This window comes from Centruroides vittatus, unplaced genomic scaffold (genome assembly GCF_030686945.1).
Source record: "Centruroides vittatus isolate TY-2023 unplaced genomic scaffold, ASM3068694v2 contig_223, whole genome shotgun sequence".
In the NCBI taxonomy this organism is placed as follows: Eukaryota; Metazoa; Arthropoda; class Arachnida; order Scorpiones; family Buthidae; genus Centruroides; species Centruroides vittatus.
In genome coordinates this window covers 96,719-168,807 of record NW_027121388.1, presented here as the reverse complement: position 1 = coordinate 168,807, position 72,089 = coordinate 96,719, and the positions used below count along the sequence as shown (strand labels likewise).

At 32.2% G+C, this 72,089-nt stretch overlaps 3 protein-coding genes and 2 long non-coding RNA genes across 5 annotated transcripts; 4 read left to right on the top strand and 1 right to left on the bottom strand.

Annotated features, from left to right (window-relative positions):
- The first annotated feature begins 9,905 nt into the window (after positions 1-9,905).
- Positions 9,906-10,281, top strand: LOC136970974 (uncharacterized). The gene is made up of 3 exons (XR_010880077.1): positions 9,906-9,958; positions 10,026-10,115; positions 10,194-10,281. It is a non-coding gene; the product is annotated as an uncharacterized lncRNA (long non-coding RNA).
- Positions 10,282-35,339: 25,058 nt separating this feature from the next.
- LOC136970983 (uncharacterized) lies at positions 35,340-36,342 on the bottom strand. The gene is made up of 3 exons (XR_010880082.1): positions 36,273-36,342; positions 35,756-36,093; positions 35,340-35,459 (listed from the first exon to the last, which is right to left on the bottom strand). It is a non-coding gene; the product is annotated as an uncharacterized lncRNA (long non-coding RNA).
- Positions 36,343-40,585: 4,243 nt separating this feature from the next.
- On the top strand, positions 40,586-42,080 carry LOC136970965 (nuclear hormone receptor family member nhr-100-like). Its single transcript, XM_067265451.1, has 5 exons — positions 40,586-40,628; positions 40,788-41,125; positions 41,535-41,660; positions 41,723-41,893; positions 42,018-42,080. The coding sequence occupies exons 1-5, from the start codon at positions 40,586-40,588 to the stop codon at positions 42,078-42,080; spliced, it is 741 nt and encodes a 246-aa protein (XP_067121552.1).
- Positions 42,081-43,031: 951 nt separating this feature from the next.
- Positions 43,032-48,030, top strand: LOC136970992 (disintegrin and metalloproteinase domain-containing protein 10-like). Its single transcript, XM_067265478.1, has 4 exons — positions 43,032-43,652; positions 44,396-45,051; positions 47,286-47,853; positions 47,916-48,030. The coding sequence occupies exons 1-4, from the start codon at positions 43,060-43,062 to the stop codon at positions 48,028-48,030; spliced, it is 1,932 nt and encodes a 643-aa protein (XP_067121579.1). The 5' UTR covers positions 43,032-43,059.
- Positions 48,031-50,095: 2,065 nt separating this feature from the next.
- LOC136970964 (uncharacterized) lies at positions 50,096-51,257 on the top strand. The gene is made up of 4 exons (XM_067265450.1): positions 50,096-50,233; positions 50,392-50,708; positions 50,793-50,915; positions 50,988-51,257. The coding sequence occupies exons 1-4, from the start codon at positions 50,185-50,187 to the stop codon at positions 51,255-51,257; spliced, it is 759 nt and encodes a 252-aa protein (XP_067121551.1). The 5' UTR covers positions 50,096-50,184.
- The last annotated feature ends 20,832 nt before the right edge of the window (positions 51,258-72,089 follow it).

Here is a 72,089-nt window from a genome sequence, read left to right as displayed (position 1 = left end):
TGTTACTCTATTAACTGTTTGGATAAAACACTCACAGTTGGTTGCAGGTTTGCACCTCACTAGCAAGATATCCACGAATTTTTTCTAGGTCCCTTACACATATCAACACCTATATAGAATCCAGTTGCCCATAGAAAAATTTCTTAGTCTGGTTGTCTATGCTTTTTCGTTGTCTTATTCCATATTTACATTAATCTTTCTTTAATATTTCTTAATCAGTTTTAATTTTTTGCTACAGGACATCATCTATACAAGAAGCATTAATAACAGAAAATAGTATATATAGGGGTTTGACTTCAGAATTATGTTTGAGATGTTTCTTGAATCCCTTCTTGTCCCCTGCTGTAATCTTTGGCATTGAAGCTATGTCTTCTTGCCGCAGTAATGAATCGCAGCATTTTTCCGATACTCTAAGAATATTTAAAAGAATATATTTCATGATGATAGATGCAGCTTTGTGGTTATTTTTTTTCTTCATGCTTACAAATTTATTTCTATACTTTCGAGATTACATTCCTTGTTCGGTGAGAGATGAAAGACCTGGAATACATTCTACTTCCGTACAAATCGGGCAATGTTTAATTATTTTTATTTATGTAACGGGTTGTAGTTTGTTAAGACGTAACCAGATTTCTCCTTACTTGGGAATACAATTTCATGATAAAGACAGAGAAAAAGTGTTTAAGATAATTAAATTTTTATGGTTATTTGGTACTATTGTTTCTTTTATTTGGGTTCAGATAATACTTTATTTCTGAAATTATGGTTTAATTCATAGAAAATACTTCAAGTATGAGGGCATCTTCTGCTACATTTATAAAGGATTTATATATATATATATAATCGAAGGACTAACTCACTTCCACTTTCTGGTTGGATCGCTATCTTTTATAATACAAAAATGATTTCAGAGAATTTCTGAAAAGTTGTATCTTGTGAAAAAGTCCAATAGAAATCTTAGATATAAATTGGAAGAAATAATCCTGCAGCATGCAGATCTATGGGATTTTGTTTATCATATAAATGAAATTTAGGATACATTTATTGCGATTTCGTACTTTATTCTCATTTTACTTACATCTGTTAGCTTTTTTATATTCCTGTACACTGAAATGGCTTTACAAGTAAAAGTTTTCAATTTTTTTTTCTATGGGCTTAGGAGGTGGATGCGTATTTACTAGTTTCCTAAAATTAAAATTTACTTCTACAGTAAATACATATTCCTATCTTTAATAAGAAAAAAATATTATTTTATTTTCTATTAAGTTTTATTTATTCCAGATGCAGAATTTGTTTCAAGATATTCGAAGATTTGCCGATTGCAATTTTCAATTGGAAGAAAAATTAAAAGCGAGTTTCGTTTAGATTTTTAGATATTAGATTGCATTAAAACTTTTTAAATACAAATTCTTTTATTTGTTAAAATCAGATTTTGAATTTCATGAAGAGATTTGGAAAAAGATCCCTTAGAGTTTCCATTGGAGGATTTTTCAACGTGCATAAAAATCATCCCATTAAAGTAATTAAAATTCATCAGTATGAAAAAAATGATAATTTTACATATTATAAATTAATTATTAATGTTTCAGATGGCGAGTTCTCTTCATTCGGTATTCTCCAATCTTCTGAATCTGAAACAGGCCAGAAGGCATTTGAGGGAAATTAACAGTAAGCAAGCAATCTACATTTTTTTTCGTGTATTCCTGTATCTAATATGAGATCTGTGTTTCAGAAAACAAGTCTTGTAGAATGTTAAACCTACGAAAGAAGAAGAACTAATGAGCAATTGATGAACTAATGAGGTATGAAACTAAATTGTAAGCACTCTCTCTAGACCCCTACGCGACTTAGGGAAATTAGTCAGATTTTGTATTTGTGTCCATTGTTATATCTTAATAAATCTTGTTTTTATTGTTAAATGGTCTCCTCTTTGCCTCGAATATCGCTTCGCCTTATCGTTGACCCCATCCGTCTCACCTCCTATCCACTCGCATAACGCGTAACGCGTAACGATCAGAAACGAACAGCCATCCTTGACAAGAGAACGGAAACGGGAGATACGACTTTCTCCTCCTACCTCCCCGTTCTCACATATTGGTGTCATTCGAGAGGGGTTTCGACTCTTTCGGAACCCCCCGAAGTCACATATTGGTTTGCAGGAGTGGGGTTCGACTTTCTCGAGAAACCGATAAAGCGAAAACAAGGGCTATATTCGAGCAAGAGTCGAATTAGGCACTGTATTAGACGAATAGATTTTGAGAGAAAATAAAGAATGGAGGGCGACCCCCGCGATGCGGCTGGGCCAGGCAACCCAACACCGAATCCAGCGCCGAACCCACTTACATTGGGAGGCTAGGGTGGAATTATACCCATATTACCCGTATTCTCTGGAGAAGCAGGAGGCACCAGAGTAACAGATTTCTTTGATTCATTGGCAGATGTTACAAAAGTGGCGGCATGGTCGAAGGCACAGATGTTAGCAGTGGCAAAACTTAAATTGACGGGTATAGCTCGGGAATTTGTCTGCAAAGACAGAAGGATTAAGGAGGTCGAAAACGAACACAACTCCCCGCACGTTAGAAACGACATAGAGCAATTAACTACTGCTATAGAAAAATTACAGTCGCAAGTAAATGAGTTAAAGCGCTACATGCCCCGCCAAGGGTCTAGAACCCCAAACGTTCGACGAATCAATCGTGGAGGTTATTATAACGACAATAAAACCCCTACGAAATTGCCGTCCCGACGAAACGAATATCGTACGAACTCTCCAAATCGGCGATCTGAATGCCCGAAAAATCAGCCTAACCCAAATCGGTATCGGAACTCACCCGAACCCCGAGATGATAACGGACGAAATAGGGTTTGATTCCGATCGCAGCCTACTGAAGAAAAGGGAAAATGGAAAGGCCGGATAGGACTCTGCGGGTTATCTCCTTCGAGACCGGATCCCGTCATCCTCGTATATGCTAATAATATGCCAGTAAAAATGCGAATCGATCCGAGAGCAGAATGTACGATCATATCGAGTGACCTGGCAAATAAACTTAAAAAGAAAGCTCCCGTAAAATTTGGTTGCAGGGAGAGGATCGCTGGTTTACGCGGAAATTCCATTCTGACCGTGGGCACAGTGGTTCCCGTCTTAAAGATAAGGAGACACCGGTTCCCCCAGTTCTGTAGAGTTGTTCGGACTGAGATCGTTTCTCCCTGTGAGGGAGTATTAGGAAGAGACTTTCTCGAGACTATGCAATTGACTCTCGATCTCCCTAGGAAACAAGTGATTTTACCGGATGAAAAAGTGGTTCATTTTTGTTCTTCGAAAAACCCAAAGAAGACCAGACCCAGGCAGAAGAGGAGGCGAGGCGGTACTAATAACAGGAAGAAAAACTCCTCCCAGATTACTGCCGGGGATGGGAGCCCGTCGGACTTCGGAAAAAGGGAACGAACTACTCCCGCCGAACGAAAACGGCACAGGAGCGCAAGGAGAAAAGAAACCCATGGAAAGATTAAGAGACCTAAAATACAGCGGAATGACGCCGAGCAGACCGCCAATCCATTTATGTTGTCACCCGGAGAAAACTCGCAAACGGCCGCTCCACAACATGATGAGCTAGTCGATCCTTGGGATGAAGTTTTCCTGGCTGCCGTGCTCCGCCACTGCCGAAGGAAACAACTAGGCGAGAAGAGGAGAGCGAGACCGACGAACCCGAGCCTGAAGGCGAAAGTTTCGAATTCAGACCGGAAGAGAAACCGGAATATACTCCTCTCTATGCCCTTCGAAGTCAAGGAGCTGTTGCCGAGGAGCCCTGGGTTATGCCTCCACCCAAACGTAGTCGCACACCACGCTCAATTTCTCCCGCTACCAGTCAATCGTCCTCTACCTTAACTCCGCTTTTCTTTTATTAACGGGTCACGAAACAACAATCTTATCAAAATACCCGTTCTCGATTTGTTATTTTGCTGTTCGTAATCATATTAGGCCCTATCTAGTTTTATTATTGAGGGACAAAGATTCGCTGGGTCGCGTCACTGTCCGCTTTAAACGGAAACACGGACATTCTCTCTGTCACCGAAAATCATCAAAGGAACTCACCTGAAGTTACGATGTTCGACGCTCTGCACGCACTTCGCTACTTCATAGGAAAGGCACCGAGCGTCAGTTCCTCCTCGCCTATTTTCCCCACACTCAAGAGAAAATAGTGCTGCCGTCCATTCGAACAGTGAACATAGGCTAAAATGATACTGAGGGTTCAACATACTCAGACCTTTTCTGAGCATTCCCTGGCATGTCAAAGTTCACAAGTCACAGGTCGAGACACATAACTTTATACAACGAGCGGGAAGACGCTTCATTCGCACCGACATGAGGAATGTTACCGGAGCAAGTCCCTTAGATCGCGAGGGACACATAAACTATTGACAACGAGCGGGCCACAGCCTAACGGAATTCTTAGAAGTAGTGTTTACATTCCCTGGAAGAGGACGCCGAACGACGCAACTCGACCGACAAGAACCCAGTTTGACCTAAAACGGTCATTGTTTAATCTTCCGAAAGTCTCTGGGCCACTTTTTATGTTCATTTTACTTCGAATTATTTTGTATTCGTATGCCATATTTTCCTAAGGGAATATTTTAGATTCATATAGTCTTAGATTACTGCGACCATTATAAACGCATTTATTCTTTATCGTTCATTTTATTTTTGAATATTATGCTTTATATTCACCTTTGAGAGAAATTCCATACTTTGCCATTTTAGATATTAGATTTAGCTTTTAGAGAGAGAGCAAATCCACTAAATTTTGTAATTCCACATACCTCCATCTCAAATCCAGTGCTTGTGTCACCACCACTTGTTACTAACAATTTTTTGTGACTCAAGAACAGTACCTTTCCGTCACCTCGCCGGAGATTGCTGATCTACGTCACCTCCATCTACAATCCATCAACCGAGTGACCGTCCTGATGAACTAACTTCTACAACTTGATGAATTAACTTCTACTCATCTGCAACATCAGTTTTAGCCGAAACCCAACTTCGTCCTACGGACATTCTACAAAGGGAAGTTCTACAACCAACTTGTCAAACACCGACAACTGTGCACCCTCACCCAATGAACTCTGAACTTTGACCCCGTTTCCCAGTCTACCAGCCTATGTCACCCGACACACCAACGGACTGTTAAAAGAAATTCTACGACCGATGTCTTCTATCTCCAAGCCATAACATTGTCACACGTCTAACACGCGCCGGGATTTATTTGTTATGAGATGATCTTACTGTTTATCGCGGCTAATTCACTACGCATTGTCGCGAGTTGTAAAGGTTGTATTAATTGTTTATAGCGAGAGAGAGTAATTTATCAATCAAAAATGTAAACATACTTCTACTCTCCCTTGTTTATCAATCTAATCTTTTAAAATCACACTAGTAAGTATGATTTTAAAGAAAGCGTGGAATGACTGTGAGATCTGGATTTTATCAGATTTACTTTTTGTAATAATTCGTGTTAGGAATTTTTCCCTAATATAAACATCCTGTCGAAAAACGGACCTGAGAAACTATGCGTACCCGGCCAAATAACAGTCAACAAGCCGTTATTCCCTCGGATGCAGGTAGATCATCTTGCACGATAGTTTACACTTAGCGTCCGAACTCGTCATATGTTTTTAGTCCCGGGAACACCTATGACACAAATCGTCATCCGCTTACGATCACGTGACCGATTTCCCAGGCTAAACTTATAAAAGCCACTCCTTCCACCCCCTCACGGGAGTCTCTTATCATCTGCCGGACAAACGCCATCGCTCGTCGTCACCGACTCAAATCTTCTCCGAATGTCTCCGCGCTCAGTCGCGAATATATAAAACTGTGCCCATTTCGGATAATCCTCATTTCGTAAATATCAAGTGTTAAACCTACGAAAGAAGAAGAACTAATGAGCAATTGTTGAACTAATGAGGTATGAAACTAAATTGTAAGCACTCTCTCTAGACCCCTACGCGACTTAGGGAAATTAGTCAGATTTTGTATTTATGTCCATGGTTATATCTTAATAAATCTTGTTTTTATTGTTGAATGGTCTCCTCTTTGCCTCGAATATCGCTTCGCCTTATCGTCGACCCCATCCGTCTCACCTCCTATCCACTCGCATAACGCGTAACGCGTAACGATCAGAAACGAACAGCCATCCTTGACAAGAGAACGGAAACGGGAGATACGACTTTCTCCTCCTACCTCCCCGTTCTCACATATTGGTGTCATTCGAGAGGGGTTTCGACTCTTTCGGATCCCCCGAGTCACAATCGCATGGAAAAAGCTTAACTCAGAGGTTAGTGATGAGTTTTATGAAACGTTGTGAATTCTAAAAATTAATAACATTTTCATTAAATCTGACACCTCTCAAGACAAATAATACTACTTTATCTTCGCACCTCTTTAAATATTAATCACCAAAATTTAACAGCATCAATGCCATTATGCACGAGCTACCATGCTCAATTTTTTTTCTTCATCATTACTTCATACTTCATCATACTGAGATATAAAGCAATCTAGACATCAATACACCCCCACCTTTCATTTCTCATGTATATATAACAGCTAGGAAAGAAAAAGTAAGATTTTAGGAATTTTTCTGCATTGCATGGATAGAATGATACTCTACAAAAACATGTATTTCTACCGTATTAATATTTCGCCATAGAAACACTTTATAATAAAAATGTAATTTAAGTTGTACAAGTTTCTTAATCAAGTACTCAATAGTCCAAAAATAGCTGTAAATTTTAGCAGATAATTCACGCAAATGTTTCTCGTGTGTATAGCTTTTATTATTCGTATATATACTGTATTTGCCTTAAAAATAAAAATAATATACCCACACAAACCATAAATGTGTTGCATAACGTTTTTGTAACGTCATTGCAGATTTTTGAATTAATTCTAATGCAGCGCATTTGGAAGGTGATTAAAGTTTGCACGTAATTAATCTACACTTTTATGTACTCATTTTTGAATCGTATGTATTATTTTTATATGAATAAAATAGTATGAAAAATCAATGCATTTATTTTCAATCTATACAACACAGATTAATGTTGTTGAATCCATTTATAAGACAACAGAAAGTCAGTACAGATGATTCCATTATCCAACATTTTAACAGAAAATTTTGTCCCCAATCAATACTGAAACCATGCCCATCTTACAGTTGTTTTACTATGATTATGGTCTTGTTTACAGTATTACAAAGGTGGAATATAAACTGAATATGATATTTCAAATTAAAATAGTGCACACAATAAAAAGCGTAACGAACTTTTATAGTTTATATTATGACTCGATCTTAAAGTAGTTATAGAGTATCTGTTTCTATTCGATAGATGTACAGTACATTCTTCATCTCGTTCATCATTTGAAATCTGCCAATTGTAAATTTTACAAAGATTTCACACACTATCCAGATTTCTTTGATGAAATTTAATAATTGAGCAAATTTATGTAAAGATAAATTTAACTTTCATTATCGTAGAGAAACGATCCATGTTTATAGTGTTTTCTAAAGCAGCATTCTATTTATTCTAATGATTTGTGGTATTTAGAATATTTATCTTTCACTTTCAATTAAATTGTCTCATTCGATCAGATTTCTGAATTTTGTTAAGATGTCAAGAGTGCGAATTAGAAGCCAATTCTTATCAATCCCAAAAGCTGAGTTATTTTAAGCATTTTATACATAGTTTAATTCACCCATAAAGCTCACCCATACTCTGACCAAACCCACGGTACTGTGAATCTAGCCATAGGCTCGGCCAGACTTACATCACGACTGCCAAATGGTTAAAGACATTTCTGAGATGAATCAAAAACTTCTGCGTGTTTCGACTTTTCTGTATACGTTTCTGGATTCTCGAATCGGGAAACTGGTGTCTTAATCGCTTGGCCGTTCGGTTGTCAACTGAATACTATCAGACATGATATTGTCAAGATGCAAATTAAAATTAAATACATCGAAATTAATAAAATATTCATTTTTGATTCCAACGAAGAACCTACATATAGACAACATTAAAAATATGATTGCCAATAACTCAGTTCGTTGAAAAACCATAGATTTGCGACCGTAATATTGATAAATTTTGAAAACAAAAATGAACATTCAAAATATAATGAATTTTAAGTACAAAGTTTGTTTGGTCAATTCATGTTTAACAATAATATCGTTTAGGCGCGAAATATTGTTAAACTTTTGTATTTTATGTCGTGCAAGAGCTTAATACCAGTTATAAACTTTCTGGTATCCATTTCCATAATAATTCAAAAAACAACAAAAGATTAGGGGTTACGAAACCTCTATTAAGGAGAGTAATGTAAATTCATCGGGAATAATTAAATTATGTACACACCATTAGCAATAGTACAACAATCGGACGAACGAAATAAATGTTCAACGCAAACTCATTACGTTGCAATGCACTAATGATCACTTTACCTTGCGTTTACTTTATTGAATAATTTATAATGAATAAATTTTGCTGTTTATAAATGAATATCCTACTATAGCAACTATCATTAACATTAGCAAACACACTTATAATAATAGGCATCTAATAATGTAATGATTTGAGTGGTAATGCCACTATCGTTCTAAAATATTAATGCGTACAAAAAACACGAGGGTATTATCTAGATGCTGTGGCTCTGTGCATATGTAACAAAGATGCTGTACTTATCTGACCGAATTAAAAATAAAACTATAGAATTGCAATAGGTTTTAGTTGATCCAGTATCAAGGAATACAACCGATTACAGATGTATCTATCCATAACGAACATTTAGTCAAACTATTTTAAGTTTCGAAATTTACTCATGGCTGATGTTCGTAGATACAAAATATGCCTTAGTTGTCTGTTGCAGCCTTGTATGTCTACTGCAATAATCTACGGGTGGAAGTTTTTCGCTTCATGCTACTATTGTCGACAGTTTCAAACCGAACATAAATTATTGCAAAAGTTTTTCTTATGCATTGTGGAATTTCTATATTGGCAATTCTTTTTCATACTACTTCTTATGACAATACCGTCGGTAGCAGAAAACATGCCTTGCTTTGGCTGGTATTTACTGGTGGATTATAACATTTTCGTCAGGTTGTACGTTACCATAATATATTTTGCTACGACGCTCACTTTTTCCGTTATAAAACGCAAAAAATTTAATCCGATAATCGTATTACTGAGACCAGATAATTTGTCAATTGAAGATTTAAACGGGTCTATTCAGAAAATTAATGTCATCATGCTCATGATCCTGCTTTCTTTCACTTGCGCTCTGTCAATTTTCAATATCTTTGTCATATATCCAGCATTAGAAACAACTCACGAAAATTATTTTATGATTCTCTTCTGTAGCGTAGAATTTGGGGTTACGGTAAACTTTATTATTGGAGGATTGATTCATTTCTTATTTTTTCTTCTATTTTTTTATTTGATTATGAAGAAAGCGTTTCAAAGAGTATCAAATGATTTGATTCTACTAAATAAGAACAATTCGAATTTAAGTTTAAAATTAGAATGGATAATGTTGCAACATGCCGAACTTTGAAACTTCCTCAATCAAATCAACACAAAATTTAGTTTGTTATTTGCAATATTTTATTTCACCGTTCTCGTAGAAACCAGTCTCGCATATTATATATTTATCTTCGCCGAATTAAACACTATTATAAGATTTACTTTTTTCTTATTTATCATTGGACTTTCAATCGTATGTCTTATAATGGGTTACGCGTGTTCAACACTTACGTCTACGGTATTTTATCATTATTTTTTTCAATGTTTTCGATTCAAATTACTTTTAATATGTTTAATTATTTTTTATGTTTTTCAGATGCAAACCTCGTTTCAAGATATTCGAAGATTTTCTGCATGCGATTTGTCGCTTGAACAGAAACTGAAAGTTAGTTTTAGATTGTCTCTTTTATTTATTATAACACATAATTATAAAATGTATTTTATTCTTACAGATTCTAAACTTTATGAAGAGATTTGGGAAAGTGTCATTATGTATAACAATAAGAGGCTACTTCAATGTTACGAAAAAGTTTCCAGTTAAGGTACTCTTTTTAACTTCCGAAATTTTGTAAATAATTAGTTTTATATACATATATAAATATATTATTTGATTCTTATAGATGGGCAACGCTCTTCATTCTATATTTTCTGGTCTTTTGAAACTCAGATCTGCTACTGAAAATTGAAAAGTTTTCCGTTATTACAAATAATGTCAAAAGTGAAAAACAAAATAACGAAACAACTCTTCCTGCTACGTAAGTCGTCGATAACCAGAAGCAAAATAATCAAGATATTATCTTCTTTTTCTTCTTCTTAATACGCCATATGAGATTCCTGATATCAGCGAACATCTGGCATAGGTTACTAAGTGGTTGCCAAGTTGTATCCTAGAAGAAGTTACATCCAGAGTGGTTTCCTGTCGCTTTCTTTCAAACGCGATGTTACGCGGGGGGAAAATGTATGTCTTCCGGTATGTCTTGTAAGGGAAACTATCCCCTATTCAGGTGTCACAAACGTGGATAAACTCCAGAGTGGCCAGCTCGTCCGAGCGCAGCGCAAACTCGCGATCAAGCTCACAGTGTTTAGCAACTGAACAACTCGGCTACTGGTAGGCCCAAAATATTTTAATTACACAATATTCTGAAAGTTTCGTTTTAATTCTGACAGCGGTTAAAGGTAGTATCATAGCACTACCTCGCTAAAGTTAATCCGATAGTGGCATTTCTCTATTACACAAGTCACCGTCACCATCATTTCATTTCTATTATACAATTCGCTGAAAGTGTTTTTTGTTGTCTGAAGGAGGGACATATTGACATAAGGGCATTTGGTGCCGGTGCCCAGGGTCCCCAAACAAACTATGTTTAAACATAAGTTTTTTTTTTGTATAACTGCGAAAGCCTAGTGTGGCCTAATCATGAGGACCACGGGCAAAGAAAACAAAACCCGGGAAAATCCTATGAAACATCGGGAAATTTCGAGAAAAAATTTTACATAGGTATTTTTCAATTAAATTTTAGTTTTTCACAATAAAATATGCGTATGTTTACAATAACCTTATTTTAAAATGAAATTTACAACTTCTTAGTTGAAATCTAGTTGAATGTACAGTATTTTGTGTAAATTTTTTAAATCATCAAACTTGCCTACTCTTAAAGGGGGCCTCTACCAGATTTGTGCCTACGGGCCTCTGATTGTTAATTCGGGCCCTGGTTTGAAGAATTAAAGTTCCTGTGCATATTGTATATATATTGAAGTAAATGAAAATCGGTTACACAGGAAATTCTACTAAATAAGAACAATTCGAATTTAAGTTTCAAATTAGAAGAAATAATTTTGCAACAACCCGAAGTTTAGAACTTCGTTAATCAAAGCAACGCAATGTTCGCTTATTACCTGTAATATTGTATTTGTATTTTTTACTTTTAGTTGAAACCAGTCTGGTGTATTACATATTTATCTTCGCTGAATCAAACACTATTATGAGATTTATCGTTCTCTTATTTCTCATTTTATTTTCAATCGTATGTCTTATAATGAGTTAAGCAAGTTCAACATTTACGTCTACGGTATTTTATCATTATTCTTTCAAAGTTACCGATTACTTACTATATATAAATATTTTTGACGTTTTTCAGATGCAGATTTCGTTTCAAGATTTCCGAAGGTTTTCTGCATGTGATTTGTCGCTTGAACACAAACTGAAAGTTAGTTATAGATTATCTTTTTCATTTATTATAACACATAATAATGTAATGGATCTTATTTTTGCAGATTCTAAACTTTATGAAGATATTATGAAAAGTCTCATTATGTATAACAATAAGAGGCTACTTCAGTATTACGAAAAAGTTTCCAGTTAAAATATTTTTGTTTTTTAATTTTTTAACTGCAGATTTTTGTATTAACTTTTTTTATTTCATATATTGCCTTTAATTCTTTTTAAATGGCCAACGCACTTCATTCTATATTTTCGGGAGTTCAGAAACTCAAAACAACCTCTGAACAATGAAAATTTTCTATTTATGTTTATGACGAAGTTGGAAAACTCGTTTTAAAATTTTATTTGATTTGTCCACAGTAAAGAAAATACTGTTTCAGATTTCATCTGCAGTGTTCTGTATGCAGAAGTTGAATTGCTAAATATTACCAACGATCAACCGGTGACTATTTGATGTAGTGTTCAGAGATTTTATTCACATGGTGAATAGCAGTCACACGCAGCTGTTTTTTTCAACGTAAACTTCATATCAAACCCGCACAAGTCAACAAACCTAAATATTTTTGCGGGAAGCGGTCCATTTTCGATTTGTTGGGCCCTGGCTTTGACCATTTAGTTTCAGCATTGTACACTTCACTAAACCTACAAAGTTCTTGAGTAAAGGCCTCGTTTGTGCCCATTGGGCGAAAAATAGTAAAAAGAAATTATACAGTTTAATCTTACTGAAAAGAACGATAAACAATATGATAAAATACGAATTAGATTTACAACAACGAATGTCACTGGTGATCAAGAAAAGCCGTACATTTTTTTCTCTGAAGCTAAAAAATTGTGAAATTAAGTTTTCAGTGCCAAAATGGACGCTGAAGTAGCCAATTTTTACAAAATATGGCAGCACTAATCTTTGAGAAGAAATTATGTTTGATACTATTTGTGCTCAGAAATGTGGGAATTTTCCTTACTTGCTTAAAGATGTGTATGTTTTGATGTTTTTCAGATGCAGATTTCGTTTTAAGATTTCCGAAGGTTTGAACTGTTTGAACTGATTTCTGAAGGTTTGAAGGTTTTCAGAGCTTGAACCATGTGAATTATTTTCGTGTTTCTTATCTGACTATCTGTTTTTCTATGATTATACAACGTGGAACAATGCTGAATGATGTGTATGTTTTAAATTTCCACTATAGGTTTTTAACTGATAAAACCTAAAAACAAGATATCTGTGTAGAGTAACTCAACAGTTAAACATCACAAACTTCTGAAAATATCTAAATTAAATAACACAGAAATGTACAAAATTGAAGGAAGTGAGTTATTCAAAATAAAGAATATAATATACGTGTAAATATGTACAGATTTGCAAGTTTCTTTGTGAAAATCTTCAGGATATGGAAGTTCCTAGGATATAAGGATGTCAAAATTGTCAGGTTTTACCATAACTGTAGACAATTTTCTGCATCATGCGTAATGCGATAAGACTACTGACACATCTTTAAGCCTTAAACACCTGTAGATTAATTAGAATTTTTGCTTATTGTATTTTAGCGTTAAATATTTTAATGACGATACAAAACGTAACACAAGTAGCATAGAACTTGCTTAAATAGCACGAATACTCTCACTCGAATATGAATTTTTTAAAGCAAAATTGAAGCAAAATGAAATTGAAAATATTATCATAGTACTTTAATTTCCTACGTATAACCCGCGGTTACGTACACTACGCTTTAGACAAGATTGCATAGCAGTAGCAAAATACACGTTTTAGTAACTTTACGGGTGTAAATTATACACAGGTAATTTGACATAATTGTTCTACAATCACTGAAAATAATATATTTGATAAGCAGAATTTGTCTGACTATCTGTTTTTCTATGATTATACAACGTGGAACAATGCTGAATGATGTGTATGTTTTAAATTTCCACTATAGGTTTTTAACTGATAAAACCTAAAAACAAGATATCTGTGTAGAGTAACTCAACAGTTAAACATCACAAACTTCTGAAAATATCTAAATTAAATAACACAGAAATGTACAAAATTGAAGGAAGTGAGTTATTCAAAATAAAGAATATAATATACGTGTAAATATGTACAGATTTGCAAGTTTCTTTGTGAAAATCTTCAGGATATGGAAGTTCCTAGGATATAAGGATGTCAAAATTGTCAGGTTTTACCATAACTGTAGACAATTTTCTGCATCATGCGTAATGCGATAAGACTACTGACACATCTTTAAGCCTTAAACACCTGTAGATTAATTAGAATTTTTGCTTATTGTATTTTAGCGTTAAATATTTTAATGACGATACAAAACGTAACACAAGTAGCATAGAACTTGCTTAAATAGCACGAATACTCTCACTCGAATATGAATTTTTTAAAGCAAAATTGAAGCAAAATGAAATTGAAAATATTATCATAGTACTTTAATTTCCTACGTATAACCCGCGGTTACGTACACTACGCTTTAGACAAAGATTGCATAGCAGTAGCAAAATACACGTTTTAGTAACTTTACGGGTGTAAATTATACACAGGTAATTTGACATAATTGTTCTACAATCACTTGAAAATAATATATTTGATAAGCAGAATTTGTATGTATTTTATTTTCAATTTACGTACCTTTATTAATACATTCAATGCAATATTCTATAAATTGTATTAGAATAAATAACTATTTAATCAGCTGTCATGTTACCTTTATTTTTTACAAGGAATTTAGTCGTAATTATTAAATTTTATAAATTTAATAAACAACTGTTCTAATTAAGTTCTAAAAAATAAAGTTTTAATGCAAATGTATTTGCTGTCTCGAAATAAAAATTTCTATTACTTTTGAAACACTGAAACATTTAAAGTATTTTACTTTTAACGGTACAAATACACTCAAACCTCAATATTGCTCTTTAATGATTTACGGTACTATTTTCGTAAATTGCCAATGTGTTCTGTTAACGAATTTTTACTTTAAATGTTAAATGAAGCGTGCGATGCCATAACGTTTTAAATGCCAAATAAGAAACTTTTCATAAGTAAAGAATTCTTTGTCTGGTAAATGAATTAATTTGAATTATCAAATACAATGGCAAAACTTTCTAAGTTAGAAATTCTCATGAATATTGAAATGGATTAAATGCAGACTTTATGGCATTGCATGCTTCAAATATTGAGTCTTCGATATCTATCAATTACTTTTAATATATGTGTAATTTTATAATGCACATAATATTTTTCTCATCAGTTTACGTGAATCCGAAAATCCAAATTTAAATTTTCGTGAAAACCGATTACTGCATACTTTTCTCATTACCCGACATCCATAAATTAAGGCACACTCGATATAGTGAAATTCAAATACAAATGCTGGTATTAAATCGAGGTAACTTCTTTTATATACTTTGCAACAATATTACAAAGAAGTGTGCTTAATGTAATATGTGTGATTGGTTGCGGCACATCACCAACTTTTGGTAAACCCGCCCATTAACCTAGTCAACATGAAAGAAAACTTTAGAACGATAGTTAATTCGTACGAAAAAATGAAAAATCGAAAACTTGTGAGGTGTCGAGCTGCTCTTTAGACGATTGTATTCCGATTTATCTTTAAAAGTTCTAATTATCAATGTTAAGTTTTCAATGTCTAGCGCAAAACACCGTATTTACGGTCGGTGCTGAATACCCAAGTAAATACAATAATAGAATTTTCACAGAATGCGGAAAAGCAAATGGTACCGTATTTTACGAATTATAAGACGCATTTTTTTCTTCCAAAAATTGCCTACAAAATTCAGGTGCGTCTTATAGTCCGTAAAATACGGTAATTATTATTTTATTAATTATTGACTCTTTCGTGCATATTGGCGCATAGAGATTCTTTTTACCTTATGCATCGTCTGGACTACAATGGAAATGACCTACTGAGAGACAAAGCCTTATATAATGTTTATAAAGTTGTTTTTTCTATTGTCCGGCAAAATTGACACTATAATTAAATTTCCGCAGCGGAAGTTTACGCGGAAGACACCACGTACGTGCTTTAATTAAATCTGTGTATGTATACAATTTGTCGCCATGTTATATTAACCTAATTCTTTTTGTTTACTTTTTTTCTAAATAAAAAATAGTATTAGTAATGTTCAAAATAACTACTCAGTCGGTTTGACGAAAAACACAAATTTTATATTTACAGTAAATGTACAAAATAATCCAAATTAGAGTTACAATTAAATATGCACAAACACTAGTCTGAACAACAACCGACTATTCCCGTACACATTCGTCGAAAGAAACTCCTTACGACCAAACAGACTTGTAATTAACAGCACCTCCGAGTCAGGAACAAGTCCGTACTAAACCACGTAACGTCCAACGAGAGAGTTAGTTAGCACTTCGATAACGACGATCTTAATCCGAACCGATCCGATCCGATCTTCCCGATACGAATCCAGCCGATCCCGATACGAACTTACGATACGAGCTCACGATACGAACTCAATACGATACCACCTCCGTTCCCGCCGAAACTACGGCTTAAATAGTCCTCAACGTTCGAATCGTCCGCCAATCAAACTTGAAAGTTTCCACAACGGCCGACAACGGTCACTTCCCGCCGGCCAATCGTCTGTCTGTCGTCGATTTTAAACACAACGGATCTTCACACAATCGTTTCTAACGGCCGATCCTAACGGCTTTTCCGTTATGAAAGTTCGTTATAACAAAACAGGGTGGAAATCGCACGCCTAGGCGATTCCAAACCCTACAGTATTCTTGTTCCTTAACCCTTCGTCACGTGCCTAGTGCCGATTCGGCACCAATCGATTTTTAATTAGTTCGTGTAAAAATTCTAATTGTCCGAAAAATCTGAAAAAATTATTACCTGTCTAATTTTTCTTCAATTTTATGATGCGCTATTCATTTTTTGCTTAAAGCGTTCCGTTATTTTTAATTAATTATTGGTGCCAAATCGGCACTATGGCGCGCGTTATCTCGGATTTCAATTTTCAAATTTCCCGCCAGTTGTTGTTACTAAAAATAGCCGCAGCGGTGGCGCGCGCGCGCGCTTCTTTGTTTATAATGGCGTTATTTTAAAGTGAATTACTTCTAATAAACTGAAATTTGATCAGAAATAATTTAAATTTTTCCATTGGTATTTTTAAATGTTTTTATAAAGTTTTATGACATCATCACATTTTTCTAAGTGAAAGTAAACAATTTGTTAGCCATTTTACTATCAGCTGATAGAAAGGGGAGTTTTTGAAAACAAAGTAATAAAGCGATTAGTAGTTTCTTCTTTTTGACAGTTGAGGACTAGCGAGTCTATTATTTTTGCTAGAAAAAACAAGCTTTACTACTCTGAGGTTAAAAATAATACAATTTCGTGAAATTTAACAAATCTGATGTCAATAAATAAAATTATTTATAGTGAGTTGATGTTTTTTAAGTTTAATTTTTGAATTTACAAATCAAATTACAGAAAATATAATAAAAATTTCATTTTTTATTACACCAACGAGTATTTTATTCTGTTAGATAGTAGAGAAATCGAGGATGTAATGACATTTTTATGACCATCACGCGATTGTTTTTTCTTCTCCCCGGCCATGCTGTTTTTGCGTTTTATATAAATTTTGTCGTTGATACAAGCGTCCAAGTCGAAGTTCAATCTTTCTGTTTGACATTTAACACCTATGATCAAGTCACACCTGCGACTTACGTTGTTTATTTCGTACCTTCACGACATATTGATGTTACACAGTCCTTTTTCTAGAGAAATTTTTCTATTTCTCTTACGTTTTGCGAGGTATTTGGACCCTGTCTGGAATCTCACATGTACAATAGTACACATTTCAATAGACGATATAAAAAATCGCTTGTAAAATACATATGAACTATGCACATAAAAATGTAGCATCGAAAATGTTAAGTTTTATAAAATACATTTTTTCCCCTATATTTTGTCTTTCATGAATTGGAATATTCTTTTATTGCTGTTGGTTTAATACTTATAGATCATATGGGTTTTATGAGGGTTTTTTTTTTGTTTGCCGTCTTTTCAAATATGTATTATTGTTCTAAGAATGTAAATAAACTTTCAAATAAATGGTATAACTCTAGTACCTGTCTTCAGATGAATCCAGAAATGGAATGTTTTAAAATTTTCAATTTTTGCCGTAAAAACACTGAATGATAGGTAAAATAATAATTATAATTACTTAAATAAATAAAAATTTTATTGGAACTACTGTCATAAAACTTCGTAAGATGATACCAAACTACAAATAAATAAAATAAATCAATCTCCTGTCAAATTGTATTTTTTTGAATTAAAACTTCGATTCCCAAACAAGGTTAGGCTTGGTCTAGGGCAGTAATTATTGAGTCACGTGACAGAAAAGGGAGCTTACAAAAAATTTACCAAATAAGGAACCCTATTCACATATTTCCATATTTGGTAAATTTTAGTCCTCTCCCTTCTCTGTCACGTGACTTTTTACTCTGATACTATATAAGTGCAGTTTTTTCGCATTAGCTCGTCATTGTTTTTGTTGCTGTTGTTGGTTTCGAGTATAGTTCTTCTTTTTTACGATTGTGTTAAAACAGCGCTATGGATAAAAGTAATTTTTACTTGCTTTCATCTTCGGAGATAACAGAGATGATTGAAGATGATGATGATGTTTTTTCTTCGGAGGAAGAGGATGATATTTTGGAGCAGCGAAAATCGGACTCTGAATCTGAACAATCTTGTTCAGACCTAGACGAGGTTAGTACTTCTGGTTCATTTTTTATGGGTAAAGACCGTGTAACTAGGTGGAATAAGGAAATGCCCCTTCAAACTCAGAGGAGAGAGAAAGAAAATATTATAACTCATTTGCCTGGCCCAAATGGAAGAGCAAAGTTCGTCAAAACACCTTCGGAATGCTGGAAGTTATTTTTTGATGACGATATATTAAATCATATTGTCGAAAATACAAATAAGTATATAGAGAGAATAAAAGAAAAATTTAGCCGCGAGCGTGATGCCATCTCAACAAATATTTGTGAAATAAAAGCTTTTATAGGAATATTGTTTGCATGTGCGGTGATGAAATTAAATACAGTAAATTTACGAGATATTTGGACCTCCGATGGTTTCGGAATAGAAATTATAAAACCTGTGATGTCAGAGAAAAGATTTAGTTTTCTAATAAGAGCGTTAAGATTTGACGATAAAGCTACTAGAAATGATCGTCGTAATACTGACAAACTCGCTGCGGTGCGAGATTTTTTTGAGAAATTTGTTACTAATTGCCAAAAGAATTATTGCCCATCGGAATATTTAACTATAGACGAGATGTTGGAGGCATTTAAGGGCAGATGCCAATTCCGGCAATATATTCCAAGCAAGCCGTCAAAATATGGGATAAAAATTTTTGCCTTGACAGATTCAAGGACTTTTTATAGTAGCAACTTAGAAGTATATGCGGGAATGCAACCGCAGGGCCAATATTTCACAAGTAATTCTCCTAAAGATGTTGTGTTAAGATTATGTAAACCCGTAGCAGGCTCTGGAAGGAATATAACATTTGATAATTGGTTTACGAGTTACGAACTTGCATTAAAATTATTAGACATAAAGCTGACGTCAGTCGGTACTTTAAAAAAAAATAAAAGAGAAATACCGCCAGAGTTCATTACTTCGAGAAACAGAACTGTATTCAGTAGCATGTTTGGATTCCAAAAAAAGTGTACTTTAGTTTCATATTCTCCCAAAAGAAATAAAGTAACTCTCTTACTATCAACTTTACACCACAACAATAGCATTGATTCTTCAACCGAGGAAAAAAACAAACCCGAAATCGTAACGTTTTACAATCTTACAAAGGGAGGCGTCGACGTTGTTGATAAACTGGCGTCACGTTATAATTGCGCAAGATACTGCCGACGCTGGCCCCTTGTTATTTTTTATAGTTTGCTAAATATTTCGGCCGTAAATTCTCATGTCATTTATTATCTGAATAATAAACTTCCACAAAATCAACGCAGAAGACACTTCATGAAACTGCTATCGATCGAACTAATGACTCCGCAATTAAAATTACGTGCACAAAAAGAAAATTTACCCAGAAACATTAGAACGGCAGCCCTTCAATTCTCTAAATTGCAACATGAAACATCAGAATCGGAATCAGAATCAACAACAGCATCAACAGGGACATCACCGGCATCAACATCAGTAGCATCCACATCTGCGGCATCCACATCTGCAGCATCAACATCACGGAAGCGATCATCCTGTTCTGATTGCGGTTATAAAAAAGGCAGAAAGACGACAAATAAATGTTTTCGATGTAATAAATACATTTGTGGTGAGCACTCACATAATTTATGTAAGTCATGTATAGAAAGTTCAGAAAGAACAATAGAATTAGAAAGTTAATACTATATGAACGTATTCATTTTTTATATTACCTATTTTTCTGTATTTCTTTTATTTTCTGGGTTAGGCATAAGGGGTTGCTTTCAGTGACTTGCAAACAGGACCTTTTGAATAGTGTCCAACAAATGAACGATATTTATAGATATATATATCAATAAAAGTTGTTTATTTGTTGAATACTGCATCTAAAAAATCCTGTTTGCAAGTCACTGAAAGCAACCCCTTATGCCTAACCCAGAAAATAAAAAATTAACTTTTTTTGCATACGTTAATTATAATTCTTGCAATACAAGATGTACATAAAATTTTAGCATTGTATAATGTAAAATGTATAAACGAATAATAGAAATGAATAATATTTAAATGTATAAATAAATGATATATAATATAATTTTTTTGTATTACCAATTTATGCTGTTTATCTTAATTATTATTTATATAACTCTTGTATTGAAAGTAGAATAGATGTAAGCAAGAGACGAGATAATTGACATCCAGGCGACACTTAACGCCTGGATGTCAATTATCTGGTCTCTTGCTTATTCAGAGATCGGCGTGAAGTCCACCATCGTTAGGATTATTATAGATCTAATAGAATAGATGTAAAAAACATTTTCGTGTAGTATAAACATTTTTTTTTCTATTATATTTTTGTTCCGTTTTTTTATTTTTTAAATACAATCAGTAATTAATATATATTATTCCTATATAGATTTATTAATTATAATAAACATACACTATTTAATATTATATTAAAATAACACTCTTTAATTAACATCTGAAATGAAGAAGTAATTGAATCGAGTCCCATCGCCATCTTAAGTAACGCGCGACAGTAATTAATTGATTCTGAGCGCGTCGCGTTGCATCAATTTAAATAATTTATAAAAATTAAAATTATAAATATGTTTATAAAATAATTGACGATATCTGTTCGCAATAGTATTGTAAAACACACTGTACTTATAGTTCAGCATTTCTGATAAATTTTAATAAATATTTGAATTTTCGTATATTTTATATATAAAAATCGAAGAAAAAAACATAAATTTGTAAAACTTAATAAAAAAAATATCTGCAACTTCATAACACATATAAGTATGAGAATCCATCAAAAAAAGATAGTTAATAATAATTAAAATCGAGAAAAAAAATAAAACTTTCAAGGTAAGGTAATTTCTGTGGTAAAATGTGAGGTAAGCGATCACGTGACGCCCGTCTCCCCATCTTCTGTAACCAAAACGGACGAGGTTGAAATAAAAGCCTAATCACCAGTAGAACTAAAAACAAACATCGGCGCGTGCCTAGAGCAATAAACTTGAACGGGAGCGAAGATGAAACACGACACTTTGTAATTTATGCTAATTACCTTCTAATATTAAAAAATTAAAATCATCAATAAATTATGATGAAATTAAAACTTTTTTGACTGAATTCGATTACAAACATATTAGTAAACTGGATTAAAGTAAAAATACCCGTTTTCCGATGTTAAATTTTTATTAATTAATTTTTTAAATTGGTGCCGAATTGACCGAGCGCGCGTGATTTCGATTTGACTGAGCGCGCGCGTGACGAAGGGTTAATTAAAATATCAGCAGATCACGACAGTAGTTATTTAAATTAATAAATTTCTTGTATATAAAAACCGTAATTAACATAAAGTCTCGATTTGCATTTAAATGTGGCACGATAGTTGCTATTAGAAACCAGCCAATGTCTAGCTATTTCCAAGTTATAGCTAATTTGTACAAAATGCAGACAATTACAAATATATTTCTGATTTAAAGAAAATTTCATTTTATATATGTAATTGACATATCGGTTTGCTTATAAACATATATTTTATGCGTCATACGTTTATTTAGTATCACAATAAAGGACTCGTATAATCAATTCAAAGATGTTTTAATTTTCGACATGTAATTGTATTTTTGACTTGTTTCCAAAATAATTTATCTATAACTTTCAGAAATGCTCTCGGTACAGCGGTTAAAAATTAGTGGCCTTGCATATCCGAAACAGACGGCTCACGAAAATTTCAGAGCTTGAACCATGTGAATTATTTTCGTGTTTTTTATCTGACTGTCTGTCCTTCTACGATTATACAACGTAAAACAATAGATAATATTAATTACTTTATTCGACTTGTTTTAACATAAATTGTTTATCAGTCGTCTTTTTCTATTGTCACCGTTGCAATCTGCACTACTTTTCAAATACGAAACGGTAAAACATTTAGGTTATAGTCTCATTAATGTTATTGTCGGTTCTAACATTGACAGACCGAGAAAGTTTTTTTGCATTAGATGTAAATTTCTTATTAAATATCTTTTTATGTAACAAATAGAATAAGAAAAATCATTCCAAAAATATTAAAACAGGAGAAGATATGAGGCGAGTGGAAATTAGGAATACTTACTCGTTAGACAAATATTTAAAAAAGAGTAACAAAAATAAAGCAGAAAACATAAATTGGTTATTTGCCGTATTTAAATGCTTAAAGTTCTCGAAATGGTAAACATTCACTCTTATATAATAATAAATCTATAGAAGTCAATTAACTGTGTATATTAATTAAAGTAGTTATAAAACTCTAATTAACGAATTCTTGACTCTTACTCCAATTAGTGCATCTCGGTTAATTGAATACACACGCTGTAGTTTTGAAACACTAGCAAAAGTGGACGTTACTCACGTTCGATTGTACGCAGTAATTCTAAAGTATGATTGTACATTTAACAGAAAACATCGACATAACGAAATAATAATAATTTCTAGCAATTGCAGTTTTAATACATACAGTCAATTATATCTTTATTCATTTCACATAATCCGTTGATCTGTTTCTAGTTAGGAAATTTACCCATGGCTGACGTTCGTAGATACGACATATGTCTTAGCTGTCTGTTGCAGCCTCACATGTCGACTGCAGTAGTTTACGGGTGGTACTTTTTCGCTTCATGCTACTACTATCGACAGTTTCATACCGAACGTAAATTATTGCAAAAGTATTTCTTATGCTTTGTGGAATTTATATATTAAATTCATTAACAATTCCGCGCGCCAACAATAGACTTATTATTGCCAGTTGCTTACAATCTGTAATGCAACAGGCATCCAAGCTCCTTTGCTCGGCCGGGGGGGTTCCCCGGGACAACTGCCTGCTTGTTGGGCCGATCCGGCGCCCTGCGCTGATCTCGCAGTTGGTCGATTACATCCGGATTAAGATACGGATTCCGGTTCCGCCCTGCAGGCCCCTTTTTGTAGCTGGGCAGCTCTCCAGTCTTATTTCGTTCTTAAGCTGCCCTACGGGCCCCCTGTGGGATTTTCGCTTTATCGGCGGCCCTGGGGCCCACGTCCCGTTGGAAGAACCCCCTTGGATCACCAAAAAACCAAAAATAGAAATAATATAAATATGAACGCTGCACCGGACCTTGCTCCAGTCCGTTTCACGCGCGTCCATTCATTTATTCTTACACACACACACAATCGCACGCTTCCTGCACTTCTCAATCAATTTTTCTGCTTTACAACTATGTAATCCCTTTCCAACCCCCGTGAAATCCCCATTTTTATTGTAAAATTCGTCATTTAGCCTTCAACAATGCAAACGACAATGTATTTCGTAACAACGATAACAATTGCTTAACGACAATAAAAGATAACCGTATTAAATTTTCCATTCGACATAAATGTGTGTATTTTTTCATTTTACGTGGCCAAATTATGCAAAAATGATTATCGTCCACTTAATTCTCTCGAACCTTACTCTATTCGTCACATCTAAGTACTGAAATCTTATATAAATTCCTTTATATAGCAGTGTAGCCCCGAAATTCGTATATACATTTTTCGCATAACACACAAGGCATTTCTAATTCAATTATCATTTACACCGAAATATTACAAGACTGCATTTTCTTTAATAATAGCATTTTAATGAAAAATGTCTTGTAATATTTCGGTGGAAATATGGAAAGTCTATAAAGCTATTTCAAAAAGCAAAATGCCTGGTTAATTCTTTAGTTGCTTCGCTTCTCGAACAGTTTTAGGATATTTTAAACTTTCCTATGGTTTATAAAAGTTTTCGTTATGTTAATATAACTTATATATTGATTCTTCTATCCCCTGTTTCTTTTAAACTGTGTTTCGGCAATTGCGATTCTACTAACCGCGCATTTTAGTTGTATTCTGAATAGGCAATCTCTCTCTCTCTCTCTCTCTCCCACGTTAGCTAGGTATGGATTATATAGTGCGATGGTAAAGGGTCTTCGCCCCTAAGTGGCTGGGCTGATTTGCCGACGTCATGATTTACTTTGTATCTTTGGACGCGCCAAGTCATTATTTCGTTCCTGGAAGCGCCTGTCGTTTCCAAGTCCAGTGCGGACGGATTTTAAATCGCACTGTGTTATCAGAGTGTCTACTAAATCTTCGAACCGTAAGATTTGTGTCGATTTTTGTTTATTTCTTTATAGGCAGATAATGGTTTTGAGTAAAGCCCCTTAAGGAAAAAATTGCGGAAAACGTATTTAGAGAAATTTTCCCTTTCCGTACCACAAAACCAGTGCAGAAAATCGTGTCTAACTTTCCTTTTACGCAATAGGGAAAAGGACTTTCTTGCACCGATAGCAATCAAGTATAGATTTACGTCATCACCACTGCATAATAAAGAGTTTCGAAAGAATATAGTATTTGAAGTAAAAGAGCAATCGGAATTTTATGCAATCGTCTATAGAAGAGATTCCATCCATCGACACGCAGACATGCCAACTAAATGCTACAATAACGTTTTCCTCCATCTCGGCCGTGACGTCATTACAATAATATCCGATTGCGTAAATTCTTTTCCGGATCTGACGAGGACACGATGTATATTTCGCACAGAACCACTATAGAATTACTTTTCTGTATTCTTTTTCCGCATTACTTTTTTCTTGCGCAAGAGCGGTCTTAAGAAGAAACGCATGGAAATTATTCTAATCGTAAACACCAGAAATCAGCGACAAGTCGCCAAAGATTTGACAGGCTGCATTTAGACTTGGCCCGCGGCAATTTGGAGAAGAATTTCCTGCGGAAAACGGAAATTTGAATACGAAAGAAAAACTATTTTATATTGATTTTATTTTAGATACATTTCAAATATTCAAGTCTCAAAATATATTATTTATTACAAAAAATATTACGCGTTTCTTCGAATTTAAATTTCGGCAGTTGGTCGACAGGAAGGAGTTGAAAATGTTTCTCTAAGCCTACAACACAATAATACAATTGTTCTTCTGGCGGATAAAGCAGAATAACTTAGTTCAGTTGCTAACGAATGGGAAAGAATGACGATTTTATAGAACTAGAAGAGTGTTCCACAACTGAAATTCTATCAAAGAGTAGAACGCATATATTAGAAATTACATTCAAAACTCATAAACCCGAAGGGGGGAGGGAGCAAATGTAGACCGTTAGTACATTTTCGCAATTCTACTTAGAAGAATATCTTGTAAAGAAATTACACGGTGGCCCGTACTCGGATTACAGAAAAACACGGGCAGATGAGTTAATTAATTAACGGAATATTAAGTGCGGAAGAGAACACCGGTGATCCGTTCGAGTTTAAATTCAAAAATACCGAATCGCAATGCAGTAAAAATAATATTGAAATTTTATTTCTACAACACCATGTATATCTACAGAAATTTGTAGAACATGTAGCGATTAATTTTGGAGAACACACCAGCTAACCCATGTACCACGAATTTCTTTTTCACTTCTTCAATTCTTTCCTCTTCTTCCTCTTCCAAATGCTACATCACTTCTAACTCTATTAAATCCTCATTTGTTAGCTCTCCATCGAAATAATTCACTAATTTAACAATGTCTTCCACTTCAACATCTAAGTTAACCGCATTGGCAATACCCACAAGTGTTTGAATTACATCAAACTGAGTAAAAAGTGAATAGTATGCTGAGTTCGCATGTCACCAATCGCCACTGATCGACACCCATGCTGAGAAAAGAGATTCCCCGAATTGCAAGTCGATTTGTCGTAAGTACGAGTCGTCGTTAAGCAGATAGGTCGGAAAGTGAGGAGTACCTGTATATGAAAGTACCAGAAGTAAAAAAAATCCTTGTTTCAAAAAGATTATTTTAAATAACTAGTAGAAATTACACGTGTTTAGGTTCTCAGAAATAATTCTTTTCGAGCGTTTTTGATCTTAATACATTTTACAAAATGATATTTTTCCTGCATATTAAAAGACACATTCTACTTTTTTTCTCTCTCAGTTTCTTTAAAGCGTTAAATAAATTGAACTGAATTCAATAAATTTACTCCGCTATATTTGCTTTACAGCTAAGTTCTCATTTATAGAAATAATAAAACAATAATTTGTGATATAACGACTAAAACAGGCGCATAAATCATGAGACTTTCTCGTATATTAAAAGTAAAAAGGAAGGAAAACTTTCATAAAAGAAAGTTTTCCTTTTTGTTTTTACTTTTCCGGTTGTTATCTATAAACAAGATAAAGTATTGAAATTGTGTCATATTTGACTGCTATCTTTTTTGCAAATAACCACGGTTTTAGACCTCTTGAACCCAAAAAAGTAAAAAAAATTACCTGAATGTGTATAATATGTGTGTGTATGTGTTTTCAAGTCTAATTTGTTTAATATTTGAGAATGAGATTAATATCAAGAAACGAATGTTAGAATGGTTACTTGTATATTAAGGGTATTGGTGCTATTAAATTTTCGTAGTGGTTAATTTAAAGATGAAGAGTAGAAGATATATGGGATAATGCACCATATCTCTAATTGGAGAGGTCTTAACAAATACCTTATTACTTAATAATATTTACGATATTTTAAAAATTTAATCTCAACTCTGAGAAATAAGCCTTTTATGTTCACATTAAAATTAATGATATAAAAGTTATTATTTTAAAAATAGAATCTCATTACAGATAACGACACGTGCAATTTTAAACTTTGCTAAGGTGTTTTTTATACATTATTATTTGTTACAAGGAAAGTTACCAAACTCGTAACTGGTTCTAGATATGACTTATTCCACATATATAATGTTTATTTCATAGAATTTGTCATAAAAAAAAAATTTAAATTCAATTTCTGAGAAATTTTAAATTCGTATTTATTTAATTTAAATTTAATGACAAAATTAACAAAATATAATTGCTTTAAGATTTTAATTATAACTGAATAATTAAATACAAGTAAAGAATGGAATGCGATTGTAGCAGCAACACATCATTTGGGCAATCTGCCAACGAGGGAGCGCCATCCGGGAGGACTTACCATTAGATATTTGTCCCTATTTAGACGTTAGTCACAAGAAAATAACACTGATAGTCTCACTTAGCCAGACTGTTGGTGAGACGTGAATCTGCGACCAATTATCAGTGTGTTATAAACTCTCTGCCATTTGTGGTCAACAAAGGTAAGAGTTTTGCGTTTGTTATTTTGAAGGCTGAAACTTTTTATATGTTTTTCTGCACTTTGACAGTAAGAAAGATCCTCTTTGTGCACTGAATTTCAGTTCGGTCAAGCTTACTATCATTGGAAAGTAAAGAATTTAAAATGGTCACTTGGTCGGAGTGACCATAAAAAAGAATTTTTATATTTTACTTTTTAAATTAGACTAATCCTCTTTTATCTTCGGTAGCTCCTGTGATACTTCCTGCAATTTTCAATTTTTTCCATTTTAGTGTAGCGCACTAAAATGTTCCTGACTTTTCTTCAGAATCATTGCTTTATAATACATTTATCTAAGTTTCTTAGATTGGATTGCTTTGTTAATTAGATTAGGATTAAACATAACATCAACGCATTAATCTTTATAAATATTATTATTACTTTCAGGCTCTTCAAGATGATAAAATCCGATTACAACACTACTTTAATCAAATCTGATCCGTTCCAATTTGAAAAACTCGTTGACAGATATAACAGAGTACAATAGTTAAACAATTATTGGCACCATTCCCTGTATTGGTTTACGATATACGTAATTGTGATATTCGGCATTCAGAGCTTAATGAAAAATCGCAATGCTCTAGAGTTGAAGAAACCACTACTCTTCTGGAATTCGGCCTTGGCTGTATTCAGCATTTGTGGCACCTTTAGAACCTTTCCTACTCTAGTACAAGTCATTCGTAACTTGGGATTTTCCTATTCAGTTTGTTTCTTAGAACCAATTCTGAAAAATATTCAACCCAGTGTGTTTTGGGGCTGGCTGTTTGCTTGTTCTAAAATCATAGAATTCGGAGATAGTATTTTTATCGTGTTGAGAAAGAAGAAATTAATTTTTTTGCATTGGTATCATCATATCGTCACACTTATTTTATGCAGATATCTCGGTTTTCAACAAGTAGGACTTAATCATTAGTTTTGCGTAATGAATTATTTTGTACACTCTTTTATGTACACATACTTTGCGTTAATGACAGCTGGCATAAAAATTTTAAAAATTATAGCTCTCTGTATTACATTTTTGCAATTAATGCAGATGATTACTGGTGCTTTTGTTTGTATTTGGGCATCTTGGAGTCGATGGAAAGGATTGAAATGTGACTTTCCCAATAATGTCATTGTAATATCTTTGGTTGTGTATCTCAGTTATGCGTATCTATTTTCTAGATTATTTTATTTCTCGAATATTGAAGAGACGAGTAAAAAGATGAATGATATATAAATATATTTATTGATTTATCGCATCTTCCCCAGGCAATTGTTAGTTCTGAAAATGATGATAAATTTTTATTATATCGCACCCCGGCAAGAAAAGTGCAGTATTCGAGAAAATTCTCCTTAAATAATACTATAAAACTTATAGTATACGCTGCTTTTAAATTTCAGGTTAGTATTTATGGCGGTAAATTCTATTATATTTTATAGTATAGTAATTATGGATCTGTAGCTCTGCTCTCGTCGAATGTGAGATGTTATCGGTTAAATATAGGTGAGGTCTTTGAGTGATGTTACTTTTCTTGCTCTTTTAAAAATTTTATTATTTTGCGAGATAGAGATTTGACGCTTGTTGTGAATGTTGGGGCACATCATACATATTTTTTAATGACATAATCTCAAAATTGCCATTTTTTGAGTTGTGTCACGTCTCCTGCCGGGGTGCGATATATCAATATCCTTTGTTTTTTACTCTCTCAACTTTAAATACTTTTATAATCACATTGATCTAGTGAAGTCTTTATTCTACTTTTGTGAGGCAGTAGAAGTCATTGAGTGGGCTTGAGATGTGTCCACTTTAACATGCTGTAAAAAATTTTTTGAGCCTTTTAAATCTCCGAAAGCATCTTATTAGGCGGAATGTACCTTCATATGGTAGACTATAACCTGTTATACTGAACATTTAATATAATACGAACAGTGCTTCGTTCTATGATATTCTTTTAAAAATGTAAAATGGATGATAACAAAGTTAATAAAATTTTGACCGCTTATAAAATAAATTAATATATATCGATCTTTCAGAATTAAACAGTAAAGGCTTTTCTACAATCTTTATGGAAGGTGGTATAGTCTTAAATGTAGAATTCTTACTTTATCTATTTTTTCGGGCGTTGATACGTTTATCTAAATTCTGCATAACCTTAAATATTGCATTATAATCAATAAGTATGTGTACGAATAAATGTCATAAAGACATAATTACTTTAAATACAATAAATAAATGCATTTTTGAAACTGAAGAGTGAATGTATGTTTATTTCGTGTTTTTATTGCAAGTAAGCAAGCTCTTATGCAATTATTACAGACGAAGCCCGTGTGTAATAAATGCTTGGCACATGGAGAATTTTTATACCTCATCTGATCTCGGATCTGGTGCTTCAGAACAGCACGCTAAATGCTACTGTCACAGCCATTTAGTAGTCAAGAATAATTTTATTTTATCGTGTTATTTATTTTCCCTAATTCGAGATTTGTTAGCCTAAATCAAAATGTTGTGTATCTCTCCTTTTATTTTTTAACGCCAAAAATTCCTGTTTTTTATTACTTATCTTTTTCCTTGTGCGATATATAGTAGGAGGAAGTGAAGCAACATGACGACTTTAAGCTTTGAAAAGTCATAAGATGTCATCCACATTGAAAAGAACGATAATTTTCTAATCTCAGCAACTACCGCATTTGATAATATATAATATACAATTTAATTTTTTAAAAAGTTTAAAAAAAAAAAAAAAATTTAATATTTTAAAGTTACGAGTAAGTGTGAGGTTTGCCGATTGGGTGGAAAAATTTCCCGATGGTCAAGCGGTCATTCGGTGGGGTGGGAGTGGAAATACTCACTGAGACAGGTTACCATCATAAAATTGTTTAATAAAAATAGTAGGTTCTTACAATTCTCCTGAAAACTTGGACACAAACCGAATTCTGGGAAAGAATAAAAAGATTTTTTCCTTCTTTTTGATAAAATGCCCCACGTTCGGTTAAAGGATCACTCAGTTCCACGTCGAGGTAGGTTCGGTGGAAACCCTGGGGCGTGTGGCACAGTCTCAAAGTGAAGATTGGAGAGAAAGACGGATCGGATAACAAGTCGATGTCTCCGGGCTGCGAAGGTAAAATACGGGCGCCGAGTAAATGGTAATGGTTACTCGACACGGTAGCGAATTCAGATGAGTAGCATCAACAAAAAAATAACCGACAAGTACGAACTGAGAACCAAGAATTAGTAACAACCAACAACCCGGATGTCCTTGAACGCGCGGTTTTTAAGCGTTTTGCATCAAAAATCGCCTTTTAATTAGTCCTTCCTTGTCACCCGGTTACAATTGAAACCCGATGCAGGGCGCGGGAGAGGTCAACGTCGCGACTAAATATGATGCCTTTCCAGCCGCGTTTTCTTCGACTTTATTCTTTTCTATGGTTTAAATAGAAACAACTTCTATTGTATCATCGGGATATTCAATTCCTCCTAGTTGCGTCAGAACACAAGATTTTTAATCTCTCGATTGAAATCCCATATTCAGACCTCCCAGTTGACCCCCGTTTGTGTCGACTCCTATAAATGCACCATCTTGCTACACCCATGGGAAAGATTGGGATATTATTTTTATATACAAGAAGGACATATTAAATGGTTAAACTGTCGTTTTCTTTAATATTGGCACAAGAACAATGTGCTCATTTATCTCAACGACTACATGGTAGATGTAGATTGTAACCCTCCACAATAGAGGCATTCTGTGTTATTTGTCTTTTGTTTCATGTTAGGCCTAACCTTGCTGATGCCTGTAATTTCTGATTTTATGAAAGTTCCTTTGGTAAACAAAGACCGTTTTCTTGGATATGCCGGAACTGCTGTTGATTGTTTTTCGTACGAGCAGCAGCAGCTGTTCTATCAGCTGCTGCACGTACGCTGCATCTGTTAGGATTAATGTTTTTCCTGTCCTTCTGCTATTTTCGAATTTCTTTCTTGGTTTCAACATGTGAAATTGGCATTATTTCTATTGGAGAGACTTCAGTAAAAACTGAGTGAGTAGGCCTACGTGTAGTCGTGTAATAAATGCAGCCAGATTAGGCATAACTCTGTATTCATGATTTTGTTGTCTCAAAATGAGCAACCTGGTGTGTTCTGCTGCTGAATGAGCCTGTTTGTCGTCTCTGCAGCAATAAAGTCTGCCTCCGAAAATACTTCTGGATTTATTTGCCATAGTCGTGGTTAATCAGGGGCAAAATGCGGGTACCCTATCTTGCCCCCTCCATCTTGCTTTAACGTGCTCTTGTCATACTGACTGCAAACACAGGTCAATTTTATTTTAAAACTAAACAGTTGCAGTCTCAAAGGTTACTTCGAATGCCATAACATCTTCATCTAAACGGGAATGTAAACGTTCACAATGACACGTACTTTGTAGAAACTTTGCAGTACGCGTAAACTTAGATAAAGTATTGCTGAAACAAGGAAAACTGTCTTACTTCAAAACAAAGAAAGCAATTTGAACGTTCACTCGTCCGATGATCTCATTTGAGGTTGACATTTAGATCCTTAGATAACAGTTAGATGAAAGCACGTTTGCCACAAATAAACAGACGTCCCTGTCTTACTCCATGGCCCCATCTTGCACCACATTCCCCTACTATTTCTAATATTATATTTTCTTCTATTCGCGTGACCTGCTATCAAAATTGCTGATCTTTCATGTGCGTTCCATAAAAAAATTTAATTTATAAACTTTATTACAGAATAAGTTTCAGTTTACTTGAAAATTTATTCTATTCTTTTTTTTATTATTATTTAATTTATTCTATTCTTTTCAATATCAGTCGAAATATTTATAAAAACAACGGTAAAGTGTCACAAAAAACTGCAGGAGAAACTGGGTTCGATTTTCCATCTATATGAACTAAATGTATACTTTTTATTGAAGGTTTATTATTTCTTACGCAATTAATATAACTTTATACAGATTTTTTTTAAAAAGTATATTTTTATGGAATTTATGGAGCCATTCTTAAAAATTTTCCTTCTATTAATAAACGAAAAATTTTCTAAATTAAAAAAATAAGTGAATTTTCTTTTTGAATATTTTATTGAATAAATCTAAAATCGGTACAAAATATTCTAAAATTTAATTTCAAGAAACTCACAACTGCAAATTAACGTATTTTGTCACATTTAAATAAAAGTTATCTTGAATAATCATAAAACACATACCTGTGGTCAATTATATCTTCATTTAAATATAATTAAAATGAAGATATTTTTTTCTATATTGATGTATTATTAAATTGCCCAAGTGTTCAATATAAATTCAATATTACAGTTTCTCCATCTTTTATTTAAAAGTTTGTGGATTGATAAAAAGTTGAGAATTTTTCTGAAATTGTCATAACTCCTTATGGGAATTAATTCTTAGAAAACCACTAATGTGAGTGTGTAAGAATAATAATCAATTAGAAGAATACAAAGTGAAACCTCGATTTACCACTATGATTTTTATGCCTCTGAACCTGACATTAAGTCGTGTATGGTGCGAAACTGATTTATTTCAAGCAACAAGCATTATATATAGTAATTGGAAAAACAAGTATGTTTCAGTTTTGCAGTTTGAAAGACACGTAACTTAGTTTTTACAATAGTCTTTACAAATACTGTATATAATTTTTATAAAATACATACTTCTATGAGTATTGGCTGCTACTTTGTGAGAGAAGCGCGTTTACGACAAAGCTATATGGATTTCAATTCATTTTTACTCGTGACAAGAAACTTGATTTTGACAATAAATGGCTGCATAACCTTTCTTACATCGTTTACCTTGAATTCTTTTTTTATAAAATAAAACCTGCTTGTATCTATCCCTATATTTCCTGTATCTATTCCTATATTCCTGGCTGTGTATCCACTTTTATCCACGCATTTGTTTATGATCATATTGAATTGTATTTCGTCTGTTACCAAATGGTAAGAAGACAGCAAATGTGATTACATATACACCGCAGTCGACTCCATTTCATTGTTTTTGTACTCTCGGAAAGCTTAAAGATATTTCATATTAATATAATGATTTAATTTCAAAATATTCTGTATTCTGTAGGTATTTTGTCATAATTATAATTCATAGAGTCGTATATACGAAAGCGTTTACTGTCGTAAAAGGAATAAATTCAATGATCATTGCTATGCAAAATTTGTATATGGTTCATATCACGTATTAGAAAAAAAATTAACTTTAGAATTTTCGATAAAATGTGGTAATAACATCGAATAGTAAGTAGAAGAATGTAATCCAAACAAGTCATGTGCGACTTCGTTAGTTTTTTTGTTACTTATAATAGCTGTTTTATACGCAACGATTCTAATTTTTAATGTCCACAGTTAACATACATTCTCTGGTGTTCTTGCTTAATGGCTTGCCTCTATCGAGCGTTTGATATAGCAAAGGATAATTAAGTAATCATATATGTTTTTTTTTCTTATCCATAAAACGTCTGTCTATATACTGTATCTAATGCAGTAATGATGAACGAACTTTTATTAAATAGACCAAAATACATAGATCGGAAATTCTATGGACGAACGAATACGTGATGGTTTGCAAAATAAACATGGAATTTTAACTGAAGAATTTAATGTTAAAGAATAATGGAGGCATTTCCAGTTTGCCAGAATGCTTTCTTAAAATTGTATGATTGGCAGGCCTACATGACGTATCATGGATGAAACACTGAATCTGATTGGCTGTGTGTGACATTATTCTACGGTTATTTTTTTACACGCATAAAATAGCCCCTAAAATATATCATCGATACATATTTCACGAGTGATTCGTACAAAAACGATTTGAAAGCGTGAACTGTGTACTTCTTCGAAATATCTATGTTCGAATCTCTTATTTATTTTTAAAAATTATTGTAAATTATAAATATATGAAAATTTGAAAACGATAAAACATGTGTACACAATACAAAACCGCCTAAATTTCAAACGTTTCTTTACACTACAAGAAAAATGATTATAAAATCTGATGATATTAAAATATAACAAGTTTATTTCGTCAATAGAAAAAACATAGTAGTACAATGGCTACGGTGTTATTTTAAATATAAAAACAGCACTGTATCCATTTTAGTGTCTAGATACAACTTGTTTTTTATTATTACATTTAAAATTAAAATAACTTGAATAAAAATTTATAAGATCAATTTGAAATATTTGTCTTATTGTTTCGATATTATTGATTCATCTGCCTCCGCATCACAACGCGACCTCGGCATCCTAAAATAAAGATTCCTCACATTAATCTGGTGGATTTTTTGAAATGTGTAGTCACAAAAACATTCTACTTACGTAAACAAATAACCTTTGTGTTTTTATATCCATCTCTTCATCGCCAATAAAATGGAGCAAATGTCTTGCTCTACTTAATATGTAGAGAAAAAAACTCTGGATGAAATTAAATTTCAGTTTATAAGGATCGCGATAGGCAAATCCAATTTTCACAACGTCGTGTAAATGCAATGCTTCTTTGGTAATTTTCATCAAAGTGCATTGTGTAAATAATAAAGATATTCCGCATCCTGTAAAGAAAAAATTCTTTTAGTTAATTATTACATTAATTATAAAAACGTAATTACCTTACCTCTAAGTTCCTGTGTAATTCGCGAAAAGGTGGAGCATTTTCGTCCAACCAATCTATTGAATCTCGCATTTGATTGTTAATGCAACATACGAACCTAAAGTAATCTTCTCGGGCTCTTACGGGTCTCTGACAAATTTTTAAAATAGATATTATCTTCTTAACATAAATAAATTATACAAATTATTATTAGATGGCACCTGGCTAAAAATATAACCGTTGCAGCTGAATAACAATAGTTGTAATGCGCGAAATCATGGAACTAGAATGTTACTAACAAACTTAATTAAAATGCCAATTAAAAAACACGTAAAGAACGTTTTACATAAATAAAAACGTTAATTTGTTTGTTTTCAGGATTGCCTTCAACATTCTTACTAGATGCCATCTTACATTTCCACGCAAGCAAATTATATTTAAATTACTTGTAAATGAGAAAAAAAGGTTAACATCGAATATTCGATCACCGGAACTGGACGCAACGACGATATTTTATCTTTCGTGTACCAACTCGCATCGTGCCTACCAAACCTTGTAGGCCGGAAACCGCAATTGTACATACGTTCCAGGTAACAGAATTTACAAGTGATTGCAGAGAAATAAACATTTCTACAATTTCCTGAGCCGAATTTGCATTTATAAGTTTTCCTCTGGATCACGCATCTCAGAAAGAACCTTAAACATCGTTTACATCCAAAATTCCCGTAATACGAGGTCCAGTAAGCAGAACCACATACGACGCAACAGGGAAGAAAAGACCAATCTAAAATTTACAGAGAAAAATAAGAAATAAATTTCATGGCAAATCATAAAATTCTAATTACTTCGTATTTAAAAAATCATTTAAATAATTTCAAGAGTCCAAATATGTTAATTATAATGTAAAAGTATTGCAATCAATTAAGTTAGAGCAAAATACATTTTAATTTGAAAAACCCTCACTTCTTGCCAAGCGAAATTCTTCAATTTGCTCTTTAGTAGACATGATGAATGTAAAAATAGCTTTTAAAAATTTAAAAACTGCTTTAAAGTGTGTGATTTATTACTAGAACTACTAAAATATTTGCATAAGTCTGCGATAATTTTAGCACTTTGCATTGTATTATATTTTATAAATAATACTTGATTAACTTTTACAGAACATATATGAAGTTTACTTAATGCGGATTGTATTTTAATCAGCAAATATTCGGGAATATTTCATTTTGAAAATTTAATACAATTACTGCGAATTAATGTAAATCGAGGACGAGGTGTATAGATGTAGCGACAGTTAAAATTAGAATTATGATGGAATGAAATATTACTTTTCATGATAATAATAATAATAATTGAAAAATTATTATAAATTTCTAGTTTATATTAGCATTGTTTAATGGTTTTCCATTAAGCAAAGAATGACGCAAACATCAAAGTTGAATTGCATTCAATGAAAACTTTGTATGGATAGTAGATATTATTTAGGTATTTTATTAATTCGTGAATGTTTTTTATACTTTCACGCATATTTCAAACATTATTGTGCATGCATCTTTTTATATTACGTAGTTTATTCGTGCATATAAATGCGATATTTAATATCCAAAATGCCAATAATAAAGAACTTATAGTAATTTGTAATATGTTCGTCTAACTAAAAAAAATTGATAAAAGTGAATTATCTAAGAACGCTATAATTAAAGTTACAACGTCATTCCACTTTAATTAATGCATTTATAGACTATAGATTTTCAGATCAATTAATGAGTTCTAATTAAATGGCTCAGAAAATATAGATTTTTTCCTATAATACTAAAGCGTAACACGAACTGCGATCGACGTTATTTCCATAAGATTGTTAGGTGCAATAATTAGATATTAAAATATAAGAATCGAAAATCGAAAAGAATAATTTTTAGTAATTCCGAGTTTGGTTAATAGTTTAATAGTTATTTATCTATCCGTTTCAGTTATTCTTTCAACTGTTTGAGGTTCCGAATTTTACTCATGTCTGAATTTCATAGGCACAAAATATGTCTGAGTTGTCTGCTGCAGCCTCACGTGTCCACTGCAGCAGTCTACGGATCGAACTTTTTGCTTCATGCTGCTGTCCACAATTTCGGTTCAAATCTAAATTTCCATATTACTTTTTATGGATAGTTGAATTAATACATTGAGGACATTCTTTCTTAGTATTTTTTACGACAACTCCATTTGCAGTAGATAATATACTATGCTTTTGCTGGTATTTAATAGTGGATTATAACATCTTTCTCAAGGTCAGCATTTTTATATGTTTCGCTACTGCGCTGAATTTTTCTGTTATTAAACGCATAAAAATAAATCCCATAGTCATATTAATAAAACCAAGTGATTTGCCAATTGAAGAATTAAACAACACTATTCACAAAATTTGTATAATCATACTCGTACTTCTGTTAGGTTTTACTTGTGCATTACCAATTTTCAATATTAATATCACATATTCACCATTGAATATGGGGAAGGAACATGATTTTATAAATCTGTTCTGTAGCATAGAATTTGGGAATTCAGGAAACTTTATTATTGGAGAAATGTTTTATTTCTTATTCGTCCTGATATTATTATATTTAGTTGTGAATAAAGGATTTCAAAAAGTTTCCAATGATTTAATTTCACTTGAAAAGAACAATTCGAATTTAAGTCTAAAAATAGAACAGATAATGTTGCAACATGCCAAACTTTGGAACTTCGTCAATCAGATCAACACAAAATTTATTTTATTATCTGTAATATTGTATTTCACAGTTCTAATTGAATCTAGTCTTATATGTTATATATTTACATTCGCTCAAGTAAACTTGACAATCAGATATGCTATTTTTCCATTTGTTATTTTAGTTTCCATTGTATGCTTTTTATTTGGTTACAATCGTTCAACGTTTACGTCTGTGGTATTACATGGATTTCTATGCAAATATTCCGATTAATTACCTGTAATGTATTTAATTATTTATTTTTTCAGATGCAGACCTCGTTTCAATATATTCGAAGATTTTCTGAATGCGATTTAACGCTTGAAAAGAAACTAAAAGTAAGTGAGTTTTAAAAGTATTTTCATTACTCAAACGATATATTGAAATATATATTTTATTATTAGGTTCTAAACTTTATGAAGAGATTTGAAATGGTGCCATTGTGTATATCTGCAAGAGGTTACTTCAAAGTTACAAAAAATTTTCCTATTAAGGTATTATTATTTATAATCTTTTAGTCTGCAATATTTTTAATATACTTTTTTAATTTTATATAATTAAAAATAATTTTTATACATGGCCAATGCAGTTTACTCTATATTTTCTGGTTTTCTAAAACTTAGATTGTTGTTTACGTCTTGAAAAATGTTCCATTCAAGTACACGACTTTGAAACTAAACAAAAACTGTTGCAGATTTCTATTTTCTATCTCCACGATGTCTGTTTAAGAAATGACAGATTTTTTAAAAACTAAGTATGTAAATTTCAATGACGGATTTGCGCCCCGATGAAATTCTTTCGTTTGGAACGTCAGTCAGAATACAATATTGTCGAGAAATCGTCATGTATTTTTCCGCAATCCAGTCAAGTGCTCGGCGTATGACCGAATCTCATTAATATAAGACATGCCCAATGAGCACTGGTTCAGAGGAAGAACGAAATCCTCTTATCTGTTTGTTATATTTGTTGTATTCAGATTGCAGCATTAAAAATATGTTTCTTTTCTAAATATACTAGACAGTCCACACTAGAAAATTTACTCCTAACGGTCTCTGCACCTCAATTTAATTCATGAACCAAATAATTCAAGCGCATCTTATTTCAATAAAATGTTTTTCAGTGCAATAGGCGCCTTTTTATATGCATCACGGCCATTTACAAGCTGTAACATTTTATGATGCTGGATCCTAAAGCTTCATTCATAAATTGAGTTTCAGGACTGTTTTTTAAGCGTGCGTTATAAAATTAGGGAGAATTTTGAATGTCTATTTGTTCTTTAGGCTCCCGGCGAGTGCTTTAGAGACATACTGCTCAATAGCCTCTGTTGTCAAATCCTTGACACTAAATGTCATTATTTCTAATACTCTCGTGAATTTCATTTAAAGATATTTTTAATGTGTAAAAGATTCAGTTATTGTTATTATTAGAGTTCACTCAGAGAACATTTCCATTGCAGTACTTCCCGAAGAATGATTTAAATGTTTCGTTAAGTTTATTACACGGAATACGTGATGCAAGCATTGCTCTGTAAAGCTTTACTCTGAACAGAAATCTTTCGGAGCAATCTATATACCACTGGCAAACTGACAAAGAATAATGCTGCTATCAGTGGAAACTCAATTTTCACAAAGACCTTTTATTCATATACACACATATAATTTGGCATATTAAGACCAATTACGATAAGAACAAAATAATGATGAGTTACGACAAGGTACTGTACATAGTAGGGGAAAAAGCATGCACATTCATTAAAATTCGATGCTTACTGGTTAATCATGACTAGCACGTGTCAGAGCATCGTTCCTCGTCCATTTATCATGGCATGCAATTGCAATGTTGTTCAGATTCACCTGTAGTGTTGTAAAGGTGTCTCTTCTACGAAAATAAACTGGTAATTCTTATTAAATGCCGAACGAACACAACCACCGAACACCGGTCATGTGGAATTTTACAGTTTTTCTTCACGTGTCTAACACTTAAATAGAGGTTAGTTTCGCATCAATTTAAACCATTATCTAATTCAATTCTCTCGTTAATTAATTAACTAATAGTAACGATTACAATTATAAATGATATTGTAACCGGTCTAAGTGGTGTAGTAGTTATTGTAAGAATTTAATCAAGAATCTATTATTAATTAATTTTGAATTTATTCCATTCTCTAATTATTATTAGGAAAAAGAAATATATTATATAACGCATTTTTTGAATTTTAAAATTCGCAGTAGCTGTACGTCGATTCGCGTTAGCGGTAAATTAAAATTGATTTCATTTACACGCATTTGCATTAATTCGTTTAATCCGTAAATTAAAACTACCATAAATGTATATTAATATAAAATTTAATGTGAATAAATTAATTCCATATTTAATTTTATTTAAAAAAATAAAATAATTATCAGGGAATTTTATTACAGTGAAAACTATTGTAGATGTATGTAAATATTGATGAACATTGTAATGAAAAATTCAATTATGCGCTTCTGAAACTTAAAACTGTATTGAAATTTTTGGAAATTAATTTTTAGACCCATAATGACTACTAAAGAACAGATTGAAGAATTTCGTTTGGAAAGAAGTAAGGGATTTTGTAATTAATAAACAGTCTTTATTTAAAATTTTTTCACTTTAAAATTGTGAAATGCATCTTTGTGCGATACGTTTTCAAAATTTACTCTATAATTTGTGATTTTTTACAAAAATCTATTTAATTAAATGAAATAAATTTTAATTTCAGGTGTATTCTTAAATTCCTTATGCGTTATATGTGGTTCACAATATTGGACGTCCTATTATGGGAATTTTGGATGTAAACGATGTTTACGATTTTTTTTAAGAAGTATAACTGAAAGGAAAACTTACAAATGTAGAAATAACTCCGGAAACTGCCAAAATGTTTACTTCGCTTCAATAATTTGCAAATTCTGTTACCTGGAACGAATGTACCGTTACGGTTTTATGCCTGCAAGGTTTGGTAGACACGATGACGGTTGGTACATGAAAGATAAAATACCGTCACTTCGTCCGGTGCCAGCGATAGATCTTTCGGAATTACGTTTCTTGCCTGATTTAGAAGTAATTTACGTATATTTTTTTTAAGTTATAGTCAAAATGGCATCTTTTACTGCCGTATTTATGGCCAAAGATTAGGAATTCGTTAAAGTAACCATTTATCATTCATTTCAGTTTTAGTATGTGAACAATTATTGGTTAACTCTTCATCTTTGGTAATAAATAAGGATAGCAATGTTTCGAAACGCTTACAATAAGAAAGAAAATGAGATTTTAAGTTTTTTAAACTGAATTTCTAATTAAAACAGATAATAGTGAAGTGCTATAATAATTTACACGCTTTGCGTTTATTCCCATTAAGTTGCAGTATTAAGAAAGCATGATTTATTGATGCCATCTAAAAACAAACCTACTGTATATAATTTATTATTTCTTTAAAAATATTCTTAATTTACTTTTTAAATTATAACAGAGTTTCGTAAGATGCCAAAGAGATTACATTGGATTTATGTCTTATTTTACCCAGTTAACGATGGATATGGCTTCCCAATTGAATGAAAATCCTCATGATCATCTGCAATTTAATATAGATACAGAAGTGGGTTAATTGTTTTTTTTTTATTTTCATAAATTTAAAATTTAACTGAAAATATCTTTTAGGTTCCAGATTCTGTTTGTGAATCTACTAAAGCAGCGTACGTAAAACTTGTTCGAGATTCATCACATTTACATGACGTTCTTAAACTTGGATTTAAGTATGGTGATCCATATCAATTTCGAAATAAATTTGTCCAAAATTTCTCTCTATTTATACTAAATAAAGCAAGGAATGTAATCACCGTAGAAAATGGAGAATCGTCATAAATACCTAAAGACAAGTTTTTCGTGTAAGTAATTTACTGATTAATTTCAGTCTTTAAAAAATTCAATTATGATTATTCTTTTCTACTTTTAGAAAGATGAAAACGACATTGATAATGCTGATAACTGTGTTTTGTGCATCAATTTTAAAGTTTAAAGATTGCAAGGTTTTAATCGCGATTTTTGTAAACATTTAAATATTGTATTGAAATTTATTGGAACACACAGTTGTAAAAAGCTATTTTTAATAGAAATTTTATTTAGCAAATTAAAATTTTATGAAAATCCTGAAGGCTATAAATGTTTGTTTTAATCAGAGTTTTTATAATTTCATTCCAATGTTTTCCCTGCACTAGTCCGATTTCTTTCAACGAAGAATTAAATGAAGTTATGTTTCGTATTTGTAAGAATTTTAAACAAGATTTCATCTAAGAGGATGAGAAACAATTACTGATATGCAATAGTTTCCAAGAAAATTAATAGGCCAGAGCATTCTATACGTGTCAAAGTCGCTTCATTACGGATCTTTTGCAAAAATAATTTCTTCATGGTAGCTCGAAGTATTTGAAAAGATCTTCCACATCTTCATTTTAACAACTGGTGTACTCGGTGGAGGTTTTAGAGAAAACCTTTTAGTTAAAAATATAAACGAAGTCGAGTAATAAATACATACAGTAGATAATTGCTCGTTATTTTTAGCATCATTGTCACCGCAATTTTTATTATATTTTTATTTATTTAACTTAAAATATATGATCTTCACCTCAAATCAATAGTGTGTTGCTCCTGTACATTATACTTTCGTGCTATCAATAAAGTTTTCCCGTTCATCTAACTCCTTCCAGGGAAAAAATTTCAATTGAAATAACTTGACTTCTGGTTTTGAAGCAAAAGTTCTTATATAGTTAGATGGGGCTTCAGTGTTCAGAAAAATTTCTGCAAAATTACGAGTTCAGCAGTAGCCAATGCTGTAAAAGGGAAATAAAAAGTAAGTTGAACCCAAATCATCGGATAGAAACGTATGTCTGTACTGTACGTCTCCTAACAGACATATTAGTAAATTTAAAATTTTGAAATACATAAAGAATTTCGAAAGACGTAACGGTTTGGAATAATTTAATCGAATTTATAGAGAAATGAATGCATCTCGTATGTCATGTATTCTAAGATATATTTTAATAAACTTCCATTTAGTATTGTCTAGCGCAACGCAGGTGTATGAAATCGATGGAAATCTCTTCTTAAGTACAATTTTCGTGAGTAAGAAAGATGCTATTCCTCTTGAGATAATGTTAGATGAAATTGATATTTCATTCCATGTATGTTTGTACGAAGATAAATCAGTTTTCTCTTCTGCAACAAAGGTATATATCTTCAGAGGTAGCAAGATGAAAAAACTTTATATAAGGAACTTACCGGAAGCCACGTTATATATTGGCTATCTTAAATTAAATAGAGCTAATGCCATTGGGTATTTTTATGAAAACCATTTTGTCGGAAGATTTCAAACTTCACAGAATACTGACTTTACTGAACCAGCAAATTTTCACCAACAATTTAAAGGAGAAAACCATACCGTTCTATATGACTTGAAATACGTAATTTATAAATCTAAATATAAAGATGGCAAAGGTTTCTGTGATGAGATTAAGCATAAACCCAAAATCAAGAAATATTTTATGCAAAATGACGAAGCTCCGTGTAATACGAGTTTCTTCTTTAAAGTAAGGTAAGTTGGGAATTTTATACAATAGTTTCTTCACAAAATTCTTGTATTCTTGATCAGAAAGAATGTAATGAGTTTGATTCAATTTGCATAATTTTAATAAAACTTGTATATTACTCCTTACTTTTATTAAATGTACTCACGAAATTAAATACAGATTTGTTTATACCATGATATCAGCGGCCCACTAGAGTAACAAATCAAAGCAATTAAGCTTGTTACTCTAGAGAGCCATAAAGACCCGGGTCGAAACTGGGAATACAACGGCCTGGAATTTTCACGTGTTATTAAAATCTTCCGCTATAACTACAGATGAAGTGGGTGTCCGTTCGGAATTCTTCATTGTCTGGCGACCGCTGTTAAAAGGTTGGAATGCGATCGAGGATTTTCAGTTGAAATTGAACCAGTACATCGATCTACCCACTCAGCTTTCAGAAAGGGTCTTTCTACAGCGGCAGCCTGCATATTGGCTCTTTCATGCTGGGTGACTTTTTCCATATAATTTACTGTAGAATTGCAAAGGCTACGATATGAGGATTAGCAATACTAAATTCTTGATAATATGGTTCTCAGCTATTGTATATGATAAAATTGTCGATATAACAACCTATACTAAATCTTTCGAACGTGAAGTTGACCTTATCCTATTATCTGTTATCAATAAATTAATCAATCAATAATTAAATAAATTTAATTAATTTTAATTTAATACTTCTTAATTAATACATTTTTTTTTTTTTTCACAGACAAGAAAGAAGTTGTTCATTAGAAATCTTAGTAGATCATACGTACTTCGAATATATGGAATTTAACGTGAATAGAACAGTTGCAGAAGTTCAGTTCTACACCATGTTTGCACAGTATGTATTTCTGAACTCGGACATTGATCAAGACGGTAAACCGGATGGCATCGGATTCAATATACATAAAATTACCATATTTGGGAGTAATGATGAACCCGGTTATCTACTGAACACTGACACGAACAACGAAATGAAATTTTTGGAACATATATCTCAATATAGACACACGTCTTGCATGTTGATATGTTTCACCCGTAGAGACTTTTGGAAAGATTCGGGCTGTTCTAGTGGAAGAGTCAGCAAAATAGGAGGAATTTGCTCCGAGGACGATGATGATACTTTAATACGTAGTAATGTAGGATTTATTACTAATTTAGAAAGAAATTTAACAATACCAAGGTTTAAAGTTGCTGCAAATTTTGTCCATTTGTTGGGCCATGCGTTTGGCTGTAAACATGATCCTATAGATTTAAAAGAATGCAATCCAGGAGCATCGGAAGAATATATCATGCATGAAGATGTTCCTTTTCAAAGCCGAAATAATTGGAAGTTTTCAAGTTGTTGTTTAAAATCAATGCAGGAAACAATTAAACTAAAAGGTAATTGTATGTATTTGATACTAAAAATATATAAATAAGTATATATAAAATATTTAAGTATTCATTCTGTTTATCTCGGAAATTGCCAGTAGATTGGCAAGTAGAAGATGTGCGACAAATAGCCGAGAGAATCAAACACAAAATTTAACAATACCAGTCGCGTGTTCACGTCTCATCTTAATGGTAGTTACATAAAATTTTCTCGGTTTTCTTCGTGTGTTTAATACCTAAACGCGGACCAATATCCCATAGAAAGAACATCCCTTTGCTAATCCGTAGTATCTGAAATCAACTACCAATTTCGGTTTCATTCATTCAGCCGCAGGTGGATGGGCTTTTCATGAAGTTTAAAAACTTAAAACTTTTTATTTGTTAGCGAGGTCTTAAATATATTTTATAGAATCCTCAAAATCAAAGTATGATTGCATTTAATCGATTTTAGAGTATGTTGCGATGATTATTTTAAAAGGACTTTTATTCCCCAATATGTCAAGAATAAAACATAGCAATAAATTTTGCTATAGAACAGCGCCCTGAAGCCAAAAGTTAATTAGGAAAATTACAAAAAGTATATCATTTAATGCTAAACAATAGAAGAACGAAATGTTTATAAAGTCCAAGTATAAAAAGATCCTATGAAACTAATGATAAATTCAAGTTAAAAAGTAAAGCTCTGCGAAAACATCTAAATAAAGGAAACGCCATAGTTGTGGCATAAGAATACTAAAAGCAATGTTTATAGTAAGAATCAACATATGAATAAACTACACATGTCACAGATTACAACTACAGAAACTTTTGGATAAATCAATTTGACTACGATAATAAGTCACGAAAACAAAATCATCACAGTGAAAGGATATGATCTTTGCGCCTTATAGTTCCTTCACCAATATAGCTCAAAAGTATTGTAATGGTCAGCAAAATTATTGTAGAAGCAACAAGTTTAAGGAACGAAATAAAACTCAATATCTTTTTCTATGTAGATGCTTGCTTTCCTGATTTATTATGGTAACATTACTTCATCCAAAGCTTCGGGCAGTTGTAGTCTGTGTAGTGTGCATTTTATTCACATGTTAAATTTTACTGTTACACAACAACTTACAAAAGATTTCCTTATTTAGATGTTTTAGCTAAGCTTCACTTTTTAACTTGGTTTCACCAGTAATTTTGTGGCCTGATCATGCACACTAACTACTCTAATCTTTATCCAAATCAGTTGGTCCTGGAGAGATTTAGTTAAGGATCAAAGTTAGCACTTGTGTAGAGCTATACGTTCAATGATAAAAGTGTTTCATCTTTGACAGTAATAAAATTCTGTGTTATTCCTATAGGTAGCTACTTTATTTCGTATTTACTTGTATACTTACAATATAGTGAATACCATTGAAGAAATTAGATTTTTCTAAATTGGTGGTCCTCAAGATTATAGTCACGCCAAACGTAGCCCGAGTTATCTCGGGCAAGTTACATAACGTTACAAACAATCGGGTCCTTTAAGCCCCCTAAAAATTTTTTTTTTTTTTGATTTTTCAGATGTTTTCTAAGTCTCCAAATTTTTTGAAAAATTTTTACCCGCGCGAAAAAATTTTATTGCGAGTTTAATTAACCTTTAATGACGCGCGATTAACGCTTAATGGTTTTTTTATGGGATTTTTTTATAAAACTTTATTCATCCTTCTAAAGTTCTAGTGCGTCGATTTTACTTCGGTAAAGTTATTTAAAGCTATTTTCTGATGTCAAAAACAGCATCCAATAGTTTTTTAATTTTTTAATTAATAGATTTTATTATATATACGTTTAATTAAGTCGGGAGGGTCGGAAATTTCAATTAAAATCGTAATTTTAAAAAAATAGTTAAAAATATACCGCCATCTAGTATTCACCCTACTTTTTACCCTTCTCCTCCTGAGAGTTTCATGAGAATGTCCCGCGAAAGACGACACCAGCTGTTCTCAAGGTCATCCAGCTGTGTAAACAATGACACATCGGTGTCAGATTTCGCCGTAAGGCGAGACAAAGGAAATTGTACTTTGAAGCTTTTTCTTCAAAATTAACACATTTCTTTCGTTTTTTTTCGTTTTGATGTTTAACTACATTAAAATTAAAAAGTATTTAATTAGCCCGAGATCCAAGGAGTTAATAATTATAATAAAGATCACAAGTGTTTGGTATTTTGTAAATCGTGTTATCATGTTATTCATTTTAACGGTTTTATTTTCTTCTATTGATAGCCAGATGTTTGAAAAAAATTAAGTTATCGTCGTGTGGAAATGGAATTATTGAAGAAGGTGAAGCGTGCGATTGCGATCACACGACAGACAATTGCACACAACACAAACAGTGTTGTATTCCTAAAAATTCTCCCAATCAGTGCACTGTTAAACACGAAAGAAACATTGACTGTCCATACCAGTCAGCAGAATGCTGCAACAAGTCCTGTAAATTTTCTGATGTAACCGAAGGAAAACCATGTTATAGTAACGTTACTTGCTTTAATGCAACTACTGTCTGCGATGGCACTTCACCATTTTGTCCTGGAATTTTAGAAGCTGATGGAACACCTTGTCTCGGGACATCACGAACTTGTCAGAAGGGTTACTGCGTCAGTAATGTTTGCGAACTTTACGAGTTACAACCTTGCGAATGTCTATCACTCGAAGAAGAATGCCACATCTGCTGCAAAACAGAGACAAGTACATGTAAAACAGCTAAAGAATTTAAAATTTTCCCCTCAGAAAATCAGTTCTATATTAAGAAAATAGGCACACATTGTAATAAAGGATACGGAATTTGTGTCAGGTAAGTAGTTAGTAGAATATATCTATTTACATTCTCTGTAATAATTTACTTTTATTTTGCAGTAATGGAATCTGTAAAGTAGAAAAGGAGAATTATTTAATTTGGTATATTGTCTTTGCATTGCCGTATCTTTTGTTTACTGCGTGGGCAATATTCTTCACTCGTAAACGAAAATAAAGAAAAAACTGATTAGCTGAAACTTTGCACATGTGTATATTCTCACTGACACTATATTTTTTCGGGGTTTGCACACAATTTTAGCAAATGAAAAAAAATTTCAGTGAAAAATGAAAATTTGTGAATAAAATATTAATACGGATGATGCTACATGTAGCTTAATAAATTGTAATTTCCCTTTAAATTGTGTAAAAGCGATAAGTACTTACCTCTTCTTAGTCGTAATCTGTAGATGAAACTTGTAATTCAATTCTTCACTTACATAAATACTAAACCAAAAAAAATTTTCATTTTAAAAAACTAAAAAGTAGAATATAAAAATACAGTCGACTCCGCATAATTCGACACCCGGATAACACGACACTCATCGGTTACGTAGTCAGTTCTTGTGGACCCGGCCGACTTACATAGGCATTAAAAAAGCTATACCGTTATCACTAAGTGTTTTACAGATGTAAAGATTTTAATTGGTTCTTGATAATCCTTATATTAGCTGCATCCACTTTCCTTTTATGTGGCTTTCTACCAAAAACGTTCTTTTTTACCACATGACAAATATCTCTCATCAAGATGGAGAATTTTTTTCCTTGTTTTACTCTTTCAGATTTACTTTTTTGCTTCGATATTGATTATATTTTTAGGGTCATGTTTCATGAATTATCATATATTTTATCACATGTATAAGTTACCTTTAGTTTTTTATTTGTTTATTTCGATTTGGCACAGAATATAAATTGTTTTTACTATTTTACAGCATAATAAATTCAAAATGTGCTTCGTAAAGTTCACGCGTTAAGCTGGAAACGTTTTCAGACCTGAAAACAAACATTTTTCATTAATTATAAGTGATTAGTGATCGTTCAATAAGTAATTTATGTACTGTATGTGGACCTTGTTTATTAATAGGACTTTTTATACTGTAGTTTCTGACTAGCAGAGAGAAAAATGTATTAAAACTAAATATAAATGTAAAACAAAATTTCTTTATTTTGACTGGTGAAAATAAAGATATTTTGTTTTACTTATTGAATAAGACTTCCTCTCTTTGCTAATCAGAAACTATTAATAGGAATAACTCTATTAAACGTTAAAGAAAACATTCGATTCAAGTAGGTTATAATTTGACCGAATGAAAATCCGACAGAGGATTTTCGTTTACAACACAATAAAACAGTTCGCGACTTATTCAAATTAGTAGTAGTTAGTGCGAACTACACTGACCATCTATCCCGACCCTGAAAATAACACGATCCTGCCGTGTTAATCCCTAATATCTCACACAAACTTTGCTGCAGATCGGTTTAAGAGTAAATATAAGTATAAAGGACAAAACATCAAAAATTAATTTTCAATTTTCCGGTTCTGTTATAAATCACACGGGAAAATTATGGCGATCTGTCAAAATATGATTTTTACATTTTTTGACTCTGGGACCTTCAACCATCGAGAAATGCAAAAATACACTGAAAGGGTTTTCTCTTTGTCTGGATATTAATGTGTCTATGCGTGGAAGCACGAATCTCGTGTTGCATGGATCATTTATAATAACTTAGATCATCTATAAAAAAGATTTGCACTTGTTGTAATATATATATTTTAAATTTAAATGAGTAGTAAAAGAGCCAATTATTTTGAGTGGCACTTTGAATGAACTAACAGCATAAGCAATAAACACGCGATCCCAATCATAATTGCCTATATATAGATCTGTTGACCTGTCTGAAGCAGTGTCCTAATAATCTAGCAACGATTGTTCTAATGCATATTTTCATTCGTCTTAATTTATGAAGAAAATTTGAAACTTTTCTACCATAAATTAATATTAAAATTAGTCATAAATTGTGCAAAAATAAAATAAAATTTCGAATGTTTAATATTTTAGATAATTATCTCTGACTTTATTTCACTGATACAGCACTCAACTGATACAATAAGTGATTATAATAATGAAAAATATAGTGTGGAGCGATTTATAAAATTATAAATTTAATAACTACATAATATTTCATAATATATTATCAAATGTTTTATTGGTAATATAATGGAATTTTTGAAACTGCAAGGAGAGTTTATGCAAATGAACCGTTGTCTTACTGTGGTTAAAAGAAACTCGACTGCTTTGAATTTTTTTAAATTAGTAATTGATAAAATTTTATGACTATGGCCACTTTGGAACAGATCCGAAAATTCAGATCCGATAGAGGTAATATTTAGACATTTGTTCAACAATAAACGGTTTATATATTTTTTCCTTATCGAATATCATGTTCTTGTGTTACCATTGCTAAACAGTTACGTATTATCGAAGGTAAATGTGATGAGAATATTTATCAAAATATAAACATTCTTTCTTGAATAAAGGTGGAAACATCGTGTCACTTTGCGTGGGTTGTCGCCACCCCTCTTGGTCGGATTATTATGGTGCACACTCTTGTAGACGTTGTACAAGGTTGTTCGTGAAAGCAATTCGAGAAAGAAGGTGTTACATTTGTCGTGGATATATGGGATTGTGTCTTTTTACAAATAATCCTACAAGAAGATGCAGATATTGCGATCTAGAAAGGTTATACAGACGTGGATTGAAACCGATAAGATTTGGAATGCACGATGATAATTGGTTTATGCTGGATATGATTCCTTATTCAAGAAGAGGAGCAGTTATTGATTATGATCCTAGTGTAAGGTTTACTGTGGAATCTCTTGTAAATTATAAGATATGTAGAACATTTTTCTTCGGGATTAACATTATTTAATTTCTTTAGATACCTCTTGTACACTACGAAATGGGTATTATAAATCGATTTAAGTACATCTGTTTTGAATCATACGTAAGATGGTTTGAGACACACCTATCTGACAACCCTTTTCTTGACAGAGAGGAATTGGTAAGTTTTAATTGACATTTTGTATAGAATTTATATTGTCGAAAAACTAATTAAGCTTTTTATTTTACAAAGGAACTATTAAGTTATGATTTGTTATCGCGAGGAGTGGTTATGGCAGCAGTTCTCGAATGCATAAATATTCACGATGTGCTGAAAATCGAATTTCGTTACTTTGATCCGTATCAATGTCTAATTTTAGATAATCAAACCTGGTCAATTAATATTTTATATAAAGTACGCCAGTTTCTTGCGAAATGGAAAGAAAGTGGACCTGACGAATTCGATGTCTGGATGTACACAGTTTTGGTATCCATCTTTTCTCTGTTGAAATATACAGTCTAACATCGATATAGCTTCGTTGTGAATAGCTCTACTTTCATAAAACGCCAAAGAATCCTCATGAAAAAATACATTCTATCAACACTAAATATAAAATCCGTGTATTTTAAATGTCACCATGTTACGTCAATTTCAAACGCTGAAAGAAAAACCTGTTTATCCCTCATTACTATGTATAACGTTTCTTTCTTGATGTTATTCAGTTTACAACCACACATAATTTAGTGCCCATTTCAAAGCTGAACACATCGTGGAGCTAAATCGAGGTTTGACTGTACATTTTGTTATTAATTAATTTATTGTTTTAACACCCGTATATTGATGTTTCTTTCTAGGGTATAGAGAGCGCATGGATTTAAATTTTATAAAAGTTTACCGTCTTTCTCGTTTGCACAATTATTGTATAAAACTGAGAAAATCTATCGTTGGATTTATATTAAACTCTCTGGCATTATAATGAATGGCCTCTTACAGACTACACTTAAAATATCTTCATCATTTTGATTGTAATTAAAGATAAAATGACTGAAGCTATGTGCTTGAAGAATAAGAAAAGATCAATTTAAATGTAACAAAATGTTAATTTGCAGTTTTGTGCTTCTCGTTATGAAATTTTAAAATATATTTTTTGTACCGATTTTAGATTGATTGATTTTAATAAATGCTTCTAAATATAAAATTTACAAAATATTTTGTAAAATTTACAGACAAAGAACAATTAGTAAATGGTTTTAATGAATGCCACAAAAAATATGCTTTTCGGAAGAAATCTTTTACTCTGTTTTACTTTAAAAATCTTCTACGAAATATTATTTTAGTTGCGTAATAAATAACAAATTTTTCATTAAAATATTAATGTATTGTGAAACAATAAGATGCGGGTGCTATTTGTTTAAGTTCTTGTGATAATTTTCGTATCATAATGTCTTAATTCGCATATTCCATTAAGTAAAACGGCATTTCATAGCATTTATTAAATTTTGCAGATAAGATAGGAGGACAAGTCTTGCAAATAAAGAAAAACGAATATCAAAAACAATAAGATACATGGATAACAGAAAAAATCATGAAAAATCCAAGAATATGGTGCGTAATCCTGATCAAAGAAGTTACACGAGTTTTCGACTTGTAAGAGTTTTTTAAATCGGACAAGATAAGGAACATAATAGAACGAAATTCATTTTAACTAACAGACGGCTGTGGCAGTAGACTTCAGCCCGTTGTCCTGTAGATGGAACTCAGTTCAGCTGAAGTCTAAATTTTTCATGATGGTCTGTTTCAGATGTACCAGGCCCTTTTCTGATTGACAAGGTATTGGTCAGAATAATCAATGCTTACTAAAATGACTTGTAGAAACATCACACCTATCTTAAAATATACTGGTAGAAACTGACGTTAAGATCTAAATAAATTTTAGAAATAGAGCATTCTGCTGTGTTTTTCTACATTGCATTTTCATTTTCACCGCAGTAGCTAAAGATCAAGTATGTAAACCTGCAATCTTTCAAATCTTATATCGTTGATATACAATGTTCATTCTACATCTACGTTGTACGTATCTATAATGTTGTGCTGTAATTCGTACAGAACTATTGAAAACGTCGTGTGAAAATGTTTATCTGATCGATATAAAATATATGAAAGCACGTTTATGTTCAATAGGAATACGAAATAAACATACTTGAACCCTTCATTTCAATAATGTATGTTTATTTCATATATAATAGTTATATATTTATGACAATTATTCGTATAGGTATTTATTGATTTAACATATCAACATTACAGAAAAATGTTAAATCTGAATTATGAATTTCAAGTAATTGTGGTGGATGTAAGTCAACAATTGATTCTTTAAATTTGCAACCCGGCCGCACATATTGTGGGAAAACAAATAAATTTTATCTTGACACTTATAATGACAAGTAACTTGTTATAAATATTATAAGTGTTCATTTACTATAAAAATTGCTTCCCAAATTCAATGCTTAGTAATAAAAACACAGGTAAACATATGGTTTGCTATTTTATAAGGCAAGCAGAGATGGATTACCTGAGTATCGATACTTATTATCAACATATTGTAGATTAAAACAGTTGTCCTGTAACTACTATTTTTTAATCATGCATGCCTAATGGCCAGCTGAACATGCGTCAAGAGAGACATACATAGAATGTGTCAGCATGGATAATTATAGTGTGTAATCACAATCCATATCACTATGGTTTTACATCATCTTGTAAATCTTGTTTCATTTGTAGAATTTTTTTCGAATAATTTTTTAATCCTTTCCAGTTGCTTTTTCGGTGACGCACCTTCAATTCTGGAAGTTGGGTTGGTGATCTTTAGACACGAGGTTTTTTTTCTCTAAAGACTATTTTCATCTCTAGACACAATATATGATTGTCTTATGAAGATAATTTGTATAAACAGTTATTCTCCTGTAACGTTTTTTGCTAGTTTTATGTCTCAAATAAATTCAAATATAGAATTAGTTTGTGTGGCTTTGTAATTATTAACACCTTTTCATTGTAAAGCTATTATTAAGATCTTTAGAATAGAAAAGTATTCATAATTACTTTTACTTTCCTGACTGTTATATATACATAACAAAGGAATCGTGTCAAAATTGATCCTCTGAGATTTTAAATCGACCCTCCCTCAAATCTTCCAAAATTGACCCTCCTTTCCTCAAATGAAAGCACTGGAACCTAAAAAAGTAAAAAAAGTTTCATTTCGTTATCATCTTAGGGCGAGGATTCAGAAACGAAATTTAGCACACTATCTTGTTTATAAGTGGCAAAATGCTATTAAATTTTGGTATAAAAGGTCGAGAGAAAGAGAGTGGTCACATGTAATATCTCGCCTGGGGTCGGAAATGAAAACTTCCCTTGCTAACATTGACAGTGTTTTATAAAACTCGTCGCTACCCTCAAATTTGTTTTTTGCGATTTTATAATAATTAAAAAACATTAAATTTTATAACAAAAGCATACACCAGATGGCACTACATAAAATTTTATTTATTTACTTTGATTAATAGTATAAAAGTTAGTTTTTAAATAACATTTCATAAAAGCCGGGAAAGTTACGCAACACGTTGCTTGGTTTATTCTTTTCTAACATCAACAGACGATCTGTTAATTAGTTTTTTCGCTTTCATAATACGTTTTGTTTCCTGGTTTAATTCTTTACATTTGTTGAAATTCAATGTGGGTTTTGGTATTAATTTAAGTGGTGCATTCATCACTTTTATTTGTAGCCAGTTTTCATAATCTCCTGATTGAAAATGCTTTGAACAGTCGGTATCTGTGGAAACCTTACCACAAACAGCCTATAGAGAAGTACCGATCTCAGGATCGTATTTTAATGTGGCAAATAGAATCATTTCAAAATACTGCAAACATTTCAGAATAAGTGTTAAATATTAAAGAAGTTCATATAAGTTTATATTCTGGTTTTTTGTTTTCATCTAACAACATCAAATATTTAAAATAAATCATTTTTAGTAGCCTGTCACTGAATTTTTCAATTTCGCTAAATCTGTTACTTCAGAAAATGCAAAATATTTACACTAAAAGACAGTATATGTAACAAATAGAATTATTTTTTATCAAAATATAGAGTTAGGAAGCAATAAAAATTATAAAATATGCAATAAATTTCAGTTGAATTTTTCGGATAGATTTATCTGTGGTATACAAAATGGCGGCTGGTCTCTAATTCCAGCAAACAGAAGAAGGGAAACAGTGGGGACGCACGTTCTAACCTAACCTAACCTATTCTAATAAATTACCATAATTATTATCAACCAAGTTATTAGAATAGGTTAGGTTAGGTTAGAACGTGTGTCCCACTGTTTCCCTTCTTCTGTTTGCTGGAATTAGAGACGAGCCGCCATTTTGTATACCATAGGCAGATATAACTAATTTTTCTTATTGAATATATTTAAGCAATCTTGTATAGCTGTTGTTCCTGATAAAGGAAGACATCAACTAAAAGAGTAAAATAAATTTCTATAGTCATTAGTAAGTACTCATTATTTATTAAAATATTTATTATTATGCTGGATTATAAATCTCACAGCAGAAATATTCAAAACTATGAATAAATAATACAAGAAATTTAATTAATACAAATAAGTTGTGTTTAAAGAAAAATTGATTAGTGAATATTTTCCTTATGGAAACTGAATGTGGTACCCGTGATAAATATATTTTTTTTTAATCTGAGAAAGCAATGTTTAATGTTTTAAAAACATTTGTTAAAAAACTTTAAAAAGACCATGTTTTTTCGTAATTAAAGCACTAATCTATATATATAATCGAGATGGGTTGATAATAATAATAATAAGCGCAGAGCCCAAACGGTTAGGTGTTGAAATTTGAAATTTTGTACACAGAGAACGTCATGAAAATGCCTACTAAGATGGGATTTTTGGTAATCTAGAGCCCGCAGGGATATGGAGAGGATTAAGGATTATCCTAAAGAACTCTGTTTCTACCGTACTATTAATATTTTAGATACGGTTTTTTGCATTTATCAGAGGGAAAACAAAACAGTCTTATACTTTCGGCTGAAGAATTTTTACAATTCGCTGCTGAATACCGAATTTGTTTTAAAAAACTGATAACAAATAGAGACAAAAAGCAAATAACCAAATTTGCTCTAGAAACTCCATAGTAAAAGAAATCATATTTTGTATTTTTCACTACGGAGGCAGTAGCCTAAAAAGGAAGGTCGTCTCCGTAAGTTTTGTTTTTATGAACTGCTGATGGTGTGAACGACAGAATAAAATAACTGAAGAAAAGGTTTTATCTTTGTTAAAAGTTATATTTCTTATATCTTATTAAACGTAAATAACCGTCGGCTATGTTAATATTTATTACTTTTACTTTTATATCCAGAGATTTTTAGACGGGTGCAGAAAGGTAAAAAATATGCCTTATAAAATATTTTACTACCTTCTAGAGTTTTCAACATTTTATTCACGTGTCTAACACTTAAATAGGGCCATTTTCCAACAGAAAGCCCCTCTTTACAAAATACTACAAATTTTGGCACCTCTAGTGCTATTTTAGCACCTTTCCCTTGTCAAATAGTTTAAAATGTCACATTGCTTTACACAGCAATCAAATATGTCTAGAATAAACTGCATTAAATAGATTTGTGGTGTATAAATACTAAGAAGATAGAAAATGTGATAATAAATATCAGCAAAATTATTTAAATATTTTATGAAAGACCCAACACAACAAACATACGATCAATAATATTTTGTATTTTGAGTGGTGTGTTAATGATTTTTCACGTTAAAGACTAACTTGCTGTCATCTAGTGACGACCAGATTGCAATTAATCTGTCTCTCATGTTCTCATTTAAGACGTTCAAACAAGGTAAATTTGGATAATACTGAATTAAGTGTATATAAATACACAATTCACGTAGAAACCTGTACAGAAAAACAATAATTACTACAAAACAATAGTAAGTGTAATGTGTAGCAATAGTAAGTTGCATAACTGTTTGCAATTATTTTATTTTCACTAATCAGAGTGAAAAATTACGATAAATTTGAACCGCAATTTATGATAAATTAATCATCAAGTATTGAATTTTCGTATGAAGCACTATGTTTCAAGTGATGTCATTCAATAATAAATACAGTATGTCCAGTAACTACAATTTTTAAGACAAGAAAAGAGTCTTCCAATCAATGGTATGATATGAATCAATTGATGAGTGACGATCAATTGTGTAATAGAGAAATCCCAACATCGGAGTAACATCGGCAAAGTACCGCCAAGAACATGCACTTGACTGTTCTCAAAAATAAAATAAAATTTTCAAATATTCAGTAATTAAAATATTTGTATAATTTTGGTTCTGGTTATCGACGAGTTACGAAACAGAAAAGAATTGTTTCGTCGTTTTAAATTTGTAAATTCAAATTTTACAAAGTCTTATTCACTTTCGACGTCATTTGTGCTAATTCAAAAGTTGTCAATTTTTAGTAGCAGATCTGAGATTCAAAAGACCGGAAAATATAGAGTAAAGAGCGTTGCCCATCTGATGAAATCAAATTAAATAAATAAATAAATAAATAAATATATATATATATATATATATCTTATATATAAAATTCTCGTGTCACAATGTTAGTTACCGTACTCCTCCGAAACGGCTTTACCGATTTTTACCAAATTTTATATGCATATTCAGTAGGTCTGAGAATCGGCTACTATCTATTTTTCATACCCCTACACCATTTCCCCCTTTCAAAAATATATTTATATATGGATTAAGGCTTTTATGTCCAACAGATGGCGCTAACTTCCGACGACCTAAGTTTGCTTTTCTGTGAGGCATTCTGCTTTTCTGTGAGAATGGACTGAAGCAGATCATTTTCTATCTATCTATATAAATAAAATATAACGTTCGTTTGTTCCTACCGATTCCTTTGAAATTTTGACACAACGTTGCATTCGAATACGCACGTGTTTTTATATAATATACATGTCGAAATCCCCCCAGTGGGGGAGATGGACGGGATTAAGGCTTACCGTGAAGAACTCGGCTTCTATTATACTATTTTACATGCGGTTTTTTGCGTTTTTAATTGCGTTTTAATAGGTTACGTCAACAGAATATACACTAAAAAGAGATTTTTCGATATTCCCCAGCGAGAAAAATGACGGGATTAAGACTTACTGTGAACAACTCGGCTTTTATTATACTATTTTAGATGCGTTTTTGATTGCGTTTTAATAGGGTACGTCAAGAGAATGTACACTAAGAAGGGATTTTTTGAAATTCTCCCCACGGGGGAAGTGTGATACATTTATAATAGATACATTTTGAGCCACAACAACGCGTGGCCGGGTCAGCTAGTATATATATATATATATATATGTAAAACTAATTATTCATAAAATTTTATTTGTTAAAAATATACCTTAACTGGAAACTTTTTCGTTACATTGAAGTACCCTTTTATTGATATACATAATGACGCTTTTCCAAACCTCTTCATAAAGTTTAAAATCTGAAAGTATAGTATACATTTCATTATTATGTGTTATAATAAATAAAAGAGATAATCTATAACTCACTTTTAGCTTCTGTTCCAGCGATAAACCGCATTCAGAAAACCTTCGGATATCTTGAAACGAGGTTTGCATCTGAAAAATATTAAAAATTATTTAATATAGTGGAAGAAACTAATAGGTAACTTTTAAAAAAAGAATGCTAAAATACCGTAGACGTAAATGTTGAAAATGCGTAACCCATTATAAGACATATGATTGAAACTAAAATGGCAAATAAGAAAAGCAAAAATCTGATAACAGTGTTAAATTCGGCGAAGATAAATATATAATATGCGAGACTGGTTTCTACGAGAACTGTGAAATAAAGTATTGCAATTAACAAACTAAATTTTGTGTTAAAGTGATTGACGAAGTTCCAAATTTCGGCGTGTTGCATCATTATCTGTTCTAATTTTAAACTAAAATTCGAATTGTTCTTATTCAGTAGAATTAAATCATTTGATACTCTTTCAAACGCTTTCTTTATAATTATGTATAAAAATAAAAGAAGAAATAAGAAATGAATCAATCCTCCAATAATAAAGTTTACCGAAACTCCATATTTCACGCTACAGAAGAGAATCATAAAATCATTTTCGTTGGTTGTTTCTAATGCTGGATATATGACAAAGATATTGAAAATTGACAGTGCGCAAGTGAAACAAAGCAAGATTATGCGCATGATGACACTAAGTTTGTGATTAGTCTTGTTTAAATTCATAATTGGCAAATTATCTGGTTTCATTAATATGATTATCGGATTTATTTTTTCGCGTTTTATAACAGTAAATGCGAGAGACATAGCCAAATATATTATGGTGAAGCAGAACTTGACGAAAATGTTATAATCTACCATTGAATACCAGCCAAAGCAAGGTGTGATTTCTTCTACAGACGGTATTGTCATAAGAAGTAGTAAGAGAAAGAATTGCCAATGTACAAACTCCACAAAGCATAAGAAGAACTTTTGCAATAATTTATGTTTCGAATGAAAATGTCGACAGTAGTAGCAAGGAGCGAAAAACTTCCACCCGTAGATTATTGCAGTCGACATGTGAGGCTGCAACAGACAATTAAGACATATTTTGTATCTACGAACATCAGCCATGGGTAAATTTCCAAAGTAGAAATAAATCTACGGATTATCTGAAATTGAAAAGGAGATAATTAATTGTATGTGACAAAAACTGGAATTGCTAGGAATTATTATTATTTTGTTTCGTTGATTATTTCAGTAAATTATACAATTACTGTTAAAAATAGAACTACTCCATGCAACTGCATTCAGGTTACCTCCACTTTTGTAAATGTTTCAGGACTACACCGTCAGTGTTCAATTAACCGACATGGACTAATTGAATAAAGTCAACAATGTAAACATTTCTTAATTCGACTTCCAGGAACACTTTAATTTGTGTACCTAGTTAATTAACTTTTATAGATTTATCTTTATATAGCGAAAAATTTAATAAATATCATTATATAAGAGTGAATGTTTACCCATTTCGTGCTCTTTAGGCATTTATAATATGGCAATAACTAATTTATGTTTTCTGCTTTAAATACGTGTCTAACGAGTAAATATTCTTATTTTCCATTTTTTTAAATATCTTCTCCTGTTCAATATTTTTGGAATAGTATTTCTAAACTCTATTTGTTAATGTTATCCTGTATTTTCTACTAAATTTTTAATAATATCGTCTCGTTTTGATATTTATTTGATTGTTTAAATTTAATATCGCTTTCTTTATTGGAATTTAATTTTATAATATTCGAACTTTCAAAGCAAATTGAAAATTATATCATTTGAATTGAAACATGTTTTTCCTGAAAGGTGTTATATGACTAGCACGACTCTACTGATAAAAATGTATGATGTACAGGGGCAAGACACTACAGTACTAATTTCGGATGGAGAGCATATATTTTAAGTTAAATAGATGAAGGATATAATTAAAAATTTTAGCCGGCATTGTGAAAAGTCAAAGTATTAATTCGAAAACGTTAGTGTATCATATATTATTTTATGATAAAAACAGTTTTTCCAACCAGGAATTATTTTTCCTACCGTCTACCGCTTTCGTATATTGCCGATCTTGAATGCCAAAAAATAACTGTAATCATAAAGAATTAATTCAAATACCAGCCGTGGACGATCTTCCAAGATTTTCCGTTGTTTAATTTGCGTGTGTCATTTCGTTTCTTTGTTTTCTTTTTAATGGTAGAACTGTATTACAGAAGTTCAGTTTTGATATTTGTTGTCACCCGAATTGGATCGCTAGTATTTTTTTTATAAGATCACAAAAACTCGTGATTTGATAATGGATTGTATGAAGTAATACTGGATGTACTATAAAGTATTATTACTTCGTTATTTCGTCTAATTTACTTATTTATACAATAGTGGTTAATTATTACTTTCTGCATTCGTATCGTGTAAAGTAGACGTTAAGTTTAGAGCACTGTAAAAGCTGTGAAACGCTCGCTGAACGTTCGTTTCTGATAGTTTCACAAATATAGTGGCTGCCCCAGTGTCTTGGTGGGTCGATTAGAATGCAATCATTTGAGGAAAAGTAAACTACATAAAATGCGCTTTCGCCACATTAGTGCACCTGGAAAATTGAATTGTATTTGTTTTCCATGAAATACTGAAGTATTTTAAGAGCATCTATTAAATATCATTATATAAGAGAAACTTTGCTTATTTCTATTACATTAATTGAATATTATAAGGCAAATTTTAATGCCAACGTCTAGAAAATATTTCTAAAGCATCTTAATTTTATTTTGAGGTTTAATCGCATAAAGCATGTGTTTTCTTATTTTTCGACATACAAACCTTGGACTTCAATGCATTTGTTGAGCCTGGAAACAAGTTTTTTGACGCTTAAGTCATAGAAATCTCCGCCTGCTTTCGTAATCACATCTTGAACTTCGTGGATGTCATCAAAGTACTTTCAAGAGAGACGTTTCTTCAATCTCGGAAAAGTGATAATCGCTTCGTGAGAGATATGAGCTGTGTGATAAAAATTGCAAAAGTTGTAAATTGAAGATCTGCAAATTTTAAGTTAAGAATAAGAAGAAATATAATGTGGGCTCTCCAATTCCGTTGAATTATACTTGAAATACAACAATTTCGATTTGTTGATCAAGTGCCTTTAATTGTGTGTACGTAAAATTTCATAACAGAGTGCAGTAATATCGTTCAAATGTAAAGGCAAACTACTCGTATATTGTGAAGCACACGTGTACATTCATATCGATTTATAGATTAAATGTAGGAATGAATAGCTACTAAGACCTGGAATTTTCCTTAATATATAATGTTATGTAAAGAGAATGGAAGTACTTTGGGTTTACTTTTCTAATGAAAATGGCATTAACAGACTTGTAATATAATATTTTCCGATAATGCTTTAATTGCAATTTCATTTCCTAGAAGTGACTTATTAATAATAATAAATTGTTTATCAATTTTCTCTGTGTAATATTTACAATATTATGGCTCAATAAATAAATAAATGTCAATCACAATTCAAACAAAATTGAATATTTCAAAGTTGGAATGTTTCAAACAACATTTAACTTTAAATTGAATGGAAATTATTATTGGAATTGCTTTATTTATATAACGTCTAAGTGATTTATGTACAGTACGTTCGTATTTACAATCGAGAATTATGTGTTAGAGTAAGAATGTAGCCAATAAGCGTTCACATTTTTAAAAGTAAACTTAATAGAAAGAATGGAACTTCTACCTCTTGTTCATCGGTTGTGAATATGATATTAGTGATCATTTAAATGTTTTTACTAGTTTCTCACTGTTTTTTTCTCAAAAATATGCTAATTTACAGAAACTTACGGCACATTTTTTAGTAGATGTGATATTTGTTTTTATACTTCGATATTCGTTTTTATATTTTGATATTCTTTCTCGTACGATGTGTTTTGCTGACAGAGTTGTTTCAATGTACCTCTTCCCTTTTATAAATGACCATGAAATTGTTATTGTTGATAGGATTTAAAAAAAATTAAAATATGGTTTGATATTGAGCACGTTTTATTTAATAATTATTTTTTGATACTTTTACATTTAAATAATTTAAACAGTTTATTTTATTTTATTTTTCTTTTTAAACACGCAAAACTTTCAGTTCTGAATTCATTTAAATCGTTTATTAATTTTTTTTTAATTTAAAACGTTTTTCGCAAATCAATGTGTTGGCCTGAATTCTAGTGTCTGTATCTTTTATTTGAATCATTTGCAATGTTTTCTAAAGCGTAATATGTTTGTTTAGATTGCAATTTCAAGAGTCGTTGGTTTATTTGGTTTACTGGGTTCAGTGTTTCCTAACAAAACTTTAAATAAAAAATAAAAAAAACACACAAAATTTACTCAAGAACATCTACATTTACAACTTGTCAATCATGTAACTGCCATGATCCTGTTGATAGATAATGCGCGCCATTGTTATATTTGATGCATGCATACCAATGTACGAATTTGGAGACCAGATTTCCTTAAAATTATTATTAAATGTCGTATTATAATTACAAAAAATAAATGTTTTTAACTACAACGTTTATGAATGCTATAGGGTGTCCCAAAAGTCTCCATACAGTGACACAAATCTAGCCTGACAGTGGCCGAATAAATAAATCTATTGAACTCTGGAAGTCGGTGATTGATTCGTGCCTGACGAATGGACTGGCGGCCATGCATTGTGTCTGGGTTTAGTTTGTTCATGTGTCTAACACCTAAACAGAATTCAGTTTCCACACAGGAAGTCCTGCCAGAAGTTATCCCATTGGCTGATCATCTGTGTTCCGTTGCCTTACTCATTCAATGCACTGACACAAATCTTAATGCTGACATTTTAATGTTTTGTAAATAAAGTCTCATTTCGCCTTTGTATGTATAGAAAATTTTGGGACACCCTGTGCATTTGTGAATATAATAAAAACTAGATGTATCAAAACATCACTAGAAAATTATCACTAAACTTCTGATTTTCATGCTTTTGCCCTCTAATGTTTTATGAGTAGCAGTTCCCGTGACGTTTATTCTTATTGTTAGTGTTTTAAAGTCAATTAAATTATTAAAGTCAAATAAAGTTTATTTTGATCAATGTTACAACTGTAACATTGATCAAAGTAACATAAAAATTTTACATAAAGAACCTAAAGCATATAATAGGAAGTTTAAAGAACGTGTGGAAATTTTTAAGAGTTAGAACAGCATTAATAAATATCCAGGCGTTAAGATAAATGGAAATTGGTTTAAAATATTATAAAATATATTATAAGAATTAATATACACTAAAATCTTCATTCGTAGTTACGAAACTCCAACTCCGCATCAGTTAACCTCAGACACGAAAGAATATGCTAATGAGCACGACAGTTGAAGTGTCGCGAAGCAACAGTCTGATTTTACTCAAAGTTTAAAGTTAAAAAGTTTTTAAAACCAACATTCTTAACATTAGTAGTAAAGTGCCATCGCCTTAATATTTAGTTGACTGAAGGGGGCATATTAGGCCCGAAACGAGCTACATACGCTACATACGCACGTAATGCTTGTCTCAACTAAATAACAGGGAGAAGAAAAGCCAAGTGATCGTCGTAAGAACTATATTGTGTTCATAGTCAACAATTTTAAAGTCAGTTTAGCACCATTGGTGCAGTTTACCACCACAACTGGTGCAGTCATGCAGTGAACAACATGGCTTACATCTTTATGCGCCGGCTCTACCCGAAGCGATAGGGTGACGCAATAACCATCTTGTATACTTGACGTAGTTTTGGATTAAAGAAACATTTTTTCGTTTTTACAATTACAATACTTCTTTAAACCATTTTCCAGAACTATTTTAGTTCTTTCTGATTCCGAATATTAATTACGTGAAAACGATTCGATTTTGTCGTAATTTTCGAGCCCACCAATGGCCGAATGGTGAAACACAGAATGCTGGTAGTTTGTTGTGGATTAACACTCTTCCAAAGACATTTTCAAAAAATAAAACTACACGTGTTAATAGCCCGACAAATTGTGTTAGAATGTCGAACAAAGCGAATTCGCGCCACTTCTCTAGCGCAACACGCATGGACATGATTCGATGCAAGTCGGCACGGGTTCTAGTGACTAAAATGAGCCGAAATTTATTGTGCGAGTATTTAAGGGTTAATTAATAATAATTATGGTAAATTGTGCTTAAAAAAGGAAACACTTTTTTCATAATAATTAGCCCTCAAAATATTAATGAATTAACTGCGTAGTTAGCAACGTTAAACAGTGGCAGAATTGAACAACACTTACCTGCAATACAATTTATCCAGTATCCCATATTTCATTCCAATTTTCTGCGAACCCTGTTCATCCTATTCAAGAATCACTCCGATAAAATAGTATGTAGATCTGCTTTTGCTTTGTCGACATCAGGAATTGGTATAATTATATTATCACCGATTTCTACAGGAGCGTGTATTCAATCCGAAGCCAATTTCATTTTCTGGGCCTATTTTGCGAAGTTTAGATGAGCTTTTTGTCTGGCTGCTGTCAATTCGCATTAGCTACAGCTTCTGGATCTTCGTCACTAGCTGGTATTATTTGAAGCTTTACACTCGTACTAGCTGAAGCTTCTGTGTCTTCATGGCTGGGTACTATTGTAATTAGAGACTGACTACTACCACTAGCTACAGCAGTTACATCCTCTGAAACATCTAATATTTCCACATCATTGGGTGCCTTTTTTTCTTTATCTATCACATTAATTTTATTTAAAGCCTCTTTCAGATCATCATCATCTCGTATCTCTTTAATAATATCTAGAGGAAAACTTGAAGTCATAAGCCCTACTAGCGGCTCTGTACCAAACATGGCTTTATATGGTGATTGCTTAATACTAGAATGAAGTTCCCGGTTTTTCATAAATTGTACAAAGCGAAGACCGTTTGACCAATTTGTAGTATTGTTGTCATGCATCCACGAAGCCAACATTTTTTCAATGTCTTGATTCGCCCGTTCAACAGACCCTTGGCTTTGGCTATGCCTTGGTTTTCCTTGAACCAGTTTACAATCACGCCAAAAAGAAGCCAGCTCATCAAAGTTAACAAAGTTCTCATCAAACAATATACAAAGTTAACAAATTTTCTGCCGTTATCAGAATGTAAAATGTAAGGAGCACCAAATGTCAAAATATATCTGTTAATTGATGTGCCACCTCTACAGCTCTCTTGCTTTGCAGTGCACGTAACAAAACAATTTTGCAAATGGTCCTGATATACCATTATAAACTTAAATCCACGATCTTCTTGCTTTTGCATGTCGATAAGATCGACTTGACAACGCCTGTTCATCTCTGAATGAAGCATACTTCATTCAGTTTCATTCAGTTCATGGGGTTTCGAAACAAGCCCCATTTTTTACTCATTTTACGTTGACACGTTTCGCACATAGACAGAAAAATATTAATCATTTCTATTGTTATGTTCGAATATTTTCTTGAAGTTTCATTTTGTAGTCTGTCTCGACCTCCATGACCAATGGCCACATGAGCTGCTTCAATAATATCGTAAATTTCGTCTACATATAAATAGTACTTCATAGGCTCCTTTCTTGTCACTAACTCTCGCGTCCCACAAATATTAATAACCTTGAATCGATTTAATCTTCTGTACTGTTTGTGTTTTTTTCTGAGCCAATTGTGCTTCTTCAATTTCGTCCATTAATTTATCGTAACTTTCTTTTGTCATAACATTGTAGTGGTCTTCTATTTTTTATGTTTATCGATCTGTATTATTCTTTTCAAAAATTCCTCTTTTCATCGCGTTTTTTGATTTAAATCTGCCATGATAAATAAATACGTGCAATTCGATTTATACGTGCTTAGCGGAAGACTGACTGCGCAAGTGTGCGTGTGGTGACAGCGCGCGTCGACTCGCCCCGAGTCACGTGCTGTCGATTGACCAATCAGAGTCATCCTAGCATCGTAAGCGTTATCACGTGTTAGCTGAATGACCTTGGTGGAAACAGTTTTTACTAAGCCATTTTGTTAAAACCGGTTTTGTCTAGTTGAAACTACTTTTAACTCAAATTCATTTTTGACTAGCAGTAAATTCTAGTTATAACAAAGACATCCAGTATAAACTAGTTTCAACTAGTTAAACCGCGTATTACGTAAAAGCGGGTTTTGACTGTATCATATATATATATATGTACAGTACGTATGTATGTAAAACAAATTATTTACAAAATTTCAAAAGTCAAAAATATACCTTAACTGGAAACTTTTTTGTTACATTGAAGTAGCCTCTTACTGATATACATAATGACACTTTTCCAAATCTTTTCATGAAGTTTAAAATCTGAAAGTATAGTATACATTTTATTATTATGTCTTATAATAAATAAAAGAAATGATCTAAAACTAACTTTCAGTTTCTGTTCAAGCGACAAATCGCATTCAGAAAACCTTCGGATATATTAAAACGTGGTTTAAATCTAAAAAATATTAAAAATTATTCAATATAGTAGAAGAAACTGATAGGTAACTTTGAAAGAAAAATGATTAAATACCGTGTTGAACACGCGTAACCCATTATAAGACATACGATTGAAAGTACAATGATATTTAAGAAAAGGGTAAATCTGATAACAGTGTTAAACTCGGAAAAAATAAATATATAATATTCGAGACTGGTTTCTACGAAAACTGTGAAATAAAATATTGCAGGTAATAAACTAAACTTTGTGTTGATTTGATTGAGGGAGTTCCAAATTTCGGCATGTTGTATCATTATCTCTTCTCATTTTGAACTTAAATTCGAATTAATCTTATTAAGTAATATTAAATGATTTGATTCTCTTTGAAACGCTTTTTTCATAACCAAGTATAAAAATAAAAAAAGAAATAAGACGTGAATCAATCCTCAAGCAATAAAGTTTAGCGAAACCCCATATGCCACGCTACAGAAGAAAATCATAAAATCATTTTCGTTAGTTGTTTCTAATGCTGGATACGTCACAAAAATATTGAAAATTGACAGTGCACAAGTGAATCAAAGCAGCATTATACGCACAATAATACTGATTTTCTGAATACACATGTTTAAAACATCAATTGGCAAATAATCTGGTTTCATTAATATGATTATCGGATTCGCTTTATTGCGTTTTATAACAGAAAAAGTAAGCGACGTAGCCAAATATATTATGGTAAAGCAGAACCTGACAACAATGTTATAATCCACTACTGAATGCCAGCCAAAGCAAGGTGCCTTTTCTGCTACCGACGGTATTGTCATAAGAAGTAGCAAGAAAAAGAACTGCCAATTCACAAACTCCACAAAGAATAAAAAGAACTTTTGCAATAATTTATGTTCGGACGGATAGTCACGACAGTAGCATGGAGCGAAAATTTTCCAACCGAAAATTAGTGTAGTAGACATTTCAGGCTGCAATAAACAACTAAGACATATTTCGTATCAACGAATTTCAGCAATGAATAATTTTCGAATTCAGAAATTGATCAACAGTGTCTGAAATGGAAAAGAAGAGTAAATTAAAAATGGATTGTTCGAAATGAAATTGAAACTACTATAAAGTACGAGTATTACTAATTTAATAATTTCCATTTCATTCAACATTCCTGTAAATGTTATTTTCAACATTCCAACTTTGAAATATTTAATTTTGTTTAAATTGTGATTGGCAGTTTTTATTTATTGAGCCATAAATACGTAAATATTGCACAGAGAAAATTAATATACAAATTTATTATTATTAATAAGTCACTTCTAAGAAATGAAATTGCTAATTAAAGCATTAGATAAACATAATTTATTAAAAGTCTGTTATGAAACCTACCTGTTTATTTCATTTTCATTAGAAAAGTAAACGCAGGCTATTTTCATTCTCTTTACATAACATTATATATTAAGGAAAATTCCAGGTCCAGCTATTCATACGTACATTTAATCTATAAATCGATATGAATGTACAGTACGTGTGCTTCACAATATACAAGAAGTTTGTCTTTATATTTGGACGATAATGCTGCACTCTGTTATGAAATATTGTGTATGCACAATAAAAGGCACTCGATCAACAAAACGAAATTGTTGTATTTCAAATATAATTCAAGGAAAGTGGCGAGACCACACTATATTACTTGTTATTCTATATGGATTGATAGAATAAAACAATACACGGACAATCTATCAACGAGAGTGGCTCTCAAGATTACTTTCTAAACAAAGTGACCTATGTTTAGGAGACAGACAAGACAAGAAAACTCTGAAAACACGCGGTCAGCTCGTTTCTGAGGCGCGAATCTGCGACTAATTTTCAGTGGTTTCATCCAATCGACCATTAGTGAGCTTCATCACATACTTACTTTAGTTTATTTAATCTGCAGTTTAATACGGAAAAGAATGAACAAATATACAAGACTGAGCAAGTATTTTCATGAACAAATATGTTTAAATTGCATTTTTCGACCATGCTTAGATACAGCGATGATTTATGGTTGGGAATTCTTTCAACAATGTAAATGCAGAAATGTTCCCACACCGCTTCAAAAACTATTTAAAGGTTGTTATTCGTATTTTGTTGAATATATTTATTGGCAACATTTCCTACTGGTATTACTTATGGCGGTTCCTTATTTAGCAGAGTATGTTCCGTGTTATTCTTGGTTTTTATTAGTGGAAAACGACATCTTTACTAGAATTTTTATCTTAATTTTTATTTTTATTGTCACGTCCACTTTTAGCATTTTAAAAAGGTTTAAAGTAAATCCTACGATAAAATTAAGAACAGCAGAATATCTTAATGTAAAACAGATACGAACCTTGGTTCACTATTCTACATTATTTACTTTATCAATAATTATAGTTGCAATACTTGTATTCCAATTTATCAACGTTATGTTCCTATACAGGGCAACAGAAAGTGCACAGAATTATGAATACGAAGCCCTTATTTGCAGTGTAGAAGTTGGGATTTCCATTAGCTTCATGATAGGAGGAATATTTCATTTTGTATTATTCTCTTTCCTTTTGGCTGTCATTATAATGAAAGGATTTCAGAGAGTAGCGGAAGATTTGTTCTTATTAAAGAAGAGCAATCGCAATATTCACATGGAACTCGAAGAAATAATGCTACAACATGCCGAAATATGGGAATTCACTAATCAGATAAACACCACTCTCAATCTTGAGTATGCTATATTATACGCCGGTCTTATATCAGAGACAAGTCTCGTATATTACGTTTTTTTCTTTACCGAAATGAATTTGATACTTCGAATCGTCTTCTTCCTTCTGGTTATTGCTGCTTCATTGATATGCATTATAGTTGGTTTCCTAGCATCTATATTAACAGCGACGGTAAGTCTATCAACTTTTAAGTAATATTATCCACAAATTCATTTATGTATCTTTATATTATTGAATCTTTCTATATCTTTGTGAAAGCATTTCTAAAGAATCATAAATTCTTTCAGATGCAAAACACCTTCCAAGACATCAGAAGATTCGCAGAGTGTGAATTGACTGTGGAACAGAAGGTAAAAGTTAGTGTTTTTCTACCTATTCCTGTAATTTTTATACTTTTCTTTCGTTAACTTTTTCTCTCTTGGGGGACTATGAGGGCGTTTAATTCATACCAATCGTGAGTTCGAACAGGCATAACATAGGGTACATTTCACAAATGAAAAATTCCTGTGGTTCGTCCGAATTCGAACCCCAGTACTACAGATCATTAGGCTGACGTCTTATATACTTTGGCATCAAACTGTCTTATTTCTAAACTATCAAATACTACATCAAAGTTTATAATATTTTAAAATATTTCTAATTTCCTTTTCAGATTTTAAACTTTATGAAACGATTCGGAAAGATATCTTTATGTTTGTCAATAAGAAATTATTTCTTTATCACAAAAAAGTTTCCAATAAAGGTTTCAAGCATTTTTTATTAAATATAAGTGTATTTTTTCATGTAAACATTTAAGTTAAGATATATTATTATTTTTCAGATGGCCAGCGCACTGAATTCTGTATTTTCAAGCCTTACGAACATTCGCAAATACAAGACGTCGTAATTGAAATTGATGACATTTAAGTAAATACATAAATTACTGAATTTAAGTAGAGCAATATACCAGTCAATATTTAGCTTATGTTGTACATGGAGTCTTCAATAAAATAGACATAAACGAAATCATTTTAATGTTACGTAAACTCGGGTGGTTAAATAGGGCAACGATAACACATTCGCTGTAGGGCAAAAGGAATGCCGAGTGTAAACATTTTTCATGAGAAATGTTGCTAATTCAGGTGTTATACACCTGAGTTAGTTATAACACACCAACAACTCTACTAAATCATTGAGCTATAATTTGAAATAAATAACTATAAGTTACAAATGAATTTGGTACTAGAGAAATGAGTTAGACGCAATCTCGAGTATTAAAATTATCAATTATAATTAAATAATTTAAATTAAACTGGAAGAAAAGAATCGAAGATTTTCTATGTTCGTATTCTAAAAAAATATCATCTTATCAAATAATAGCAGAATCCCACTTTTACAAACAGCATTGAATAGATTAGCATTATGCGCAATGTACACGTGTTACGCATAGACCTAAATTAGTGATGCAACGAATATTCGGTTACTATTCGATATTCGGCGTATTTTTCGCTATTCGGCCGAATACCGAATATCTAGAAACAAAAGTTAGAAATAACAAAAACAAGTAAATTACTCATTTTGGTATTTAGATTTAATGTTATCGAGTTAGTGTGATTTGTTTATATTTATTTATAACTTATAACCTGCACAAAATAAAAAAAGCAAACTAATATTAGTCACATGTATTCACAATTTATAGTTACAAAAATCAGTACACGTACACATCTATTCGTTCGAGAATCGTCGCACATCTGAGAGACTGACCCTGCCTATCCTTCTTTTTAAGCGCTCGTCTTTGCTCGTCCCTTTCTCTTTCCTCTATCGCTCTAGTCCACGTATGCCTATGCATACATCATAATGTGCGCGCACGATACTTTCCATTCGTCACTTTTCCGTCGTAGATTTACCATTTTACAATTACGTTACTCATAGTCCGGTGATAACGGATAAAAGAAACAGAAAGAACGTCCGTCTAAGTCACAGTTATGATTTCACAGATTCGAGACAGCTTGGTAGCCCGAACGGCCCCAGGCTTAGTGCCCCTGCACGCTAAGTGACTTTTATTACAAGCATTTAGCTTTCCGAAGTCTATGAGAACAATTATTTGGCATTGACGGTCGCGAATTTCGTGCCAATAAACTGCCTCGACTTGTTCGATTGTTTTCAATTTAATTTCATATTTATTTTCACACTTTCTCTTCGCGATCCTTCTCTGTTGTTTTTCCGTTATTTACACATGTAGGTCATTTCATTATTATCCACATTTGATATCATCACTTATCACATACTGCTATGACGCTCTTGTCTGTCCGCTACAACTGTCAAGAGTTAACGCGATTGGCGTAGCGTAGTGACAGCGTGCCAGTAGAGAGCAGGGTCCTTGACATAATGCGGTTTTCGCGCCAATTTTCGTACGTGCGTTAATAAAGCCGAATACTTTGGACGAATATTCGGCTATTCGGCCACGTTCCTGGCCGAATATTCGGTATTCGGCCTGAGGCCGAATATACTATTCGTTGCAACACTATCTTGAATATTAGAAATTAGGA

Bases quoted from the DNA above. Each gene is read 5' to 3' on its own strand.
- LOC136970965 (XM_067265451.1), top strand. From the start codon at position 40,586: ATGACTACTAAAGAACAGATTGAAGAATTTCGTTTGGAAAGAA. The intron at 41,126-41,534 runs GTAATTTACGTA...AAATTATAACAG, and splicing joins GTTTCTTGCCTGATTTAGAA to AGTTTCGTAAGATGCCAAAG. The intron at 41,661-41,722 runs GTGGGTTAATTG...AATATCTTTTAG, and splicing joins AATTTAATATAGATACAGAA to GTTCCAGATTCTGTTTGTGA.
- LOC136970992 (XM_067265478.1), top strand. From the start codon at position 43,060: ATGAATGCATCTCGTATGTCATGTATTCTAAGATATATTTTAATAAAC. The intron at 45,052-47,285 runs GTAATTGTATGT...TTCTATTGATAG, and splicing joins GGAAACAATTAAACTAAAAG to CCAGATGTTTGAAAAAAATT. The intron at 47,854-47,915 runs GTAAGTAGTTAG...TTTATTTTGCAG, and splicing joins GGATACGGAATTTGTGTCAG to TAATGGAATCTGTAAAGTAG.
- LOC136970964 (XM_067265450.1), top strand. From the start codon at position 50,185: ATGACTATGGCCACTTTGGAACAGATCCGAAAATTCAGATCCGATAGA. The intron at 50,234-50,391 runs GTAATATTTAGA...TCTTGAATAAAG, and splicing joins AAAATTCAGATCCGATAGAG to GTGGAAACATCGTGTCACTT. The intron at 50,709-50,792 runs GTAAGGTTTACT...TAATTTCTTTAG, and splicing joins TTATTGATTATGATCCTAGT to ATACCTCTTGTACACTACGA.